The sequence below is a fragment of the Dromiciops gliroides genome, chromosome 6 (assembly GCF_019393635.1).
Source record: "Dromiciops gliroides isolate mDroGli1 chromosome 6, mDroGli1.pri, whole genome shotgun sequence".
NCBI classification, from domain to species: Eukaryota; Metazoa; Chordata; class Mammalia; order Microbiotheria; family Microbiotheriidae; genus Dromiciops; species Dromiciops gliroides.
In genome coordinates, this window is record NC_057866.1 from 93,595,976 (window position 1) to 93,646,721 (window position 50,746).

Consider the following 50,746-nt stretch of genomic DNA (forward strand, 5'->3'; position numbering starts at 1 on the left):
GAGTAGGCAGTGACTCTTCCATCATGGATATGTTCCAGGAGATGCTGATGCCTCCTTATTGGTGATGTGGAAAAAGAGATTTCCATTCAGGTACAGGTTCGACAAGATGGCCTCTGCAGTCCCTCCTAGTTATAAGAATCCATGATTCTATTTGTATGATTCCTGTATTCTACGCTTTAGCCACAGTTGGATTACTCTTTTCCCCCAGAACATAACTACACTTTTTCTCCTCCTCCCTTTTCTCATAGGTTCCCTTCACTGGGAATGCCCTCCCCTACCTCTGACTGCTAACCTGTTACCCAACCTTCAAGGCTCAGGTCAAATAATAGTTCCTTAAAAACTTCTCCTCATCCCTTCCTTGGCTGTGTTTTCTCCTCCCTTAGATCTCAGAGATTTTATATTCTTTTTACATGCTCATGACATGCTAATTTGTTTTCATCTGTGAACATATCTTCTCTCCTTCTGCTAAATAATAGTATTCTTGAGTGTACGGACTGTGTCTCATATGTATTTATATACAGTGTCAAGCACTAAGGGTGTAGTGTTCACTAGGACATTGGGCGAAACATCTATTAACCTCTACCGTGGTTCATGTTTGCAGACATTGGGGTCAACTGTAACTTTCAAAAATGCTTTATTATTGTCATGGCAAAGTATCCTTACAAAAGGTCAGCACAGTTCAATGCAACTAGCGCTTGTGATGATGAATACATCCAGTGATGTCCAGAGGAAAAGCAGGGCCAGGCAAACTCCTCATGGCTTATCTCAGGCATCAGTTACTTTCTAGGGAAGGCCGTATCTAGTCATTGATCCAATCCACATAGTTGGTTCACTCGTGTATAAACACCCGGCTTGTTTGAACCTGCCGCAGCCATCACCCAGCTGATGATCCCATAAAGGTAAGCGATCCCCATTCTTTTCACAGGCTAGGGGCCCCCCTGAGTCACCCTGTGTTAGTTAGAGACCAAGAGTAAATCATCTTAAATTCAGAGGATGGTTATGTTTCATACAGAAGGTTGGGGAAGTGGGAAGATAAGCATAACTCTGGATAGTCTGTCAAGTCTTCTGGGTTCTAGTCCTTATTCTGCCCACTAATGATGATGGTGGCTACCAATCTCACTCTGGCTTGAGATTTACTGAATTCCCAGCTGGAATAAAAGTAAATACAGCTAGGTCCCAATTAGTGTGAATAATGAATCCTCAGAAATAGTCACATGTATTCAAATTTGTTATTTGGAGTTATAACTATGAAAATATGGTAATTGCTTCCAGTCCATGGGAAAGAAAGCAATGTGAATTCAAATAATGTAACCAGTTACAGAGAATTCATTAATTGCACTAATTGGACCCAGATGTGCTGTCTAATTCTAAACATACATACAAATAATGCCATATACTACAAACACATATACATATAATGTATATATACACATAAATATACTCACACACAACTCCCTCCATCATTACAAGATATATGCATCAGCCTAATAAACACATTTACCCTGATTTCACAGACTCTATCTTTTAGGAAAAATTGCATTTAAAAAAATAGAATCTGGGGCAGCTAGGTGGTGCAGTGGATAAAGCACCAGCCCTGGGTCAGGAAGACCCCGAGTTCAGGTCCAGCTCAGACACTTAAACACTTACTAGCAGTGTGGCCCTAGGCAAGACACTTAACCCAATTGCATCACACAAAAAAAAGAATCTATTAACTCAAAAGAATAAACTACGATGAAGAAATTCCAGTGACTAATACATGAAATACATAATTCTTTTCCTTCCTCATTTCCATGAAGGAAGTTCATGCTTCAACATAAGAAAATGGTTCTAAACAAGTGGACTGTTTCAGTACTCATATAGTAATATCTCATATCTACGTAGGGCCTTATCGTTCACAAAGTGAATATTAATTATACTAATGTTAATATTTTAATGTTATTTTATATTTGCTGGTGATGATATTGAGAGACCAGAGGTTAAATCATTTACCCCATGGTGACATAGCTAGTGAGTTGTCAGAGGCTGGATTTGGGTTCAGGTTTTGCCTGAACTCACATTCACTTTTTTTCTACTATGCAATACTGCCTCTTACTATATATCAAACATAGAATGGCTTGTCTCTTGAGGTAGTGAGCTGCTCACTATTGGAGGTGTTCGAGCAAAGGCTGGATAATGACTCCTCGGGGATGTTTCAGACAGGAGTCATACTTTGGGGAGAGATCTTGCCAGAAAAACACCAAGGTCCCTCTGAGCTCACTGATTCCACGTTATTGTCATTCAATTCAGATGCACTTGTTATAAGAGAGAATTAATCTGCTAAGTATACAGTCTATGAAAACTTTTTGCAGTCCTCTTTCAATTATACTTCATATTCATGAAGCAAGAAGCCATGAAAATATTGTTATTCTCTAATAGCCAAATAAAACCTCTGATTTTGATTATTCTAAACCCTGACCAGAAATATTGACCTAGCCCAGTGACTTGGAACCAACGTTAATAAGTGACAATAATCCTTAGAGAGGCAGAAGGGAAGAGCCTGAAGACTCCTGAAATGAGTGTTGGGAGACCTGGTTTCTGGTCTCCACTCTCACACTAGTTGGAGATGTGACCTTGGGTAAATCACTGTGCCTTTCTGAGCCTCAATTTCCTCATCTGTAAAATGAGGCAGTTGGAAAGAAATAAGCATTTATTAAGCACATATTTTGTGCCAGGCATCATGTTAAGTACTTTAAGAATATTATCTCATTTGATCTTCACAACAACCCAGGGTTCTCGTTGTTGTTGTTGTTGTTCAGTCATTTTTCAGTCCTGTCCAACTCTCTGTGACCGCATTTGGGGTTTTCTTGCCAAAGCTACTGTAGAGGGCAGCTAGATGGCACAGTGGATAAAGCACCAGCCCTGGATTCAGGAGGACCTGAGTTCAAATCTGGCCTCAGACACTTGACACTTACTAGCTGTGTGACCCTGGGCAAGTCACTTAACCCTCATTGCCCTGCAAAAAAACCCCAAAAAAACAAAACACCAAAGCTACTGGAGTGGTTGGCCATTTCCTTCTCTAGCTCATTTTAGAGATGAGAAAACCAAGGCAAATAGGGTTAAGTGACTTGTCCAGGGTCACCCGACTAGGAAGTGTCTGAGGCCAGATTTGAATCCAGGAAGATGAGTTTTCCTGACTCCAAGCCCAGCCCTCTATTCACTGTGCCACCTAGCTGTCCCTGGGAAATAAGTACTATTATAATTCCCACTTTACAGAGGAGAAAACTGGAGTGGACTGAAGTTAAGTAACTTGACCAGGGGTCACATGAGCCTGGATTTGAACTCAGGTCTTCCTGACTCCAGACCTAATGTTCTATCCACTGAATCACCTAGCTGCCAGGTCCTATTCAGCCTAACATTCTAAGATCTGAAGTGTCCTCTCCCAACAACCCCTCACCCCAGGGGAAGGCAGGAAGAAAACACTATGATATCATGCTATCAGAATGGCCCTATGATCCCTGCAGGCTCTAAGGATGGAGAGGGCCCAGAATTCTAGAACACTTTGTAAACACAACATTCACTGTTTGGAGCTTAATGGGCCAGATCTGAAACAGGTGTTACTGGGAAAGCAGGAGGAGGAGGAGTGGTGTACTATCTAGCTGCTCTTAGAGTCACATGATCCACCATTAGGTTAGTTTCCTGCTTAATGAAGCTGGGAAGGCTTAAATGGAACCTAAAAACCTTGCTTTATTATGCATTATAATGGTCCATAATTGAATCCAGCCTTCTCTCTTTGGAACTCAACTCCCTGGAGGCTAATGACAACAGATTCCGAACTGGATAACAAACAGTAGAGATATGGATTGAATAACAATGGTCTGGAAAATAAGAAGCATAATTCTGAATCCCAACCCTGCCTCTCACTGTATGAACCATGATTTCACTCCCCTTGGAGCTGGAGTTGGGCATGACTTGCCATTGTCTCTGCAATAGCCTAGCCTGGCATTCAAGGTTCTGGCCTTTCATAGTAACTACTCATTTCTTAGCATTCCCCTTTGCAAGCACCATGTTCAGGGGCAGCTAGGTGGCGCAGAGGATAAAGTGCTGGCCCTGGATTCAGGAGGACCTGAGTTCAAATCCAGCCTCAGATACTTGATGCTTACTAGCAGTGTGACCCTGGGCAAGTTATTTAACCCTCATTGCCCTGGAAAAAACAAAAATAAACAAAGCAAGCTCCATGTTCCACCCAAACAGAGCGTTTAGCTCTTCTCTTAACTCGATATTCCCGTCTTTTACCTTTACATGGATAATCACTATTCTCTTAGGATTATGAATTTAGAACTAGAGAGAAATTTCAAGATCATGTAGCTTAACTCCTTTATCTTACAGAAGGAACTAAGGTACCAAGTGCCCTTAATCACACAGCTAGTAAGTGACATGATGAGTCCCCCGAGCCAGGTTTCCTGTCCCCCAGGTCTGTGTTCCTCCCACAAGTCTCCCCCTGTGCATTCATTAAGGGCTTCATGGGTATTTCATTTGAGATTCCCAGTTGTGCCATGAAATAGGTGATTGGATTAGCTTGTGTTCCAGCAAATGTAATAGAACATGAGACATGAGACGTAAATGTAAGAATGTCAAGAGGCCTAAAGCTCAGTTACAGTGGAGGCTAGTGAGAAATGCCAAGAAAAGAAAGGGAATAAGCATTTAGTTAGCACCTGCTATGTGCCAGGCACTGCACTAAACACCTTAAAAATATTATCTTATTTGATCCTCAGGACAACCCTGGGAGGCAGGTGCTATTTTACAGATAAGGAAACCAACTCAAACAGGTTAAATGACTTGCCCACAGTCATGAAGCTAAGTAAGTGTGTGGGGATAGACTGGAATTCAGGTCTTCATGACTCTCTGCTCAGAGTTCTAACTACTGTACTACCCAGCTGTCTAATAAAAGAACAACAAAAAAGATTAAAAAGAAAAAACTATATTGAAGAGAGGAAGAACAAAGAAAGGAGAGCACATTAAATGCAGAGAAGCTCTTCACCCCAAGTTTGGCCACAGCAGCCTTCTCTTAAAGCATGGAGGAACTGCCGTTCTCTGTGAAGTAAGAATTCACATGGATGAAATTGTAGATCACTGGGTAGAACAATAGACACACTCATGGCTTGGTCTAGGGACCATCACAATGAAGACTGACAGAGCTGTGATGCTTTTAGGACCACAGGGACTAGAAATATCATAGTATATGATCATATTTAAATCTGAAAGGGCCCTTAGAAATAATCTACTCCGAGGGCAGCTAGGTGGTGCAGTGGATAAAGCACCGGCCCTGGATTCAGGAGGACCTGAGTTCAAATCCGGCCTCAGACACTTGACACTTACTAGCTGTGTGACCCTGGGCAAGTCACTTAAGCCTCATTGCACTGAAAAATAATAATAATAAAAATAATAATAAAAATCTACTCCACTTCTCCCCCAACCCCTACCATAACTCTTTTAAGATTAGGATCCTATGGTCAGGGGCAACTGGGTGGCTCAGTGGATAGAGGGCCAGGCCTGGAATCAGGAAGACTTGAGTTCAAATCTGTCCTCAGACACTTGCTAGCTGTGTGATCCTGGGCAAGTCACTTAACTCAGTTTCCTCACTGGAAAATGGGCTGGAGAAGAAAATGACTAACCACTCCAGTATTTCTGTCAAAAAAAAACCCAAATAGGTTCAGGAAGAATTGAATTCTACTGAAAGACAACTTAACAACACTAAAGAGTAGAGAAGGTAATTGACTTGCCCAAAGTCACACAGCTGGTGAGTTGAAGAGTCAGGATTCATTTTCAATTTCCTGCTACCAATCCAGTGCTCTCTCCACAAAGCCACTCTGTGTCCCTCTCATCCCTTTGGCTGAAATAAAACAAATCTAGGATCACCATCCCCAAGCCTTACCTGACAGGCATCTGATTTGCAATCAAAGTACCCAGCACAGAACATGTTGGGGGTGATGTCGGCACCATAAACCTCCGGACTGCTACATTTGTGATCAGGAATGAGAGGCAGCAATGCTTCTCGTAAGTAGCTCGAGTAACCGGTAACATCTTTTAAGGAGAAACCACGGGGAAAGCATTTAATTTTAGTCAGGATTGGACAACTTGGACCATCTAGGGGGCACTGACCTAGGAGGGAATGATGCCCAGGCCCTGGTTGGAAATATCTTTGCTTACTCCAAGCCAGAAAGGGAAATGCTGAGCAGCCCGCTGAGGGTTTCAGCATAGCCCATATACATAATTATCCTTGGAGAGCTGCCTGGGACTTTTTACTTATGCTTAATTAATGGGCGGGGTGCTACGAAGATGGAGTGGCAGCTAGCATCCCTCATCCTCTACCACTGGCTGGTAGAGCTGTCAATCACAACTATCAATGGAAACCAAGGGCAGGACGCTGATTGACAGTTCTGCCAGCCAGTGATAAGGGTAGAAAGGAAAACGCATGGTCTCCTCCCCTTAAAGTCATGCATAGTTGCTGTTATTGTTCAGTCATTTTCAGACATGTCTGTCTCTTTGTGATCCCATTTGGGGTTTTATTTCCTTCTCCAATGATAAGAGTATCCCATAAATCTTTCTGAGGCTTCCTCAGTATGCACTTCCTACCTATAGCCCTCCTTGTAACATTTGCACAGCATGGGAAATGCTGAAGACATTGTAACAGAAAGACCCCCAGTTCAGAAGAAAACGTCTCCTTGTTTGGGCGGGTCTGGGCCAACAGAGAGACGGAGGACCAAGGGGCCCCCAGCACTGGGGGTCATCGGGATACTTACTCTCATACATGTGTCCCCATCCCGCAATCTGACACTTGTGATTATCAGGAAAGGTGACGCCACTCTCCGGAAGGCAGATGGGCTGGACAAACTGGGACTTAGTAGCACAGCGGTCCCCCTTCTTCTTCAGCCTAACCAGAGCTGCAGGGAATTGGAGAAGGCAATCAGATTGGCCGTCACAGAAACAAGAGTATTCCTGTCCATCAGGGACTGACCATTAAGGTTAAGGAGCCGAGATACAATTCCTGGCCCTCTTAAAGGAAAAATAATAGTATAGGATCATGAGCTCTAGCGATCTGAATGGCATTTTAGGCTCCATCAAATCCAACCCCCTCATTTTACAGGTGAGGAACCTGAGGCTCGGAGAGTTTAAATGTCATGACCAACTTTACAGTTAATGAGTAGCAGAGCTAGAAATCATTTCTAGATCTTCTGACTCCAGACTGAATGATCTTTCCTCCATGTCACAGCCCCAGGAGAGTGGGGAGAAATTATGCATGGTAGAGTCAAAGCAAATGTAAATGCATTCCTCTTCTTCAGAACTCCGTAGGTGGTACCACTTATATGCTACTTACCATAACCAGAGCGCCCTGCCATATATTCTGGGGTTTTTTTGTTTGTTTGTTTGTTTTGGTTTGGTTTGGGGCTTTTTGGTGAGGCAATTGGGATTAAGTGACTTGCCCAGGGTCACACAGCTAGTAAATTGTCAAGTGTCTGAGGCTGGATTTGAACTCAGGTCCTCCTGACTCCAGGGCCAGTGCTTTATCCACTGCACCACCTAGCTGCCCCATCACCATATATTCTGACCTACTAATTTAAACTCAGGACCTTTGGGCCTTGCCATCTGCCCAGTCATTGCCTTTTGGGACCTCCAGGCCTTTCTATCCCCCCTTAAACCTTAGCTTTCTTCTATATTTAGCTACCCTGATTATAGTGCGAGTCCAGGAGAGCAGGAACTGTGTTGTTTTTTCTATTTGTATCATTAGTGCTTAGCATGATGCTTGGCACATTCTAAATGTTTAATAAAATCTGTTTTTTGTTCATGTTACTCATATCATTCAGTATTCCTTTCTGGAGGTAAGTCCTATCTCTCCAAGAAGACTAGACATTCCATGGAATGGAGACGCAGGGAGAGCTGGGGAAATTTTATTAATTAAATTCCTTCATCCAACATCGAACATGATTCAGCTGATTCCGTGTTTACCTCATACTGGGGAAACTAAAATTCACTCACATGGAAAATTAAATAATAGTCAGCTAATAATAGTAAGTTAATTAATAGTAAGCCACAGACTGGTGCTGTGTGATGCAGACATAAAGTGCAGCTGAGGTTCAGAGGTCATACCCAACTAAGAGATGCCAGAGCCAAGCACCAGAGCCTCGGGTTTTCTGCTTCTTTCTGCAATGTTCTTTGTGATATACATAATAAACAATAGCTAACATATAGTGCTTACTATGTCCAGAGCAGCACAGTGGCGCAGTGGATAGAGGGCTGGCCTGAAGTCAGGAAGACCTGAGTTCAAATCCAGCCTCAGATGCTCACTAGCTGTGTGAACCTGGGCAAGTCACATAACCCTGTTTACCTCAGTTTCTCCATCCATAAATGAAATGGAACAGGATATGGCTAACCACTCCAGTATCTCTATCAAGAAAACCCCAAAAAGGGGTCACAGAGTCATACATGACTGAAAACAACTAAACAACAACAGACAAAATATCCAGGTACTATGCTAAACTCTTTTTACAAATATTATCTCATTTGATCCTCACGACAACCCAGCAAGGCAGGCGCTATTATTCTCATCTCATTTTACCGATGGGGAAACTGAGGCAGACTGTGGTTAAGTGATTTGCCCAGGGGTCACACAGCTAATAAGTATCTGATTCCAGATTTGAACCCAGGTCTTCCTGGCTCCAGGCCCAGTGCTCTATACACTGAGCAGTCTTGCCTAATTATGGACTTGAGCAAGAAGTATATAAGGTCCCCCCCCACCCCCACCCCGCTCAAGAGGTCATTAGACTAGAGGCAATTGGGGTTAAGTGACTTGCCAGGATCACACAGCTAGTAAGTGGTTAAGTGTCTGAGGCCGGATTTGAACTCAGGTCCTCCTAACTCCAGGTCTGGTGCTCTATCTACTGTGCCACCTAGCTGCCCTATAACCTATATCTGATTGCTTGCTGCCTCGGCCAGGGGGCCGGGGGAGCGGGAAGGAGGGATAGAATTTGGAACTCAAACTTTAAAATAAAAGTGTTTATTATCCAAAAAGGAGGAAGGAAGGAAGGAAAGGAGGAAGAAAGAGAGAGAGGTGTGGAGGGCCACGACCTTCTTCAATGGAGGAAGCACGATGTAACTGATGACATCATAATCTTTCAGTTTCTGAGCTATTGTTGGCCCTGTTGTCTGTTGTCCAGTGTCCAGACTAGATTCTATTGCCATCTTTCCCAAATTCCAACACAAGTTCCTGATCTCCAATCTTTCCTCATGCCTAAGTGGAGGTTCACTCTCTCATGATGCCGTTGTAGAACATTCTGGTAGCTGCCTGCTCCTTCTTCCTCCAACTGAGTTCTCCAGCCTTGACCTCTGGTTCCCCCTGCCTGAAGGTACTGCCAGCCTCCTTTCTCACCAAACTGCCCTACATCAGTCCTCCCTGCTCAGCCCTGGTCTATGGGACACCCAAGGCTGGGCCCTGACATCTGGTGCAGAAATCTCAACATACTCCACAGATCATTATTGCTGGGACTGAAGACAGAATCATTGGATAAGGATGTACTTCTCAATTTCAAAACGATAGTGTCACATCTGTGGATGTGTTGAAGAAATGCTGGCCCGTACAACTGTGAACTTGATTTGGGTGGGCTGGACAACCCAGAATACATAATAATAATAATGAAGAGCTGGCATTTATTTTAGAGTTGCAAAGCTTTTTTCCACACCCATCATTTTAGATGTGAGAGGGAGACAGGGCAAGTGTTAACAATCATTTTTCCCCGAGAAAAAAACTAAGAGGCTAAGATAGAATTTTAACCCAGGTCTCTAATTACAAGCCAGTAGTTCTCCATGCTACATCTACCTGTCACAAAGAAGAGTCATATGCCTATTCTTGCCCCTTGGGAGTCAGCCTTTATCCTAATCATTTGGGGGCGGGCACTGTGTAAATTCATTTTTTTTTTTGCAGGGCAATGAGGGTTAACTGACTTCTCCCAGGTCACACAAGCTACGAATGTATAAATTCTTATCCACATTAACCCACTGGGAAGGACAAAGCTTGTACTTCCAAAGCCCAGAGCACTTCCATGAAGGGCCCTAGTTAAACCCTTCAAATTCCCACAGATACTTGTAATTCAGAAAATTGAATGTCATAACTGGACAGAACCTTAGAACCCACATTCAATGTCAGACCTAGATGGGGCCTTAGACATAAGGATGTCAGAGCTGAGAAAAGCAATATACATGATGCGCAATCACTGCAACAAGATAAATAGCAAAAAGAAAAAAATCAGGAATGTTGCCAAATTAAGAGCAAAAAGCTTGACCCTAAAGGAGAAATATTAGAAGTCTCCTCCCTATCACTCCTTTAAAGAGGTGAGGGTGGCAGTCCACAGATGTGAACATTGTATAAAACATATTTTAAAAAATGTAATGATTAGTTTTGCAGAATTTTTTCCTCTTTACTTTTTCTTTAATTCTTTTAAAAGTTTTTGTGTTATAAGGGTTGGCTCTCTGAGAGGGGTGGAAAAGAGAGATATAGGAAAGACATAAAAATCATTTTTTTTTTAATTGAGGGGGCAGCTAGGTGGCACAGTGGATAAACCACTGGCCCTGGATTCAGGAGGACCTGAGTTAAAATCTGGCCTCAGACACTTGACACTTACTAGCTGTGTGACCCTGGGCAAGTCATTTAACCCCAATTGCCTCACCAAAAAAAAAAAAAAAAATGAGAGCATAGACTATCAGACCTAAAAGGGATCCTGGGATGCAGAGACAGAAGAGACCTTAGAATATAGAACAGAGACTATCAGAGCCAGAAGAAACCCCAAATCCTCTGCTCACAGTAAAACAGCAATCATTAGATTGATCATTTTTCAACAATACTTTGAGGCTTGTAAAGAACTTTCTCATGTGAATCGAGTAAGGTAGGAGGTGTTAGTATGATTATTCCCATTTTTCCTATAAGGAAGCAGAGTTTCAGAGAGGTAAAGGGATCCCTATGAGGCCTCACAGCCAGTGAACAAACCACCAATAGACTATTGACATAGTGATGAGTACTTGATATCAGTGGGATCTTTTAGACCATCCAATCCAACTAGCTCATCTTAAAGACAATTAGTGACCACATTGGACAAGAATCCAGGTCTCCTGACTCCCCAGCAGCCTAAGCTGTTAATTCAGTAAAGAGAAACCATTCCCCACACCATGACCAGCACAAACATCTGCTTCATGAAATTGATTAAGGATGTACTGGGTAAATTGGTTTAACAACCAGTTAAAAAAAAAGTATACACACTTTTAAGTTTAATTTGCATTGTAACATTTTCTTTATCACTTTCTTAAGCCTAGAATCAACCAACAAAACAATTAAATCAAGCCCTGATTATTATTATTATTATTATTTACAATTTGATGATTTCTGACTGGTAAATGCTCAACATTGAAAAGGAGAAAAAGACAGTATTTGGAACTCAAAACTTTAAAATAAAATGTTTATTTTAAAAAAAGAAATAAAATTAAACAAGAGTTCTCTTGAGCCTCTAGGAGCTGGTTCCAGCACACCCCTCACCCCAGATTTCTGACATATGCCCAGCTCCAGGGTCCAGAATCATTCTATAGGTTACGACTATGGGCAGTGTGACTTCGCCACCATGTGGTCATGCCCAAGAACTACAATTTCTCCAGAAAGCTTGGGGATGTACTTACTGTAGGTCATAGCTTCCTTCCCTTTGCTGTGCCTCTGGAAACATGAGTAGCAAGAAGCCCCCACCACTCTCACCCTTCCCCCAATCTGTAAGGATTACACCTTCTATAGTTCCTTTCACCACACTGATATGCACAGAAATATCAGCGCTTTAAGGAATCTTTCAGACCACCCAATCCAACCACCTTGTTTTGAAGACAATTAGTGACCACATTGGAAGGTCTCCCAGAACTGAAGTCCATCACCCTCCAATCTGCCCAAAGGCCTTATTGTCATCATCATCGAATCATCAAATCACAGAATCTCGGCTCTGGAAGGAATCCCTAAGAACATTTAGTCTACAAAAGCCAAGTAGAGGTTGACATTAGACATGGAGCCAGATGGTTGATAGATCGACTGAACCAATCCTCATATGACATAGAATCAGAGATTTAGAGCTGGAAGCAAACCTACAGGTCATCTAACCCAAGCACCTCATTTCATAGATGAGAAACTGAGGCCAAGAGGTGAAATGGCTTGCCCAAAAGTTACAAAGATGGTCAGCAGCAGGCATAGGGTCTTGGCCCTAGAGCCTCCACCTCCAAAACCAACACAGTTTACACCTGTACCATTCATCTTCCAGGCTGCTCCTCTAGACTCACTCCAGTTTGTAAATAACCTTCCTAGAATGTGGTAGCACCATCATTTCCATGCTCAAATGCTTACTGAATTGTTCAATCATCATGTTGTTGTTCATTCATTTCAGTTGTATCCAAACCTTCATGGTCTCATTTGACGGTTTTCTTGGGCAAGAATTTCTCGTCTCCAGCTCATTTTGCAGATGAAATAAACTGAGACAAACAAGGTTAATTATCTTGCCCAGGGTCATACCACCAGTAGCGTATATGAGGTGAGATTTGAAACTCAAGAAGTTTTCTGACTCTAGGCCCAGTTTGCTCCATCCATTTGTGATAAAATAATGGGATTTGGCAGCAGCCCAGGACGCCCCACCTGAAGATTGAATTGGAAGTGATTGAATTAGGTGAGACTGAAAGACTGAGAACTACTTAAGGATGATTAAATCAGGACCACATCTGGCCAGCCCTGAGCAGGATATTGTTCTCAGAAGTTGAACCTAGTTAAGGTTGATTAAATTGAGACCACGAGTGGCCAACCCTGAGTAGAGTGTGTTCTCAGAGGCTGTGGGCTACAACACTCAACAGGAGACCACCTTGACCAATTAACTTGACTGAACCTCCCATTTTGGGGGAGGAGGACAGGAAGTAGGAAGCTGAGGCTGGTAGACTGGAGCTTCCTTTTTTGGTTCGAGATTTCAGTTTGGCAGCAGACATTCATGTGGGCAGCTAGGAAAGCTAGGAATACCATGCTATAAGGGAGCTATTCTCAATCTTTCTCTCTCTTCACTATCTTATAATATTTCTTTTTAAAAATCCTTAAAAGCCTAAAACTCTTGCTGATTTATCAGTTATTTTAGCCAGTTTTCCCCCAAAAATGAGGGCGGGGGCGGCAGATTAGAACCACATTTAGATTTTTTAAACATTACACATTGTGCCACCTAGCTGCCCTGAAATTCAATCATACTTTGCTTTATATATAACCTTTATATTATTATTTTTTTTTTGCAGGGCAATGAGGGTTAAGTGACTTGCCCAGGGCCACACAGCTAGTAAGTGTCACGTTTCTGAGGCCAGATTTGAACTAGGTCCTCTGAATCCAGGACCAGTGCTTTATCCACTGTGCCACCTAGCTGCCCCTAACCTTTATATATTTTAATGTTTTTCCAAAGTTATTATCTTTTATGGTCCTTACAGAATTGAGAGAATTCAGCAACTCCAGGTATTATTCCTATTGACAGGACTTGGGGACTATAATCTTCTTGCCTTCCTGTGACAAGTTTACTGAGTCCCTATAAAGTTCTAGAACCTCTGTCTGGCTGCCACTTCTCTTTGCCTGTTGTCCAAAGAGGCTAGATCACTTCCTTAAATTCAAACAAGTAAGAGAGGGAGGGAGTGAACAAGCATTTATTAAGCACCTACTATATACTAGGCACTGTGCTAAGCACTTAGCAAATATAATTTCATTTGATGTGAAGTAAGTGCTATTATGATTCTCCTATTTTAGTTAGGGACACCAAAGGTAGACAGAGGTTAAGTGACTTGACCCGGTTCACACAGCCAGTCAGTGTCTGATTCTAACAGACCTGGGATTCCAGTTCAGGTCCTTGGACTTCAGATCCAATACTTTTTCTACAGTCACGTGATTCACTGTGTTCTTTTCTGGACACCCTAACTGAGTTTTCTCTTGCTCAGGTCTGTCCCAAGACATGACTGTCCTTACGTGGTGGAGAATAAGGATCCTGCTAGAAATTCAGCCAATCTCATCCTGAGAAAGGTCCCCCTGCCTCCCAAATCTCCCTTCTCCACACATCTCCATCAGCTGCTGGAGGATCCTTGCTCAGAGGGATAGAGCCATTACCACCCCCAGGAGAGCTCAGGTTGTGAATGTTCAGGGAGTTCAGAGCCTTTTCAAAGAATGTGATTTAATAAGAAGGAGAACATGAGAAAAAAGGGGGAGAAGAATACACTGGGCATCCATTAAATTTCACCTGAACTGAACCAATCTTCAACATCTTGACCATTTTGCCCAAGAACTGGTCTTCCCCAGTGTGATGGGGTAAAAGGATGCGCTTACCTGTTGGAGAAACAATGGGCAGCTGTTACTACCCAACAGGAGTGGATGAGGCTGCCAGCACAGAAGTTCTCCCCAATGTACAAGGCCGCCATCCATGGGTGGGATCCTGGCAAGGAGGACGAGCCTCCAATAATTCGAGGCCTCAGGAACGTCCTCTTCTTGTGCCTCTTCCCACAGGCCCGTCTGTTGGGCAGTGAAACCTCAGGAATCGTGAAAAGTTCCATGGTGGCTCGAGCCCCACTCCTTGGGTTGTTCTCTGGAGCAGGAGAAAAGATAGAATTGATAGAATGTTAAAAAGAGAAAGGGGGCAGCTAGGTGTCACAGTGGATAGAGCCCTGGCCCTGAATTCAGGACCTGAGTTCAAATCCAGCCTCAGACCCTTGACACTTATTAGCTGTGTGATCCTGGACAAGTCACTTAACCCCAATTACCTCACCAAAAAAAAAAAGAGAGGGAGAGAAAGGGCCTGGGAGACCTGTACATGGTGAGGTTTAATAGGGGTTCAGCTAAAGTCCTTGCTTGCCCTGAAGAAGAGAAGATTTTGGGGTTATAAGGATCTAATGGGCTATCACTGAGAAGAAGCAGCTAGGTGACACAGTAGATAAAGTCTAAGGACTAGAGTAAGGAAGATTTTATTTAAATCTAACCTCAGACCCTAGGCAAGTCACAGAACTCTGTTTGCCTCAGTTTCCTCATCTGTAAAATAAGCTGGAGAAGGAAATGGCAAATCACTCTAGTATCTTTACCAAGGAAACCCCAAATGGGGCCACAGAGAATCAGACAAACTGAAAAAAACCTTAACAATGATGACTGTCATTGAAAAGAGGTGTTAGACCATGTTTTACTAGGCTCTGATGGAGAAACAAGGTGTTACAAAGAGGCAGATTTGACTTAAACATAAGTAAACTCTTCCTAACAATGAGTGAGCTCCCCATCCCTGGAGGTCTTCAAACATTGACTTGCCACTTGTCAGGGATTCTGGAGATGGGATCATGCTTTGGGTGTGGGGCTGGGCTGAATGACCTCTTAAGTGCTTCCCATCTTTGTGGTTCTATGATACAGGATAAGAAAACTGAGGCCAAAAGAAGTCAAACATTTTAGTAGGTAGCAGAGCTGACTTGAACCCAGATCTTTTTGCATCTGAGTTCAAGTTTCCTTCCATTGCATCTACCCCTCCAGGTATCAAAACCTTGCCCTTTCTCCTCCACCTTCACACCTAAATGAGAGAATGAAAGACAAAGTCATGTGTGAGTCATAAACAGGGATGTGTTGAAGCCCGGTTGTTAATTTTCACAGTGGCATTCACACCTCAAAAATCAATAAGTATTACAAATCATGGCTTAATCTTTGTTATGGGGGTGGTGGGTTGTTGTTGAATGTGGTTGTTGTGGTTGTTTTATTGTCTGGAGTTAAGAAGTGTTGGAGAAAATGTTCACAATGCTGATTTAAATTATGAGTGTCCCTGCCTATTTGGAGATCCTATTGTTAAATATTTACCATCATACCTCTGGCTATAAAGCAGGGTTAAGCATGCTAAGGGGTGATATTCCTATTTCGAGATATCTCCTAGGACTGTCCCCAGATCCAAAAAATCCTATGGCAGCTTCTGAGAATGCAAACTTATTGCAGAACTGTGTTTAGGTTTTTTCTTTGTAAGACTGGATGACACTGTGCTTCATGCCCATGAGCTAAAACAAACAGTGGTTCTTCTCCCCACTGCCTGGCTCCAAGCCCACCTACCGCAGGCTGAAATGTTGCAGTATTCCCAGGACAAGAGTGTTGTCCTTCATGATGTAACACCACGGCTTCTCATCACTGTCGGGATTTCTGCCACAAGAGAGAAACATATCAGTGAGATCCTAGGTCTTCATCCCCTTGGCCCCTCCCATCCCTAAAGAATATGACCAGGGGGCTGAGGGATAGAGCTCAACTCCCCCCTATAACAATAGAGAAATAGTCATGAGGACCAGAAGCCCTGGAAAAGGCTTGTGGGAAATAACCCCTATGTTGTCTCTCCAAATGATGAATTGTAAAATGTAAAACTTGGTGGTGGTTGGGTGGTTTTTGTTGTTTTTTTTTTAATATTCTGACAACTGTATGTCAGTATAATTGGCTTGCTTTGTAGATCTATATGTTTTGTTTTATTTTTTACATTTTAAAACTTCTCGAGAATGGTTCCATAGGCTTTATCAGACTGCCCCAGGGGTCAAGACAAACAGAAAGGTTAAGAACTTAGAAGACAAGAATATAAATGTCAATTAGAAAGTTAAACTTTCTCATTGCTAGCAGGGCTTCCTAACTGAAGGGCTTGAAACTGACTGTGATTATATTCATATCTTTTCAGCTAAAGTAAACACCCCTAAAAGCCACAAAGTAGGAGGAGGTGCCAAGGAATGACATAAACCTTAGGAACCATTATCTTGCCTTTACATTTAAAATGAGCTAATTATTGTAATAGGGTGCTACACTTTCTTTAAGGGTCTCACTTTATATTCTCTCAACATCTCCTCCATTACCTTGCTAATCAGTAAAAACATAATTCTTTCCTTGACCCTCTCCAGTTCTGAACTATTGTCTAAATGAAATCTGCCATAGTTCCTGGATGGGGTGTGTCAATCTACTCCCCTGTGGTCCCATCTGAATTGTTCAGGGTCATTTGACTTATCCTTTCCAAGATCCCATGGTATCTCTTATAACAGCTCACACCTGGATATCACCAAGCAGATGGTAGGATAAATATGATTATTCTTATTTCACAGCGGAGGCAAATGAGATGAGAGATATATACCAGCAGAAGGTCTCTGCAGGACCCATGACATAAGTTCTTCCCTCCCCAGATGTTTTGGCTTTTCTCTTTACAGAGGGCTTGCCCCTGTAATGGGAATAGGAAAGACCCTGCAGAGTTATGGTCACTACGGTTGATGAAAGACTCAAGTGAACACTCACTCACCTGCAGTAGGAGTGAGGGCCCAGCCCCAGGTGTACGGCCTTCTTACACTGTCCACATGAAGCTCCTGATACAGGACATCCGAATTCCAGGGCAAACAGCTCTGACCGAGATAGGTCTCTTGGCAATGCCCCCGATATTCTGTGCCATTCCCTAAGTAACAGGTCTGTGTGGAACTGAGGGTAAGAAACACCCGCTGAGCACTGGCCAACATGGAATCTGCCCTGCAGCTCCTCTTCCGAGGTGAATAGGCGCTGGTGGTGGCTTCCCTATTCCTCTTCCCCATTTAACCGATCCAAAGGAATTCAAGGTCCCTCTCTCGATCTGATTAGCCTATGTTCTAGGTTCTCAGTTTCCCCTTTCGATTGTGACATTCTACGTTCTATGGTCCCCTCCGGTTCTAATGTCCCTATGTTCTAAGGCCTCTGAAATTCTGTGTTTTATGATCGAGGTCCTATCCCACCTCTAATGTCCCTCACAGTGCTGACATTCTGTGTTCCATCTTGAAACATTCTATGAAATCTAGACAACCCCTTCAGCCACGGCTTACTCTACGATGTTGCAGTATTTCCCCTTGTAGATCCCTTGGCAAGCGCAGATGGTCTTCCCCGTGGAGACAATCTTTCTACACTCACTGTCGTGGAGGCACGGGTTATTCACACAGCTGCAGGGGAGAGGGGGGGTGGAGGACCCATTAACAGAGAGGGGCTCTGTCTGAACTCTTTTCTTTTCTAGAGGATAGAGCCCTTGATAGGATCCTCTCTCATCTCTCACCTTCTGCCCTGTTCCTCCTCTCTCCACTCTCCCCTCTGTTCCTCTTTCCTGGCTTGCATGGGCACTGCTCCCCACACTTCTACACATCAAACAAAGGTCTCTTAGAATCCTTCCATTTCTTCAATTCCCAGTTCAGGTGTCAGCTGCATGAAACCTTCCCTAATCCCTCAGCTCTAGGGGATCCCTCCCTCCCTCCCTCAAGGTCTTCTACTAGTCCATGTAAACTCTGCTATTCATGTGCCAGATTGTAACAGGGATCTAATTTTTTTTCGTATGTGTCTTTTTTATCTATTTAGAATTTTATTTGTTTCAAATTACTTTGTAAAAAACAAATTTTGACATCAAAATTTTTTAACTTTGTGTTCCAACTTCTCTTCCTCCTTCCCTCCCTCCCCACCCCAAGAACTCAAACAATTCCATACAAGTTATACATGTGTGTCTTTCTAGTAGATAATGAACCCCTGAAGGTGGGGACAATGGCACTTTTCATTTCTGTATCCCTAGCATTGAGCATGGTGCCTTAGTATTTCTTGAATGAATGAATGACCCACAATAAACACACAAACTACTTTATTGGAAAGGCTTTACCTCCATGGCATAATCTGAGGTGTGTGGAGGAGGCTGACCTTCCTAAACATGCTTTTCGCAACAGCCTGGGGAAAGCCTGAAATTCCACCATTAGAGCTTCATTGTTTTGGATTTAGCATTGCCCTCTCCAGATGGCTCTAGTTCCCAAGCCCTCCTTTGACCACAGAAAACCATTCTCCATCACTGACATGTTAATATGCATTAGTTTACCACACGGTACTAAGGGAGAAAATATTTGTGGCAGAAAGGAGAAAGGAGGGACTCATTTTGAATACAGAGAATTTGAAAGTTGAGCCCCCAACACAATAGAAAGGACCACCATCTTTGTTTTATTTGGGTTTTGGGGGGATGATTTTGTTGTTGTTGTTTTTCTGCAGGGCAATAAGGGTTAAGTAATTTGCCCAGGGTCACACAGGTCAGTAAATTGTCAAGTGTCTGAGGCCAGATTTGAATCAGGTCCTCCTGAATCCCGGGCTGGTGCTTTATCCACTGTGCCACCTAGCTGCCCTCGACCACCATCTTTGGACGTGAAAAAGATATGGGTCTGTGTCACAGATCCTACCAGGTTCATGATTTTAGGAAAGTCACTTCCCACCCCCAGGCCTCAAGTTCCTCTTCCTCTATAAAATGGGGGGGGGGGGTAATCACTGTGCTACATACCAAACAGGTGTTATAATGATGATGCTTACTCTCTGTATGATTCTGGAGAGGAAAGAAGAGCTGGGATCTGGAGGGGCACAATGGTAGTCAAGGCACTAGATATATAAACAACCAGGCGATGCCAAAAGGTATCATGGGGATGCTGAAGCCACACCCCATTTCAGCGCTCAGCTGTTGCAAGGACATACAGGAGCATGCGCAGACTAAGGCCTGAGTTCTAGACCTCTGGGGAGCAGGTTTTGTCAGGCCCTAGGAGCCAGTATCCTGTATCCGGTTTGCCCATGCAGTTATGACATGAGAATCACTTAAAATTTTCATGGTATTTTCTAATCTCCAGGTAGATGTGACAACTGCATCTAACCAGCTCTCTTCATGGGGAAGTGAGAAGTCCAGAAGAATACAACAAATTTCTTGGACCCCCTCTTATTCCTGACCCACAACGTGGCTGAGACGAGAAAGAAAGAGGACCACAGAGAGAAAGTCATATAGGCTCCAAGCTAAATAATTTTCTGTCTCTGGGAGGGACTGGGTCCCTGGAATTGATTAGGATGTAAGTCATGTTCATTAGGAGCACAGATAGATCAGACAGAAACCAGACTGTGTTTATACTAAAGTAGATGACAAAGGAAGTGGGACAGAGGTCTTTCCAGTCTTCTTCAGCCATCCAGCCCTTGTTGTTTGCATAGAAACCTGGAGCATTTTAAGGGAAAAGAAAAGCATTTCTCTCACCACTGTTTCACCCAGTTCCCTTTCCATTTAAGGAAATAGAGAATCCTGGAGATTATTTGCCTCAGCCAGTGGAATGAGAGCTAAAAACTAGAGTGAATTTTCTGTTATCTTTCTTTGTATCCCGAGTACTTAGCACAGTGCCTGACACATAGTAAATAAGTGTTTATTGACTGATTGATGTTATAGTTGACTTAGAGACGATTGAAAAAGGGTAGTTAACTCAAAAAAGAGTTCAAAAAGCAGATATGAACTAAGTCTGAGCATCTTCCATTTTCTGTGTGCATCCTGCCAGAGAAAGCTGTAATTCTCACCTTCAGGAGATATGTTCACTAATCACAAAATTTCCCAGTGGATGGAGGATGAAGTGTTAAATGGTCCTGAAGATAACCTCCACTGGAGGCTATAGCTGAGTCATAGTGGGAAGCCCTTCCCTACAGGAAAGAAGCTTACTAATCACAATACATCCCAATGGATGAAGGATGATCACTGAAAGATCTTGTTGAAAATACTATAGCTTTCCCTTGAAGGAAATCATGACTTACCTCCCTTTCTATCTGCAGCTTTGCTTGGTTTAGACACCCCACAGAACATGCTACTCCCTAGTGGCCTCTCCCCTCCCCGCTCCCATTTTCCAGTTTCTCCATTAGATTGTAAGCTCCTTGAAGGCAGTCTTTTTCTTATTTGTATCTCGGGTGCTTAGGACAGTGCCTATAGTAGGTGCTTACTAAATGTTTATTGAATTGAATTGAATGAATCAAACCCCTAGCAGATGTTGGACAGGGTATTTGTTGACTCTGAAGATAGCTGGATATCTTTTCAGTACATCAAACAAAAGAGAGACATGATGCCCAGCAAGGAAGACTTGCCATGTAATGTTTGTTAGGGAGCAGTAGAGAAGTGACATCTGACTGGAAGCAGGCACAATACAAAGCAGTATCTGAAGAATACATTATTCCTCCCCACATGTGCCTTGGTCCCATGTGTCCCTCACATGTGTATATGCCATGTGTCATCCCATGCCTGACCACACTTCTTATAAATTGTGCATGTATTTGTGGGATAGAGGGATCAAGGGTTTATCATGGACATGTTTGGATGTTATTTTTATTGCCATATTATTTTCTTAAATTCCTTTACTTTGAACAGAGTGTATCCCCATGCTGACTAGAAAAGCACTCGTGTTAATAGGAGCTCTTGAGATATTGTTTGGAGAGGATTCTGACTCACAAAATATCTAGAATCCTGGGTAGTTTTCTGGAGGCCCTTGTGAAGGGGAAGGGAGGGGACAACATGATAATGGTTCTCCTTTTTTATTTCCTTTCTATTTAATCTGATTAAGATGTTTACTGAGATAATGATGTTTGAAATAGAAGTGTTTGATTCACAGCATTCTTCAAATGAAAGGAAGAGACTTGCCAGTTAAGTGAAGGCAATGCCAAGAGACAGGTAGAAGTCATACTTCTACAGCCGTAATTCAAGTCTAAATCCTAGACTCCAGATTTAGGGCTCTTTCCCAGGAGATGTAATATAGGAGGAGTCAGTAGGTGAGTGGCAACCAGAATAAACCAGGTTCACATTGGCACCATTGGAAGACCAGGCAGCCAGGTGTGCATTCCCACAGTGCCACCTAATGGCTGCATTCTAAAGTCCTTTTTTGACTAGTTTGTTTGTATTCTAAAGTCTGGCATTCTATGATCTATTTTCTAAAGTCCTTTATAGTTCTAAAAGTCTATGATGTTCCCCATTTTCCCATTTCCCTTTTGTTTCTCTGTCCCATTTGGCTCACCTCCCCATCACTTATCCCCTAACAACAGTACCCTCCCTCCTGTTTTGCTCAGTTCCTACGCTTGCTGAAGGGTGGGGAGGGAGTCCAGGCTACCTGTGTATCGTATCTTCTCACAATCAATGTGACCCTTGGAGCAATTGCACCATTCTACAATCCCTTGATGGATTCGAGCCCAACTTTCATCTATGTCAAAGTACTCATAACGGGTTTCATCAAAGCATTTCTCTGTTCAGGAGGAAGAAAACATAGAAGTTATGAGCAAAAAGAAACCAGATTCTGTCCTAATAGTATCTACCTCTGTTCTTCTTTTGATAGGCCACTTCCTCAGACAAAATCAAAGCTAATCACATCAGTGAGCATTGCACTGAAGGATAGGAAAGACAAATCAACCCAACGGTCAGGTTCAGTGGTGACAGTTCATTCCACTTGGTCAAAATCATTGGGTCCTAGGATTTTGAGCTGCAAGGGACTTTGAACTCTACCTCAGCCCTTATTTTAGAGATGAGAGACTTGAGACCCAGAAAGGCTATATTTGAACTTAGGTCAATATCCCCATTTTTCAGATGGAAAAGCTGGGAATGAGAAGGTCAAAGAGCTAATAAGAGGCAAGGCTCAAACTCTGAGACCTCTGGGTCCTAATTCAGTACTCTTAACTACTACACTGCCCAGCTAACTGAAAAGTTACATATTTTAAGAAGTGGCATAAATGTAAAGATGTAACAACTATATGAGGGTATTAGATTGATCTCCTTACCCCAAACTATCTCCTCCATGGACCAGAAAGGCAGTGTTGCCTGGTGGATAGGGGGAACTGGTCTTAGAGGGGGTTAAAGTCCTTTCTCTGCTCTAAGCAACACTTTTTTTTTTAACGGGGCAATGGGGTTAAGTGACTTGCCCAGGGTCACACAGCTAGTAAGTGTCAAGTGTCTGAGGCTGGATTTGAACTCAGGAACTCCTGAATCCAGAGCCAGTGCTTTATCCACTGCGCCACCTAGCCGCCCCCAAGCATCACTTTTAAGACTAGAAATTGCCAATTCACACTGGTACAGGTGTATTCATCAGTGTAGGAGAGCCCTCACAAATGTAGTCATAGGTAAGGTCCCAAACCAAAACAAAACAAACCCCAATAACTAAAACAAAAATATATGGGGAAACTGAGGCCCAGAAACAATGCGGCTAATCAGTGGCATGACAGCTCTCCAACCCAGGTCTCTTGACCTCCAACCCAGTGTTTTTTTTCTATTCCACTAAGGTGACCTGCCTCAATTATTCTAAACCTAGTATCTTTTCTTTTGCCTGACCGTCACTCCAACATGCCCAAGCTGTTCCCCAGGGCTCCTTACCCATTTCGCAGTCCTTGCCAGTGAATTCCTCAGGGCAGGCACAGTGATAGGAAGTAGAGTCTTGGGAGTTGGAGCAGGACCCTCCATTTCTGCAAGGGCTAGAGGCACAGTAATCCAAGATGCCTGGAAGACACAAGGACATGAGCTGAGGGCCTCCTTTGTCTCTTCCTCTTCCTCCCCTCTTCCTCCCCTCCCTCTCAGGCATTGCTTACGAACTGGAAATTCTGCTGGCTTCTGGTCAGACACAATGCTCTGTTCATGTAGAAAACCCTCCTTTAGCGATCTCAAAGACCGGGTTTGTTGGAGCAGAGGGGCCAAGACTAGTCTTATGCCAAGGGGGTTCATAAACTTTAGTATACCTACCAATTCCTTCAAGAGACTGTAAGACCCCTAAGGGCAGTGGAAATTTCATTTTATTCTTTGTAGGGATACTTACTAGGGATACCTAGTGACTGGCACAGTGCTAGGCACATCGGAAGCACTTAATAAATACGTGTTGAATTGACTTAAATTTTACAGAAGGAATTGTGATTCTGGGGTGGGAAGTGACTTGTTCAGGGTCACACAACTAGTCATTCAAAGCCAGGACTTCTGAATTTGAATTTCATGCTTTTCCCACTACACAGGGGTCCTCTGACTGGAACCACCTCCTTCTACTCACCCTCTGTTGTGCAGGAGATTCTATCATTAGCACCTCTTAATCTTCTAAAGCAGAGGCTCTCTTTGTTTGTTTTTCATTTTTAAAATTTTTTTCATTTTCACATTTTCTCCCTCCCTCTAACCTTCTCTAACCCATTGAGAAGGTAAGGAATATGGGGGCAGCTAGGTGGCGCAGTGGATAAAGCACTGGTCCTGGATTCAGGAAGACCTGAGTTCACATCCGGCCTCAAACACTTGATACGTACTGGCTGTGTGACCTTGGGCAAGTCACTTAACCCTCATTGCCCAGCAAAAACAAACAAAAAAAGAGAGAAGGTAAGGAATATGATATCCCTAATACATATACAGTCATGCAAAACATATTTCTGAATTAGCTATGTTCTGGACAAAAAGGGAAAAAAAAAGGAAAAAATATGTTTCAATCTGTACTTTGAGTCCATCAGTCCTCTGTATGGGGGATAGCATTTATATTTTGGAGTTGTGGTGATTTGTATAGATTAAAGTTACCAAGTCTTTTACAGTTAATTTTCTTTTCTTTTCTTTTTTTCTTTTTCGTTTTGTTTGGTTTTGGTTTTTTGAGAGGCAATCAGGGTTAAGGGACTTGCTCTGGGTCACACAGATAGCAAGTCTTGAGCTTCTGAGGTCAGATTTGGACTCAGGTCCCCCTGACTCCAGAGCTGGTATTCTAGCCACTTCGTCACCCAGCTGCCCTGTTAATTGTTTTGGGGTTTTTTTCTTTGGTTGGTTGGTTTTGAGTTTTTGCTGGGCAATGAGGGTTAAGTGACTTGCCCAGGGTCACACAGCTAGTAAGTGTCAAGTGTCTGAGGCCGGATTTGAACTCTGGACCTCCTGAATCCAGAGCCCATGTGCATTTTAAAACATTATTTTAGAAAGGGCTTCCTTTACCAGACTGCCAAAGAGGTACATGACAGAAAAAGATAAGAAGCCCTGTTCTAAAATATGTTATGCAGGAAATTTAAGCAATCCATTACACTCAACACCTCAATGTTGGATGACTTGTTTCTAAGGGAGGAATGATAAGGTCTAGATAAGGGCCTTGAGCACTGGTGGAGGGAAGGGTCGACAATGTCAGAGGGAAAGGACTATGGGAGCCACCAAAGACAAACTTTCCCTAAAAAGTAACATTTTTGTTGGGACCTGGACTAGCAGGTGAGTCAAAGGAATCTAGATCAGGGGGCCTGTCTAGCCTCGGTGTGTTTTAACATCAGCCCTTAGACAAGAATAGGCACACATGCACACTAATGCAGAGAAAGAGGCTGAAAAGTGGTAAGGAGTTTTTGTTCCTGTTGGCATTCAAAAGGAGAACAGAATACATACCATTTATAAGTGTAACCTGTTGCCCAGCTCCCAGACTATGAGCTCGCCTAGAACAAGTTCAGTCTAGGGGTTGGTTCTCCCCAAAACATTTTCTCTCTTGCCCTTTTGCTTCCACCAAATTTCCCTGGGGAAATCTCAGAATATAGATGTAATATAACTATGTCTAGGGCAATTCCATGGGTCCCCATTTCCTATACAAGCATTCAAGTTAATAGATATATTGGGTAAGGACAGCCTATATTCCATTCCACAGGTAATGCAGAAAACACATAAAGGAGTCACAGTAATCCATAAACAATTGATAAAATCCTCCTCCTTTTCTAGAAAGTCCCATTTCCCCCCAAGATCCTAGAATCTTCCAAACTCATAGCACCTTTGAAAACAAATAAACTTGAGATGACAATAAGCTACCATTTTGGTGGGGAGACTCACCACCCCCCCCATAAGGCAACCCAATTTAGGATGTTACTCCAATTCCTGCCTTCCTTTCCCCTCTCCTTCTCAAGGACAAGGACTTTGGGTAGCTAGACAGGCAATACCCTGACATTCTAGTGAGTCCTATTCTTACTCAGGAAGGGAAACAGAACCTTTTTCCTGGAATTCATTCAGGAGCTCCCTCCTCTTGGGTTACCTGCACTGTCTGAATAACTCATGGTAACAGAATAGGACTAAACCCAACTCTTCTGACTGACATTTTTTGTTTAAACTCCCTGCTGCAAGGCAGCTAGATGGCACAGTGGTTAAAGCACTGGCCCTGGATTCAGGAGGACCTGAGTTCAAATCCGGCCTCAGACACTTGACACTTACTAGCTGTGTGACCCTGCGCAAGTCACTTAACCCCCATTGCCTGCAAAATAAATAAATAAATAAAATAAAATAAAATAAACTCCCTGCTACCTCTCCATCCTCAGGAGCCATATATGCGATCCTCTTCTCTCAAGAGAAACTTCCTTTCCGTGGCTAGAAGGCTGGATTCTGAGATCTGGACTGTCTGGGTGCCCCATTGTCTTGTATCTAGGAGGCTCTCCAGGGCTGACAGATGGTTGAGAACATGTGTGCCTCTCTTCTCTTGGTATTCCACTGTCCTGCTTTCTGCCATCTCTTAGACTAAAAGATTTCCATCTCTGGGACTCAGGTATAGCATGGTCCATTAGTCCCGCAAGAGCTGTGCTAGTGTACAGGTAACCTGGAGACCTAAGTCTACTTTCATGCCTCTGGTCTCTTACCTTTGCTCAGAAAAAAGGAAATAAAATAGCTTCTGGTCATTCAGTCATTTCAGTCATATCTGATTCTCCCTGACCCCATTTGGGGTTTTCTTGGCAGAGATACTAGAGTGGTTTGCCATTTTCTTCGCCAGTTCATTTTACAAATGAGGAAACTGAGGCAAACAGGGTAAAGTGACTTGCCCAGGGTCACAGCTAGGAAGTGTCTGAGGCCAGATTTGAACTCATGAAGATGAGTCTTCCTGACTCAGGGCCCAACACTTTATCCACTTTGCTACCTAGCTGCCCAATAAAATAGCAAAAAGTCTCAATACTTGGAAATCAGAGAGATGCCCATCAATTATGGAATGGCTAAGCAAGCTTTTGGTATATGATTGTAATAGAATATTATTGTGCGATAAGCAATGACAAGCAGGATGATTTCAGAAAAATCTGGAAAGATTTACATGAACTGATGTATGTGAACAGATGTATGTAAGTTAACAGAACCATGAGAACACTGTGCACATTAACAGCAGTATTGTTTCATGAAGAACTGTGAATGACAGCTATTTTCAGCAATACAAGGATCCAAGACAATCCCAAAAGTGAAGCATACTATTCACCTCCAAAGAAAGAAATTATGTTGATAATTGCACATGTATTACCTATATCGGATTACTTACGGCCTCAGGGAGGTGGGAGGGGAAGGGGAGGGTGGAGGGATAGAATTTGGAACTCAAAACTTTAAATAAGAATGTTTGAAAAGATGTCTCAATTCTGTGATAAAGACTTGGAGAAAATGGTTCCTCTGTGGGAGTCCAACAGTTCTTCCCCAAGTCAACCGATTCATTCTCCAAAGATGAGATTTTTCAAAGATGTTTCCATCTTAAATACGGTGTCACTAGACCCCCCCCCCCCCATCCCTCTACTCCTCTCAAGCCTGTCTGCGGGCGTGGTCACCCCCTCACAAAAAAGTCCTAAACATAGGCTAACTTCTTGGTAAGCTCAGAAAGTTGAAGTCACCGAATAAACCCAGGAATGCTGGAGAGGGAATTTCTCCCCAGGAAATGACTGAACTAGGTCCTAGCCTCTGAGTTCCCTTCCATTTCCAAGACTCCATGGCTCTGACTCATGAAAACAAGACAGACTCGGGGCAGCTAGGTGGCTCAGCGTATAAAGCACATTCCCTGGAGTCAGGAGGACCTGAGTTCAAATCCAACCTCAGACACTTAACACTTACTAGCTGTGTGACCCTAGGCAAGTCACTCAACCCCAATTGCCTCACCACCCCCCCAAAAAAGAAAGAAAACAAGACAGACTCATACTTGCACAATTGTACACACACACAGCTGCTTATAAATACAGATGTATGCCATAAACACACTTTGGATATAGAGAAACGAGGCAAATACCCAGACAAACTCCCATACACTTAAATACCAACCAACACCATTCACAAGCAGAGGATCATGGATTTAGAGCTGGACGGGACCTTAGAGGACAGCTAATCCAACTCTTCACTTTAGAGATGAGGAAATAAAGGCCCAGAGAATATAAGTGATGAGAGTCACTTAGTAACAGAGCCCAGGCCCTCTCACTGAAAATGCTGACCCTCTCGTTTTACAGAAAAAGAAACTGAGGTACAAGAAAGGGGTCCCAGGGTCCCAGGGTCCCATAGGAATTAGCACTAGAGCCCTTTGTGTATGTGTTTGCATACAAACACACACACACACACACACACACACACACACACACGGCCAATGCATAAACACAGGACTATGTCTGTGCATGCACCAAACACAAAGACGTGCGTTCCCACTCATACATGCTGACAGAGAAATATGTGTACAGGCACTCACACGGTCTCCCCAACTCCCCATTTTTATAACTCAAGGTCTAGTCCTTTAAAAAGGGTACTGGAAACAAACAAAGAAACAAAAAGAGTACTGGGTAGGCTGTATTCTTACAACTTTGTCCCTGATGAGAGTCTGTGTACAATCTTGGATATGACCACCAGAGGGCAATATTGGCTCACAAATAACTTTTAAAAGCTTATACATTCATAAAAACACATTCTCTGTCTCTGTCTCTCTCTGACTCTATGTCTTTCTGTCTTTTCTCTCTCTCTGTCTCTCTGTCTCTCTCTGACTCAGTCTCTGTTTCTCTGTCTCTGTCTCTCTCTGCCTCTGTGTGTGTGTGTGTCTCCCCACCTCTCTCATTCCTTCCTTTTCTTCCTTTTCCTCCCTCCCTCTCCTTCTCCCTTTCTCTCCCTCATCCTCAGAACCAGGCTAACCTTAGTTTTGCTGGAGTCCCTCCATTTCCCAGAAACCTTATAGCACCTCCAGTGTCTTCTCAATGAAGTATAAACTTCCTATGCTAAAGCTCAAGGCCCTTCCATTTTTTTATTCCAAACCCACCTTTCTGGCTTCATCTGTCATTTCTCCCCTCTCTGAACTCAACATTCAAGCCCAATTTGACTAAACTCAGTCTCCTGCCTCCAACCACACCTTGGCTCCCATTTAATTCTTCAATTCAATATACAGTTATTAAGAGCCTAGTACATTTAGAGAATAGCACTGTGAGAAAAACCAAGCTGATCTGGGCTACTCTGCAAATCCTCCCAGCCCTCATTTTCAATCAATTGAAATCTTAGCCTCCTTCAAGGCCCAACACAAACCACCTCCTCCAGGAAGCCTCCTCTGAACCAAAATAAATCTTCTTTTGACTCTGCTTATCAACTTATAGCTCTCATGTTCTTCTGAGCAAGTCACTTCACCCTGTTTGCCTCAGTTTCCTCATCTATAAAATGAGCTGGAGAAGGAGATGGCAAACCACTGCAATATCTTTGCCAAGAAAACCCCAAATGGGCTCACAAGGAGTCAGACAAGACTGAAAAACCACTGAATGACAACAACGAAAATTCATGCATATGGTTTGAGATTGGTGATAAGTAGAAAAGGAAACAAGAGGAAAATCAAAGGAGATCAATGTCATGAAGGATGAGGGAAGACAGAGGAGGAAAGTACCCAAGAGGAGGAAAGGCTGGTCCATAGGGTCCAAAAAATGCAGGGCAGTCCTCGTGGATAAGGACTGAGAAAAGGTCATTGGATTGAGCAAGTAAGAGATCACTGGCGATCTCAGAGAGTTCTTTCAGTCAAGTGGTAGGGCTGGAAGTCTGATTGTGAGGCTGAGAAGCCTGTGGCTGGTGAGGATGTAGAGGTGGTGAGAATAGGAACTTGGCACAGAATGGGACCATTATGGGTTAATAGCTTGAGGGGAAGGCAAGGTCAATTTGAAGTTGTTGGCTTTTTGTTGTTGTTAATTTATTAGGGGTGGTGGAGACCTGGGCATATGGACAGGCAGCTGGATAGAAAGAGACTGAGAATCAACAACATTTTGTGATGATCAACTGTGATGGAATTGGCTTTTCTCAGCAATGCAATGATCCAAGCCAATGCCAAAATACTTATGGTGGAAAATGCTCTCCACATCCAGAAAAAGAACTATGGAGTCTGAATGCAGGCCCAAGCATACTACTTTAACTTTTGTTGCTGCTTTTTTGTCATTGTTCTTGTTTATTTTTTCTTTCTTTTTTTTCCCTTTTGTTCTGAGTAATGTGGAAATATGTTTAACTTGATTGTAATGTATAACCTATATCAAATTGCTTACTGGCTTCAGGAGGGCGAAGGAAAGGGAGGGTGGAAGAAAAATTTGGAACTCAAAAATTATCTTTACATGTAATTGAGAAAAAAAAATAAAATAAATTTTAAAAATAAAAAACAAAATAGATAAAAAGATAAAAAAGGAAAGAGACTGAGAATTAAAAAGAAGGTGGGGACTCTCTCTAGGGCCAGCTCCCAAGGGAGACTGGAGGTAATAGGATCAAGGACACAAGTAGAGGGATCAGACTTGACAAGAAGGGTCACTTCTGTAAGGGAGCTGACAACACATGGCCTAGATTTTTTTCTGTAAGCTAGAAGGTTAGGTCCCTGCAGAAAGGGAAGAGATAGAGGCTACTATGTGGGTAGGAGGTGAGGATAAAAGAAAGTTTGTAGTAGTAATAGTAGTAGCAGCAGCAGCAGTAGCATTATTAGTAGTAACAGTAGTAGTTGTTTTAACAGTAGTATGCATTTACATAATGCTTTAAGGTTTACAAAGTGCATTACAAATATCACTTCACTTAATTCTCACTGCAACCTTGGGAGGTAGGTGCTATTATTTTCCCCATTTTACAGATGAGGAAACTGAGGCACACAATAGTTACATGGTTTACCCAGAATCACATGGTATCTGCAGCTGGATTTGAACTCAGGTTTTCCTGACTCTAGTCCTCTATCTACTGTGCCACCTAGCAACCTATAGGCTCAACTATATGTTATCTGAGACAGTATTAGCTGTTTTGGCTACCAAATCATACTGTTAACTTATGTTAAGCTTTTGTTCCTATTGTTGTTGGGCTTGTGTTCAACTCTTCAAGACCCCATTTGGGGTTTTCTTGGCAGAGATACTAGGATGGTTTGCCATTTCCTTCTCCAGCTCATTTTTACAGATAGGGAAACTGAGGGAAGGAGAGTTAAGTGACTTGCCCAAGAACATATAGCTAGTAAGTGTCTGAGGCCAGACTTGAATTCATGAAGATGAGTCTTCCTGACTCCAGGCCCCGTGCTCTACCAACTGTGCTACCTTTTGAACTTACAATCCACTAAAACTAGGAGATCTTTTTTCAGACAAACTGTTGTTTGTCTAACCACAAACCTCCCCCAGTTTGTCCTTGTGAGCTTTGGAGAGCCCAAGTGGAAGACTTAACATTTATCCTTATTCAGTTTGATTTCATTAGACCTGGCCTAGTGTTTTATCTTGTCAAGATATTTTTTCATCCTGACTCTGGCATGCAGTAAGTTAGCTAACCCCCTGGGGGCAACTAGATGGCGCATTGGATAGAGCACCGGCCCTGGAGTCAGGAGTACCTGAGTTCAAATCCAGCCTCAGACACTTAACACTTACTAACTGTGTGACCCTAGACAAGTCCCTTAACCCCAATTGCCTCACTTAAAAAAAAAAAGTTAGCTAACCCTCCCGACTTTGTGGTGTATGCAAATTGAATCATCACCATGGATGCCTTTATTCAATCCATTGGGCATTTAGGAAACACCCAAGTCTCAACATAACTTCCTTTCAAATCACCATCCAACCATTAATGACAACTCACCCGTTCTAAATCCTCCCAATAGAATGGTCAGTTATCAGACACTCTCTTTTTCCCATAAGAATAGCCTGATACACCTTGACCAGTACTTTGCTTAAAAATCTAGGCAAACTCTATGTATAGCATTCCCTTGATCTGCCGTCCAATCACCCACCCAGTCCAAAAAGCAAATGAAGTTAGTCTTCTTTTTTTTGTTTTTAGTAGGACGCATTGGGGTTAAGTGACTTGCCCAGGGTCACACAGCTCGTGAAGATGAAATTAGTCTTCTTAATGAAGCTGTGGTGGGTTTTTGTGATCACCCATTCTTCGTCCTAAATTTCATCAATCACTGCTTAATAACATGTCATAGAATTCTGTTGGTAACTTTATGACCAGTTCACCGGCCTAATAGTTTTGCAGGCTCCATTCTCTTTGCCCCTCCCACCTACTTTTTTTTTTTTTGGGTGGGGGGAATATCAGCAGTGTCCTACCTGTCCCATTCCCCATCACCTTTCAAAGATCACTGATACAGGTGCTGCAATCACATCCATCAACTCTTTTAGAACCTTGGTATGTACTTCATCTGTGTCAGATTACTTGAAATCACTGTTCTCACTATCTCCCTGTTATCTTGGGTACCTATTCCCTATTTTCCTCCTAACCTTCCAATCCAAAAATAATTCTCCTTGGCAGGAAAAAAATAAACAAACACAGAAGCAAAATGAGAGTTTAATAGCTCTGCCTTATTTCTCCGTAACTGAAGCAGATGCTGGTTGACTGTTCATCTAAAATGTTGTAAACAGGATTTTTACTCCAGTCTGAGTTTGATTAAGTGATCTCTGTGGTTCCCAACAGTTCTGAGATCCTATAACTTTAGTATACTGCTCACTCTGCCCAAGTACCTGAAATTCCACCATTAGAGCTCTATTCCTTTTATTTCTTCTTCCTTATAAATATTTCTGGAAGATAGCAATATTTCAAACTCATTTACACTAAGATGTAAGCTCTAAAAATGTGACAGCTGGAATGAGTCTTAGAATACAGACTGAGCTGGGCTGGGCTGGGCCTAGAACAAACGTGGTGATGGTTTGTTTTTTTCCTCTTCTCTTCACTCTTTTGGCATGTGGTAACACTAGGGTGTATTTGGCTCCTCTTACCCAACCAGAAAGATGGTGGGAAGCAGCCCCGGGTAATTAGAATTGCCCTTGCCCAATTGTGACCAGAAAAACCCACATTCCCACAATTGTCCTCAGAGACAATTGGAGAGAAATTGGGCCGAGTTTTTTAAGTTAGTGGGAATTAATGACATGGGTGGGAAACATCACATCAGACTGTGAAGTTGCCTAGTCCTGACATGTTGCTGATTGAAAGGGGCAGGGGGGTCTTGCTCCTGATTCTAAGACAAACTTTTGTTCGAAGGCAGAGGTCTATAAAGTAACGTAAAGGAAAGGGTTTAAAGTGGAGACACTGTGGTCTGGAACAGTAATTCAATCAATCGGTCAATAAACATTTATTGAGTGCTTGCTGTAGAGGCAAAAGACAGTCCCTGCCCTCAAGGAGCTTACAATCTAATAAGGAGAGAGCCTGCATCTCCTGCCATGACAGGGAAGTTAATATTCTACCTCTGCCAAACTGAGATGGGAGCCCATGACGGAAATCACATTCTCAGAAAAAAAGGGGCTACTGATACCAATGGTTGGCAGCTGCAGAGAACACCAGGACATGACAGGAGTTCATCTCTCCCTGCTGGCAGTAGGAGGAGGAGGAGGAGGAGAGACAGCTGGAACTACTTGTAACAAATTGCATAGACTGACCTAGGAGAATGCATGGGCTGAATAACTGTGAATGGTCATCACCCTAGGAAGCCAAGGAGAAATGTAATAGGTGGCCATACCTCCTGGAAATCCACGATTATAAGGAAGGGACAGACCTTTACAGGCCTCTGGCAAGTGCTGACAATTTCTATGAGCACAACGTATTTCTTTTACCCATTTGGAAAAAAAAAAAAAAAAGGAAAAACCTTTCCTTGCTTCATTCTTTGTGAACCATATGCTTGCAAGGGAGGTGCTTTGATGGAATCATATAGTGAAATTCCCAGATTCTCTGGGTAGGGAACAGTAGGCAAGGGATGTGAGAAATGTTCCGAGTGTTTCATGAGCCCTTCAAGTGATGTGAGAGCTTCTGATATATGATTTGCATGGTGAAAATGTCTACCAGGCACCCACTCTAGGGGCAGAGCTGGGCAAGAACTACACCCTCCTGGCTCCAAGTACAGGGCTCCTTCCCATCGCACTAGATTGCCCCCCCCCCATTTTCTTTCTGCAGGGGGCTCAGTGGGGGACTTGCTGACCCATCTGAAAAGAAGGTAATAGGGAAAAAGGATTCTGTTATTCCCTTCCCCCACTACCCTCACAAAGCTACTATTGGCTGGCCCTGAATTCCTTGCTGCCAAGTCTCTGTGGAGGGTCTTTGTATCTTCCCTGTGCAGAAAGGGCTCTGTTCACTAAACTGAAGGTCCCTTAGTATCTTTGACTAGTCCTGAACTGATCTGGCCTGTGTCGCAGGCAGGCTCCCCTCCCCACCTCTCACCCCACCGCTACTGCAAAACGGCAGGCCCAGGCCAGAAGACCATGGGAGCCTGTTTCCCCTTAAACTTAAAAAAAAAATAACATAAATGCTGACATTGTTTTCAGTCTTCTTTAAAAGCAGTTCTTCTTCCTTCTCTCCCTTCTCCCCCCAGGCAGGAGTGGTACAAGAAAAGGTGCTTTCGTCCAGGAAGAATCTTTTTTTAAAAAAACACATTAAACTGACTCCTTCAAGGTAAATCATTAATAGGAATTGGCAGAGACTTCACCAAGGCCCAGAAGTAACAGGATTTCCTTCGGCACCAGCTTAGACAGAAAGAAGACTAATGCGTGTGTGAGAAAGCCACAGGGAAACACAGCCAACTGACTCCAGGGCCCACTTTGAAATAACTGACTGCCCATTGAGCCGATGCTATGGCATGGTTTGGCACCTGGCAATTTGGGCATACTGAGCCAGCATTTTGGCGGCCTCCAAGCTTAACATGATTCTACAGGATGACACAGGAAACAAAAATCTGAGGTATTAAAAGAGGCATATCCTACCAGACCAAGAGAAGTGGCGGTCCTCTCATCCCCTGCCCTGGTCAGACTATACTTGGCATACCGTGCTCTGCTCTGGGTATCATATTTTAGGAAGGACATGAACAAACAGGGCTAGGTCCAGAGGATGGCACCTAGAATGGAGAAGGATAGGAAACACAGAAGAGACCAGGACTGGCTGGAGGAGCTTGGGAAGGGAAAGACTAAGAGGACCATAATAAATGTCTTTGGGAAGAGGGGGACTTTGCAAAGAGGATTTCTGTTCAGATAAAGGTTAGGCTAGATGGCCTCTGGGGTTTCTTCCAGCCCCAAGTTGTGATTCTAGAATTTTTTTGACTCTGATACTTGGAGTTGGGTCAATGAGTTCATCAGTACAGATGCTCTTGGTATCTGTGCAAGTCAAGCTCCTGTAGGCCTTCTGACCCTGAGCAATTCTTGTCTAGGCCTTTCTAGAAATCTCCATAAAGCATCTAGGTCTTTCCTCCAGTTCTTTTTTTTTTTTTTTTAAGTGAGGCAATTGGAGTCAAGTGACTTGCCTAAGGTCACACAGCTAGTAGTGTTAAGTTGTCTGAGGCCGGATTTGAACTCAGGTACTCCTGACTCCAGCGGCGGTACTTTATCCACTGTGCCACTAGCTGCCCCTCCAGTTATTTTAATAATTTAATGAGTCTAGCACCACTCTTGCACTGTCCATCTGTCATTTTTCACTCCTACTACACAAGAAGCCCACATCATCCTCCAATTATACGTATTCCGATGATGTCTTTCATGCTAATTCTTACATACAGGTCACCGTTAATCACACATTACAGCCTCCTTATAGATACCACGCATCTGTGGTCACCTGCATTTATGAGGTTATAGTGCTTCCCAAATGGTAGAATTCAATGATTCACAGCCATATCACATCATGGAGGAGCTATTGGTGTTAAAAGATGGGGGGGGTTCCCCTTTTTGTATAAATGTGTCAGGGAGAAGCTTGGGCTAATTGAAGGTGCCATTATCTTCATGGTGGTCTGTTTGCTTATTTATGTACATAGTAAGCAGTGCATGTCAAGATGGATGCATATCCCGTGAAACTTCTCTTCTTGCTGCCTCTGTGTGCACAATGAAGACAGCACCTCTAACCTCTTACCCACCTGTGGGTCGATCCATTGAGATCTCTTGGCTTCACTTATAGAAAGAAGGTCCATAGGGATGTACATTTGGCACATAGGATCCAAAAGGATTGTGAAATCGACTGGGAGGGATATGTGGACCCATACACTCAAAAAACTATGTTACAGGGGGCAGCTAGGTGGCGCAGTGTATAAAGCACTGGCCCTGGATTTAGGAGGACCCGAGTTCAAATCCGGCCTTAGACACTTGACACTTACTAGCTGTGTGACCCTGGGCAAGTCACTTGACCCTCATTGCCCCTCCAATACCCTCCCCCCCAAGAAAAAACTAGGCGAGATCATTTTCCAGCTACGTGTATGTCATACAGCTGTGGACAGATATACTGAAAATCCAGTCAGGAAGACCCAAGTTTCAAATCCTGCCTCTGATACTTATAAGCTGGAGACCCCTGAGCAAGTCACTCAACCTCTCTGAATCTCTGTTTCCTCATTTGTAAAGTGAGGAAAATACCACCTGGTCCAAGGATGTTGTGAGGTATAGCTGCAAAGCACTCTGCAAATGTTAAGGTACCAATAAGCATGAGCTATTATTATTGTTGTTGCTAGTGAACTCCACAAGGGCAGGGATTTCTTTTTATCTAAACTCTGTTGCTCCCTTAGCCCTAGCACAGGGCTTTGCGCACAGTAGGGTCAGGTCAATGAGAATTAAGGGCCAGCTATGAGCAGAGCCCTGTGCTAAGTGGTAAGGTGGACAAAGAAAAGCAAATACAGTTCCTGCCTTCAAGGAGTTTCCAATCTAATGTAAGTGGTTAATAAGTGTTTGCTGAAGTTTACCTTAGGACCCATGCCACCCACCTCACCGTCTTGTGCAGAGCTAACCACCCACAGACTCTCATCCAGGATCTCAGCAATGCCTGTCTACTCACGCCTTACACCAGTGAGAGGGAACCTTATTTACTTGTGTTCTCTTTGGGTGCCATGATACAATATCCCCACCTCCGGTCCTCGCGTCATAATTGTGTGTGGTTGCGCACCTGCAAGCAAGAGAACACATGTGAGCTAAGAAAAGTCAGATAATATGGGTACATTGGGACACTTGGAATCTGATTTTTTCTGTGTTCTATTTTTTTAGTCTATTTTACCTTCTAGCTATGATCAATTTTCCTTAAAAGTCCCTTTCTGGTGCATCACAATCTACTATGGCCCTAAATTACTTTTCCAGTCTTTCCTTCACAGCACATAAATCTTCTCCAGGCAAGATATTATCTTCTTCATCATGTCTACACCCTCTCCCTATCGAATTCCTCCTAGATGTTTACTTTGAATTTTCTTTGTATATGTTATAGTTTTGCATTTACTTATCTAATCTATATCTATCTCCTATACCTAAGAGATAGATATAGATAGACATTACATTCCTTACATTCATATGGGAAACAGAATGTAGATATAGCCATCTCTCTCTCCTCTCTCTCTCTCTCTCTTCTCCTCTCTCTCTCTCTCTCTTCTCTCTCTCTCTTTCTCTCTCTTCTGTCTCTCTATCTATCCTTATTTCTATCTAGATGTCTGTCTGTCTATCAATCTATCTATATTGCTCTCTGCCCCTCCACAAACTAGTTAGAATGAAAGCCCCTAAAGGCAGAAAGTATATAATTTTGTTTTTGTATTTTCTAGGGCCTAGCACAATGTCTAGCACACAGTAGATGCTTGATAAATGCTTGTTCAATTAAATCAAATTGAATTCTGCAGTTGAAAAAGCCCTCCACTGGGAGTCAGATAACCTGGAGTCTAATCTGAGTTTTCTAAACCTGGGGGCTCCCTGAGCTGTGCCTTTGCCTTATCTGGGCATGTCAGGTCCCAGGATTCATGAATGTTGCCCAGTAGGTGGGTTCTTGGCTTTCTCAGCCCCCTTCTGCTCCCTTGGTTTGGCCCAAAGAGGACAAAGTAGGGGCCAATGTCTGAGGTTTAGGTCCTCACTTTATGCTATAAATAAATTTGTATGGGGATGGGGGCATACTGGAGGAGACAGAGACGAGACAAACTCCATGCTGGCTCTTACCCAAGATGGTTTTAATTTTCAGTTCTCTAAAGCCTTTCTAGGACTTCCCTGTCTCACAGAGAGTCTGTATAAACGTGGAAACCCCAAGTAAAGGGTGTTTTCCAGATTTACCAAACCATAGATACATTAGTCAACTGCCTTCTCAGGGTAGTACAAAGGGCCATATTCCTCAAAAAAAACTTTGTCATTTGTCCTTATTCACACTGTTCTCCATGCTTAGATTACATGCCCTGCTTCTACCCTGATAAGGCAGCTAGGTAGATAGAGCACTGAGCCTGAAATCAGGAAGACTCATCTTCATGAGTTCAAATCTGACTTTAGACACTTATTAGCTGTTGTGACCCCGGGGCAAGTCGCTTAATCCTGATTGCCTTAATTTCTTCATCTATAAAATGAATTGTAGAAGAAAAAGGCAACTTACTCCAGGATCTTTTCCAAGAAAACCCTAAATGGGGTCCTGAAAAGTTGGATATGACTGAAACAATTAAATAACAATACCATCTCCATTTCAGGCTACTCACATTTTCTGCCTTTCTTCAAGGACAATTTAGGTGCCACTTTCTTTTTTTTTTTCTTTTTCTTTCTTTCTTTTTTTTTTGCATGGCAATGAGGGTTAAGTGACTTGCCCAGGGTCACACAGCTAGTAACTGTCAAGTGTCTGAATCCAGATTTGAACTCAGATCCTCCTGAATCCAGGGCCAGTGTTTTATCCACTGTGCCACCTAGCTGCCTCCAAGGTACCACTTTCTCCAGGAAGTCTTCCATCCCCAACAAGTAAATTTCTCATAACACTTGCCAGGACCTCTTTCATACATACCTCACTCTCCTTTAGATCAAAATTATTTGTCTATTATGCTCCCCCTTCCCTATCAGAATGTAAACTTCTTGAGGGTATGGATATGTCATTGTGCATATGTGTGTTCCAGATTCCTTGAGATTAATTAAGATTTAGTCTGTAGCATGTTATAGCTGTCTCTCCCCTAGAATTGCCCAACATAGGAAGGGATGAACCTTCTTAGAAAGATTTAAAGGATTATTTATAAGGGGGGAAAGTAACAAGGTAGTGAAGGCTGGACTGACCTACCATTTCTCAGGGACCTGACATTAGAGGTACAAGAATGATGCATCCGCCCACCATAGCGGAAAGGAAAGCTGCATAACTGGCCATCCTCGGTGAACACTGGAAGACACAATGAAAATCCAACAAGGGTTAGACATCAACCCCCAAAACTGCCCTTACAGCGAATCAGAGATCGAAAGAGGAGGCATGCTATGTATCTGTCCTGGTTGACATTATCTATATTTCCCACAATTCCTCACCCACTAAATCATAGAGTTTTACTCATAGAATCCCAAGTCCCATCTCTGAGGCTTTGTATGTGCCCAGAATGCCTCTCCACCCCCTCCTCACTCCGAACTCTTGGAATCCCCAGCCTCCTTCAAAACCTACCTCAAGCACTGCCTCTGACTGGGACCTTTCCTTATGCATGTCCAAGATTAATTCCTCCCCAAATTACTTTGCATTATTTTATATATTTTTTCATGTGTATTTATTGTTTCCCAAGATAGAATATAAGCTTTCTGAGGGCATGCATTTTTTTTTTTGGCTTTTTATCAGTAGCACTTAGTATAGTTCTGGTACATAGGAAGTACTCAATGAATGCTTGTTGAGTTGGTCTGTATTAGATCAAATCATTCATAAACTCATGAAATTAGGATTACAGATTTTTAGACTCATAGAATCTTAACATTTTAGAATCAGAGGACCAAACAGAACACATTTTAATCCCCTCTTCCTCTTGTTGTTATAGTTCAGTTGTTTCCATTGTGACCAACTCTTCATGGACCCCAATTTTGGGGTTCTCTTGAGATTCCAGAGATACTGGAATGGTTTGCTATTTCCTTCTCCAATCATTTTACAGATGAGGAAACTGAGGCAAACAGGGCACAGTGACTTGCCATGGGTCACAATTCAAATACTTGAAGATAGTTATCCTATCCCATCTAAGTCTTCTCCAAACTAAACTTTCCCAGATCCTTCAACGATCCTCTTACTATACAGTCTTGGTTTCCCTCACCACCTTGTTTGCTTCTTCTGGTTGAGCCCCATCCTGTCAATGTCTTTCCCAATATGTGTTGCCTGGACCAGACAGAACATAATACTTCACTTGGATTGGACCAGAACAGAACACAGTAGGACCATGACCACCCCCCATTCTAGACATTCCATAGACTCCGTAAAAATAGTACATTCTCCAAGGGGCAGCTAGGTGGTGCGGTGGATAATGCACTGGTCCTGGATTCAGGAGGACCTGAGTTCAAATCCGGCCTCAGACACTTGACACTAGCTGTGTGACCCTGGGCAAGTCACTTAACCCTCATTGCCCCACCAAAAAAAAAAAAAAGAAAAAAAGAATAGCACATTCTCCAGTTGCTCCCAGCCCATGTATGGTGGAAACCATTACAACAATTCATACATCAGTCCATCATCGAATCAGACAGCAAAACTAGAGAGCTAAAACTGTATGAGGGCCTCTAGTAAAGACTCACGGATGAGGTGGTGGGACCCAGGACAGCTAAGTTTTGATTGCCAAAGGAAGAGGGGATGGGAGGGTGAAGACAACCAGCAAACAACAGGCTAAATAAGACAAGGGGCCACAGTCAAAGTTGGATTTCAGATCTCAAACACCTTAAACGAGTTCTGATTCCGCAAACTGACATTTTCTATGGTCTATTGTGTTTTTATTTAATTTGTTAAATATTTCCCCAATTTCATTTTAATCTGTTTTGGGCCACACTCTGGAGTGTTCCAACTTGCCATGTTGCCCTCGGGCTGCATGTTGACACCTCTCCATAAAGGACAGTTTTGGAGTTGGAAGAACATGAATTAGAGGATCAGTCTGGAACTCGGCAAGGATACTCCAGTCCAAGCCCCTTTCCTCCTCTGGGCCTGGATTCTAGATGTTCTCTAAGCAAGAGTGTCAACTCAAGTAGAAACAGGGGCACTGATTGGAACATAGGGATCCCTGTTAGGATCTATGACTTAGTTTTAAGGTGTAATGTTATCTGTGTTTGATTGTATTTTGTTTATTTTGTTAAATATTTCCCAAGGACATTTTCATCTGGTTCTGACTATGCTTGGGAGTGTTGTAAGCCTCATGTTTGGACATGTCTGTCCTAAGGTCCCTATGAGCCCTGTCTCTTTATCATCCTAGGCCTCCAGGAATGTTTCTCTTCCTCCCTTCCCTACTCAAGGCAGGGGATTATAGTGGGGTCCCGTATTTTGCCTTAGTGACTTAAAAAAGATAGACCATGAAGAATGTCTCCCCCAAAACAAAGCCATGAATCCATTCCTGAAGAAGACTACTAATTGACCCAGAAATCTTGGTGGGAGGGACCAACATGAGGTGGTGGGAAAAGCACTGGACTAGGGGTCAGGAAGCCTGGTTCTTGTTTTACTTCTAGCCACTGATTTTCTTTATTCTCTGTATCTCAGTTGTTGGGTTGTGTTTTTAATTTGTAAAATGTGGACAATATTCCTACTCGGTTTATTTCACAGGAATGGGGAGAAGGAGGGAGGAATGCGTTAATCTCTATAAAATCATTCTGACAACCATAAGGTGCTCTACAATGGCTTTTGTTCATAAAGAATCATAGCACCTCTGTCAGGACCATCTTCCCTGGGTCCCATTAAAATACATGATCTTCTGTCCCCTTCCCCCTACCATCCCAGCCTCCACCAAATCCCCCTTTTTTTCTGGTAAGTGGTCAATCCCCCATCTCAGCCCGGAAATTGGAACTTCCTCTCATGCACCCGGGCCAGGGTCAGACAATGACACGATATTCTTCTCCAAAAAAAGGGAGAAGCAGTGGGAGCCAAACTTGGTCCCATACCTGAACTTTTGGGACCATACAAATCCTTCCAGGATCCTCCTCCTGGACTGAGAATGCAAGAAATGGGCACTTGGCTGAGAAACCAAGAGGTCCTGTTCTACTCTCAATAGCTATGTGACCCTTCCCTTTTTTGGAGCCCAGTTTCCTCCTCTGGAAAAAATAAAAGGATTGCACTAAACGATCCTAAGCTCCCTTTTATGAACGAAGGAAACCGGCCTAATGTGTTACCAGGCACTGTGCCAAGGGGCTTTTCAAATACTTCTCATTTGGTCCCCTTCACGAACAACCGTGGAAGGTAGGATGCTGTCCTTTCCCCATGTGTATGGTCGAAGGAAACTGAAGCTGACAAAGGTTGGCTTAGCCAGGGTCACACAGCTTGTATCCAAGGCTGGGTTTGAACTCAGAACTTCTTGACTCTGGGTCCAGTGTTCCCAGTCTACTGCCTAGCTCCCTTTTTCAGCACTGACATTTCATATCCTATGTTCTCCTGTCATCTCCCAGTCTAAAATTCTATGTTTTAAAGTCCCTTCCTGCTCTGATGTTGTACATTACATTTAGGGATCCATCCTAGATCTCACATTCTGCATTCTCTTCTGGATTTTGTAATTCTCAGCTCTTGTTGAAGCTACTGGATTCCTCTCATGGCTTTCCATATGGCTCCCACCAGGTGCCATGTTTCCAATCTTCTCTCCCCATTCTCCTCTCCATGCATCCTCTGGTCCTAATCAAGTTGAACCTCGTGGCTGTCCCCCCTCTTGCTGCCTCCCTACCTTTTGCTCACAGTGTCTCCCTATTTAGAGTATTTTCCCCATCCCATATCTGCTTCCCTTGTTCCTTGAAGGCAAGCCCTGTCTGGATGCTCTTATTTTCATCCCCATTGCTTAGCAACACAGTGCATTACATATTAGTAAGTGGTTAATATCTACTTAATAAGTGCATAGTACTTTATAATCTCTGTCTCTCACTGCTTCTCTAACTCTTTCTCTTTCTGTATATATGTATGTATTCATCTCTCTCCATATATATGTACATATGTATATATGTATCTAGCTATATAAATCTGTCTGGCTATACCTTTCAAAGCTTTCCCCATCCTTCAAATCCCACTTCAAGCCCCATTTCCTCCACGAAGTCTTTCCTGACTCCTGCCTATTCACAGTGATCTCACCCTCTGGCCTCTTAGACCCACGTGTACCCCCTATGACCATTCTCATGTTCAGGCTATGAGGTGTGGAAACACCCAGCTGTGGCTAATCCAAAGCTTGGTTCTCCCACTTAGTAGCTGTGTGAACTTGGGCAAGTCAAGTATACTCACTTTGTTTCTGCCTTTGTTTCCTTATCTATAAACAGCAAATAATGCTCCCTGTACCACCCATCTCTGTGTTGTTGTGAGGAAAGCACTTTGTAAACCTGAAAGTAGAATTAATCAGCAAGCATTTGAGTTCTCCCTCCTTATGTACTGGGCTCTGGGCTAGCCACTCAGGCAGAGAGAATTGGAAGTGATTATTTATAATGTGATAGATAGATAGATAGATAGATAGATAGATAGATAGATAGATAGATAGATAGATAGATAGATAGATAGATCATTTGTAATGCCAGGCTCTTCAGTGTCTCAAACCTGGGGTGAGGCTAAGGGTCCTTTGACCATTAGGTTAAACCACCTGGAAAGAGGGGAAGAGAGAGTCACAGAAAGAAGAGGGGGCTCCTTAGAGAGGGATGGGCCTGCTATGGAACAGACGGTAATAATAATGGCTGGTATGAGTATAATGCCTTAAGGTTTAAGGCACTTAAAATGTGTTATCTCATTGAATCCTCACAACTCTGAGGTCTTTTAGCATCCCCATCTTATAGCTTGTGGAGATTGACTAGTAAGGACAGAGTTCAGTGACTTGCCCTGGAACACAGCAGGGCACAGTAGGGGTCTGAGGCAGGGATTTGAACGCATGGTCTTGCTTGACGATTCCAAAACCTAGCCGCTGTTTATTTACTGTTGCATACCTTGTTACCTAAGATAGAGTTAGAAGGGACACTATGGAGCAGCAGACCAAGAAACCCCAGGGGTTTGAACTAAACTGAGCATGGGCTAGATAGATCCTAGCCGTCCTAGATTTAGGGCTAGAAGGAACCATCAGAGGTTAATTAGGTCTGACCCTCGTCAAATTTTTATTGGAGGAAGTAGAAGACGCATACAATGTGAGAGGGTCAGCACAGGATTCCAAACCCAATTCCTCTGACCCCAGATCTGTACACCGTTCCTCTGTATCAACAGAATATAAGTCCCTAAAGAAGGGGTTCTGGGATACCAGTACCTCTGGGTTCTAGACTCTCTTGTTCCCCACGTCTTTCTCCAGTCACATTGAAGGCTGGGGACCTCCGTCCTGTTCTACAAGAAAAATAATGAGAGATACAAATTAGCTTAGGAAATCCCTTCCTCTGGGTCATCTTCCCCATATCTGTCCCAATCCCAGGAACAGAGAAACCTTGGCAGAGTCAATGAGGGAGAATTTAGAGAGAGTCATGGAATTCCTCCTCCACACAAACATGTTCTAGAAACATGAACACTGGGAAAAACCATGGGGGTGAATACCTGAAATTCTTCTTCTCTGGGACCTTTTCCTCCTCCTCCTCTCTACCCTAGCTTAATCCACCCAAGGTCATGAGATACTAGGCAGAACCAATAAGGAAGGATTAAGGGGGCTAGGATGTGCCATAGATAGAGGGGTTCAAATCCAGCCTCAGACAACTACTAGGTTGTGTGAACCTGGGCGAGTCGCTTAACGCTGTTTGCCTCAATTTCTTCATCTGCAGAATGAGCTGAAGAAGGAAATGGCAAACCATTCCAGTATCTTTGCCAAGAAAGCCCTAAATGGGGTCACAGAGAGTCAGAAAGGACTGAAAACAACTGAACAACAAGGGAGAGTCACAAAAGTCCTACCATGCGGGACCTCTTCTTCCTATCCCCTGCTTCATTCTTGGAACCATAGATTTAGAAAGGACCCTAAAAGCCATTTACTTCAACCCCTTTATTTTACAGATGAGGAAAGTGAGGCACACAGAGGTTAACTAATTTGCTCAGAGTCAGAGGATTCTAAATGTTAGAGGCAGGATTTAAACCCAGGTATTGCTGATTCCAAACATAGCCCAGGACGCCCTACATTACCACCACAGAGCGTGGGCTCACAAATTTCCTTTGGGAATCTTTACCACCCACAGAACTCCAACCAATAGGAAATATACCCTTAAGGGGTGCACTAATTGCTTCTCCTTCTTGGGATTCTCAGTGAAAAGTCCCTCCCAGCAGCCCTATTGCAAGGGAAGGGGCAGTCTTTGAAAGGGGATAGACAAACAGTGGCAGATGAAAGGTCGCTGCTTATCTAGAAGGTGACAGCGTATGTAAGGAAGCACCAATGCTCCTGTGTCAACTAAGGGGAGATGGTTCCCTACGAGCTGGGGGCCCCTATATTTGGCAGAAATAACAGGTGGAGAGGCTTGGGAAAGCAGGGATTCTTCCACAAATGCCAGGGGCGAATTCCATTGTATTATTACTGTCTTAGAGTAGGCCCACATGGGCCTTCTCTCCTTGTCTTCATGGGCAGAGCTCTGAGCTGGAGTTGGGAAGCTCTCTGATGATGGAGGGTACAAATGCAAGGGGGTCTCCAGTCATTGTAAGAGTATTTGCAAAGTATCAAAAATAACGATAAAGAAGCTAATGATAATAAGCCTTACTCTATGTGCAAGCCACAAACTTCCTGAACTCAAAAGGGTTCAAGTGTAATGAGGCCAATACTGCCTGAAGCCTTCCTCGATCCTCAGCTGGTACCTTCTCCCTCCCAAGACAACGTTGTAGTCATTTTGTGCTATAATACAAAATACCTATGTATATACTTATATTAATATTCCTTGTCTCCCTCTTTGGAATGTGAGCTCCTTGGGGATGGTTTTTTTTTTTAACTTTTGTCTTTGAATTCTCAGTGCCTAGCACAGTTTATGCAGCACACAGTAGGTTGTGATTGCTGGTTAAGGAGATGTCAAAGTTAAAAATCCTCTAGATTTCCAGGTCCGATACCAGAAAAGAACACAGATCATAAAACTGCTTTGTGAGTATCTAGAATCAGAGCAAGGAAGGGCCCCCTCTCACCAGGTACAAGCCTGACTCAGAGTTCCAGCTATCTGACCCCACTCCCATTCCCCTCACCCCTATTATTATAGCTGAGATTCACAATGCACCTTTTTTCCCTAACCTGCCACCCGCCCTTTAAAAAATACTCAAAAATGCAGTGTCAGAGCTGAGACCTGAGACTAAAGAATAAAGAATCCCCTTAAAATTTGGAAGTCAAATCAAGTCAACAAGCATTTATTAAGCACCTACTATGTGCTTTACACTGTGCTAAGCGCCAGGGATACAAAGAAAGGCAAAAATAATTACTGACCTCAAGGAGCTCACAGTCTAATGGTAGAGAACATGCAAATAACTATATGAAAAACAAATTAGAGATCATCAGAAGGAAAGCTCTAGTATTAAGGAGGACAGAGAAAGGATTCTCAAAGAGGGTGGTATTTTAGCTGAAAGTTAAAGGAAGCCAGGGGAGGCCAGGAGGCAGAGATGAGGAAGGAGAGAGATTCTAAATATGGAAGACAACCCGTGAAAAATGCACGGAGTAGAGAAATGGAGCGTCTTGTTCAAGGAACAGCAAGAGAAGCAGCTAGGTGGCACAGTGGATAGAGCAACTAGCCCTGGAGTCAGGAGGAACTGAATTCAAGTCCAACTTCAGATACTTACTATCTGTGTGGCCCTGGACAAGTCATTTAACCATGATTGCCTCAAACAATCAAAGAACAGCAAAGGAGGTTAGTGTCACTGGATCAGAGAATATCAGGGGAAGTAGAGTGTAAGGAGACTGGAAAGGTAGGAAGAAGCCAAGTAATGAAGGGCTTTAAAACCCAAACAGAGTATTTTATCTTTGGTCCTGGAGGTAATAGGGAGCCTGGAGTTTATAGATTAGGGGGAGGTGACAGACTTAGGGTATAAGGACCCTAGAAATCCTAGTCTAATTCTGGATGAAGAAAGTAATTTAGCCCCCTTTGGTTCCTGGCATTCTCCTACCTAATAGAGGCCCCTGGGGTTTTTTTCTCCTCTCTTCTGATTAGCTCCCCTAAGCACTCACTCACATATACCTATAGTTCAAAAGGAGCTTGAAAAGTTTAATTCAAAGAAAAAGACATTTCTTACATGCCTCCTTAATTCCCTGACAACACAGAGGAAGGGTCTTTGGTTCTGGGCATGGGTCAAAAGTCCCTAACCAAGCTCTGCCACCAACCTGTACCTTCTATAGGAAAACATTGGGCAAGAGGGGTGGGAGGAGAGGGGGGAAAGGGTGTTTGGGAGGGGCAAACAGTGAGGACTGAGCCGTTCTTTCACGCTCCCAGACCACACACCACTGCCTGAGCAGGAAGGAACCAAAGCCTCACTCTGTGCTTCTGTCTCATCCTGGGACACTGCCCATGTGTGCTAAAGAAAGGCAGCCTGGTACGGGGGAAAGAACCTTGAACCGGGCATTCAGATGAGGCTCAGCCTCAAACTTGTGACGTGACTTTGGTCAAGTGGATTATCACAGTGCAAACTGATTACCACAGGGCTCTTCACAAATTTCTGCTCTGACACTAGTTCTGTGACCTTGGGTGGCTGCTCCACCACTCTGGGACTCAGTTTCCTCCTCTGTGAAATTGATCCGATGATAATTAAATCCTCAAGTTTACAAGACTCGTGTGTGTGTGTGTGTGTGTGTGTGTGTGTGTGTGTGAGAGAGAGAGAGAGAGAGAGAGAGATGTTCTGTAGATAGTAAAGCTCTATAGAAACAAGAACTTTTATTATGCCACTTACCTCATGGGGGACTTGGTCTCTCTATTTGTCAAGTGAAGAAATTAATCCCTGCCCAATCTTCCCCATTGAGCTCTGATAGATGATAGATGGATGGATAGATAGACAGATACAAATGGATAGGTTAGATAGATGATAGGCAGATGGATGTGCAGATAGAGAGATAAGCAGATAGATATGTAGATAGGTAAGATAAACAGACTGGATATACATAGGAAGGTAGATGGATAGATAGATCGATAGAAAGATGATAGATAGAAATATGATAAATAATAGATACATACATAGATGTAAGTAGGTAAATGATAAAGATGGATAAATTGGTAGGTGATAAAGATAGCTAGGTGTATGGATAGATAGATAGATAGATAGATAGATAGATAGATAGATAGATAGATAAATGGATGGATGGATAATGGATGGATAGATGAATGGATGGATGGATGGATGGATGGATGGAGAAATAGATGGATAGATAGATAGATAGATAGATAGATAGATAGATAGATAGATAGATAGATAGATAGATAGATAGATGGATAATGGATGGATAGATGAATGGATGGATGGATGGATGGAGAAATAGATGGATAGATAGATAGATGGATGGATGGATAATGGATGGATAGATGAATGGATGGATGGATAGATGGATGGATGGATGGATGGATGGAGAAATAGATGGATAGATAGATAGATGGATGGATGGATAATGGATGGATAGATGAATGGATGGTATGGATAGATGGATGGATGGATGAATGGATGGATGGCTAGATGGATGGATGGAGAAATAGGTGGATAGATAGATCGATCGATAGATAGATAGATAGATAGATAGATAGATAGATAGATAGATAGATAGATAGATAGATAGATAGAACATTCATTAAGTCCTACAGTGCCTGGGACAAAAGCTAGATACTCAGGCATCAGTAAGTTAAGGGATAGGAAAGCACCTTGTAAGTTTCTTTTTAACTGTCACAGAGATATAGCCCCCATTCAGGTACTCATCTGATGCCTCGTAGATTTAGAGCTGGGAGAGAGGCTGAAGATGAACTAGTCCAAAGCCATCATTTTATAGAGGAGGCAGCTTGGGCCCTCTGAAGGGCTTTGATCAAGACCACGCATATATAGGAAAGAGAAAAGCCAGGATTTGAAGGCAGATCCCACTGACTTTCCAATCCAGGGTTCTCTCCACTACATCCTGGCATGGGTGTGATTCGGGTTATCAAAGGTTATGCCCCTGTCTGAGGACTAAACCAGCCAAGTCTAGGCACAGGGAGGCTCAGCACCAGAAAGGTGGCCACCAGGGGATACGTATCTACACATATACACCCAGGCATCTGCCTATATGTCCATATGGACAGGCATATATTTGCTACAGAAGTTTATGAAGCTATTTACTAATGTATAGGGCAGTTAGGATCAAGCATTGGTAGAGGACCTCACATTGGTGAGAGCAAAAATCCTTGAGGCCCTATAGCAGAGATATCAAACACACTGCTGTCCAAACCTGATCAAAATGTAATCGAGAGGGCAGCTAGGTGGTGCAGTGGATAGAGTACAGGCCCTGGATGCAGGAGGACCTGAGTTCAAATCCGGCCTCAGACACTTAACACTTACTAGCTCTGTGACCCTGGACAAGTCACTTAACCCCAATTGCCTACCAAAAAAAAAAGAAAAAAAGAAAAACAAAAACACACAAAAAATGTCATCGGGACCTTTCAACCCAATAAATAAAAAATACAATAAGATATAGATAACATTATATTTTAAAACTAAGCCAATATGTGAACCTCAAGGACTCTTATGAATGATTAGCAGTCTCTGTTTGTATTTGAGTTGGATACTACTGCCCTGCAATATAAAAAGTATGAGAGGCCACATGGCAAGGAAGAAAGAACATTGGATTTTATCATTAGATGACCTTACTCAGCCACTTACTACCTGTGTAACCTTAGACAAGTCCCTTAATATCTCTGGGACTTGATCTCCCCATCCCTAAATGAAGGGAGTAAACAATCTCTAGGGATTCTTCTAACTCAAAATTATCTAATTAGAGAGTCCTTATTGCATCACTTTTCAGCCATTGTCCCAACATTGTAAAGAAGCAGTCTACACTCTTAGCAGATCTCCGTCCCAAGTGATCTCCCCAAGGTCACAAAGCAAATTAGATGTAAGGCCTTAATTGTTTCTGCTAGGGTGGTTCGATTTTTTTTAGTCAAAAACTTCTGCCAACCTCCAGGAGACCTATGCCCTCCCATCAGGGCAATGACTGTCAACAACACTCACCATTCTAGCTTCAGGCTGGGCCCCGCTCTGGGTCAGAAGCAGCAAAAGGCCCAGGATCCAAATCCAGCATTTCATGGTTCTTCCTGAGCTGGTGGCCCAGTGCAGCAGGGGCAGCTAGCCAACCACAGAGACCCTTCCCCCTCTCCTCGGCTCCCCTGCTCAGAGAGTGGAGAGCGGAGCCAATGGCTAGGGCTTCTTAGAGACCCAAACGAGAGGCCACAGTGGCTGGAGGCCCTTGTTCCCTCCACTAAAACAACCAAAAAATAGTATTGGGGGTTAGCGGGTTTGCTTACCAATATTAATGATTAACAACTCCAGGGGACATAGGGGAGAATTGTTTTTGGAAAAAGCAAGCCAAAAGGTTTCTTCGCTCCCCATATTCAGAGATTTTTTTGCTCCCAAGCCCTTGGGCACCTGCTTCCCTTCTTTCTACCTGCAAATCATCCTTGTCATTTAAAGTCCCCTCCCCCTACCCCCACCCCACTCTGGCTTTCAATGATCCTTCCATCCTCTGGATTTGAAGTCAGAGGACATGGGTTTGAATCCTGCTCCTTACTATCTGTATGATTTGGGCAAATCATTCCTCTGCGCATCAATTTGTTCACCCATAAAAACAAGGGTTTTAGATTAGCTGCTCCCTAAAATTTCTTTCTGCTCTCAGTCTTTGAATTTGTCTATGCCGCCTGTATGGTCCTTTAATATAGACTGCTTTGTCTTAGCTGTGTACAAGACTTACATAGTGTGTCAGGAAGGAAAGGGATCTGGAAATGTAGGAC

The 50,746-nt window shown here is 43.1% G+C and overlaps 1 protein-coding gene across 1 annotated transcript; it reads right to left on the reverse strand.

Annotated features, from left to right (window-relative positions):
- Positions 1–617: 617 nt before the first annotated feature.
- On the reverse strand, positions 618–50,210 carry HGFAC (HGF activator). The gene is given in 22 exon segments (XM_043969714.1): positions 618–829; positions 831–911; positions 913–948; positions 5,912–6,060; positions 6,780–6,920; positions 9,497–9,532; positions 9,535–9,611; positions 9,613–9,636; positions 14,384–14,639; positions 16,124–16,157; positions 16,159–16,210; positions 17,334–17,376; positions 17,379–17,506; positions 17,881–17,994; positions 21,927–22,092; positions 23,211–23,333; positions 36,800–36,848; positions 36,851–36,875; positions 38,642–38,647; positions 38,981–39,080; positions 44,107–44,175; positions 49,967–50,210. Coding segments are annotated over 22 exon segments (1,845 nt in total). The 5' UTR covers positions 50,046–50,210; the 3' UTR covers positions 618–772.
- Positions 50,211–50,746: the final 536 nt, after the last annotated feature.